The sequence below is a fragment of the Gopherus flavomarginatus genome, chromosome 8 (genome assembly GCF_025201925.1).
Source record: "Gopherus flavomarginatus isolate rGopFla2 chromosome 8, rGopFla2.mat.asm, whole genome shotgun sequence".
NCBI classification, from domain to species: domain Eukaryota; kingdom Metazoa; phylum Chordata; order Testudines; family Testudinidae; genus Gopherus; species Gopherus flavomarginatus.
The window spans coordinates 45,191,532-45,261,889 of NC_066624.1; the positions used below are offsets into that span (position 1 = coordinate 45,191,532).

Consider the following 70,358-nt stretch of genomic DNA (forward strand, 5'->3'; position numbering starts at 1 on the left):
CATTTAGGGGAAGTGGCCCCACCATGCTGCATAGTTAGGCAGAGTAGGTGTGTCTGTGCAAACATGGTCTGTTCCTGAAGTCTTTCCCCAGCTCCTCACTAGATGTGAGGGGGGAGCTCATTCAGACCCTGCTTACGCTTAGTATTGGGAAACTCCTTAGTGTCCCTATCTCTGTTGGCCTTAGATTTCTACTGCTGTCCCTTTATCTTACAGTTCAGATGAGGTGGCCGAGTGGTTAAGGTGATGAACTACTAATCTATTGTGCTTTGCACACGTGTGTTTGAATCCCATCCTCATCGGATGCATTTAGTCTTGATTCCTCTTTTATAGACAACCATCTCCCGCCTTGGTACAATAACAGACCCAACAATGTTGCTTCTTGCAAACAAAAACCTTCTCAGAAACTTGGACACCCCCCCTTGCTTTAAATAAAATGTCTAAATCCCAAATTTCTAAAAAATGTCTCTAGTTCTGTATTTTGTAGTTTTTATCTCAAAAGGTAATGTTACCGCAGCTGAATAAGGGCCAACGCTTCAAAGGAAAACGTTAGAAATGGTAGGGGAGAAATAGGAAAGGAAAAAGCCCCTTTTCTCAGGAGATACAAACTCAGCTTCCTCCTGTCTCTATCACCAGTGGATTTAGCCTCCCTCCTCATGTGCTGTAAATAAAATAAAGAGGAGATAAGGTGGTCTGGCACAAACAAAGTAAGTGTAGTCAGGGTAAAGGTACAGAAAACTGGGGGAACAGGGGAAAATGCAAACATAATGAATACAATGAAACAGTGACTGGCTTTGGGAGCTTAACGCTCAGGCCCATAAACCCTCCCTTGGAAACTGGAAAACACTAAACGATGTCCCAGCACAGAAACCTTTTCCCACTGTTCAGGTGCAGTGGATCCCACGTGCCGGCACGATGCCCAGGACCTTCCACTCTCCGGCTGATTTAGAGCCATTGAGGAGCAGCACTGGGGAATCCGGATGGCAGTTGTGTTTCGTGGCTGGCAGGGAGGCCCTCTGGGATGCTGGACACCAGGAATGCAGGACGGCGGGTGACAGGCCTCCTGTTACTCAGTCTCACGGCGGGACCGAGGGGGTTCTTCACTGTCCAGGTCGGGAGCACTGTGAAGACTCGACCGTGTACGAGTGACAGAGAGATTCCCTCCTTCTCCTTCACTGCAGAACTGTTACCTTTTGTCTGAGCCAGGCAGTTTATCTCTCACATTCTATCCATCCACTTCTCAAAGTGTCATGTGATGAAGTATTCTCCGGTGTCTGTGCTTGGAGATGATGTTTTGACTTCTTTAATCCTATATCAGAGTTGCTATGAGTGGAGACAAAAGTGTCAAAGAGCTGGGAGGGGAATTCAAACGGATCCCAAACACAGTGTGATCATTGGGAGTTCAAATCCCAGGTTCCATCTATTGGTAAAGCCACTTCTGGCAAGGTGGCTGTTCTGTCCCCCATTATGGCACAAGTTTGGAATACGGGCAGCACAGAGCCGATATTCATAACATCAACTTCAAAAATGAAACACATCTAGAGATAGCCAAATTATAATCAGCCAATCAGAACCTCTCCATAGACCCCTTACGTACATGAAAACCTTTCTACAATATTGGCTGCAAATATAGAACAGTGGTCGCAACGGTGATCTATACAGGTACAGATTATGTCAATAATGTCACAGGAGGTGACACGGCATCAGTGAGACTGATACTGGAATACTGCCTCCAGTTTTGGTGTAATCATTTGAAAAATATGTGAAATTGGAGCTGGGTCAGCAAAGAGGCACCAGATGTTCTGAGGGCTGGAGAAAAATGCCTTCCAGTGAGGTCTAATGGTCTCTTCTGGCCATAAAGTCGACTAATTTGTGAAAAACTGAGTGTAGCATTAGGAGCAGCATCTGGTGTTTTCCTGTCTAGCCATCTTGCTGCCTAGAACGAATGTTCTTTGAGTGGGGTGATCCACAGGGAGTAGCTCAAACCTCCAAAGGGCCTGGCCAGGGGCAGGACATTGGCACAGCAAGGGAGGGGTGTGCCAGTGACATCACAAAGGCCTTTTGCAGGACCTCAGACTATTGGTCAAAAGAGATGGGGAGGTGGTGACCTCACAGAGAGATGCTGACATCAGCCAGGCAGGACAGGGGTGAGGGGCCAGGGAAATCTCGGAAACCCCTGTGGCTTTGCTTCAGCAAGTCTCCTTCTCCAGGTCTCTCTCTGAGAACTGAGAGAGTATTCAGGTTCATGGACATGAGCGCCAGGAGAAACCTCTTTTGAGTTTTCTCCTTCCCTTTTAGTGATTTTACTAGAAAACAGCCATCCCTGTTTAGAAGGTAAGAGACTCCTGGAGGTTTGAAACCTGTTCATTCTGATCCATCTGGTGACAGTTGAATTCTAGGCATGGAAAACACGAGCTTAAAGAGGTAGAATTTTATTTTGCACCTGGGATTTTGTCCCTTAGAATCACTGGGGACATTGAGGTTTGTCCTTTTTGTTTCACCTTTTCCTCCATCCATCCCTCCCTCCTTTCTCTTTGTCTCTTGCTTCTTTTGTCCTTTCTCTTGTTCCCCTTCCAACATCAGGAAGTGAGTGTGTGTGTGTGTGTGTGGGTGTGTATTGCGGGGGAGTGCTCTGCAGCTCCCACTGTGGGAGGTCCACCCAAAAATGTGAGTCTGATATAGCGCTCGGGCAGTGATCCCCACCAGTGACCTGGGCCATCCTTTGGGCTCTCTGGTGAGAACCTTCAGCCTCAGTCTCTACCCTGATTGGCTGAGCAGGAGGTTATTGACAGGGAGGAGATTCATGTCCTTGTTGGTCTCTTTTAAGACCAAGGAAATAAGTCAGAACCAGTTCTATGTTTGGTGAATTTTGCTGCTTCTCTGCATTAATTGTCTCTGAGCAGTTCTTGATTCTCTCTAACATTGCAGTTCTCCTCAAATACTTGCTGAATAATTACTGTCATTGTTGTTGGTCTGGAGCTCATCTAAGAGCACTTTACTCAGGTCATTCAATGGATGAAATTCAAGATCCAATGGTTAGTCTGAAAATCAGGGCTCTTGGGTCCTATTCCCAACTCTACCACTGACTGGCTGGGTGACCTAAGACAAGTCGATTCTCCTTTCTCAGCCTTAGCTTCTCCATCTTTCAAGTAGGGATAATAATGATCTACTCCTACCTACCTCACAGTGGGTGGAGGATGGGGATCTATTGGAGAGTGTCACTAGGAGTAGGGCATAATATGAGGTGTCCTATCACGTTTACTCAGAGCAGATTAGGACATAATAGAATAGCTGAAACAGTCTATTTTATTTGTATTTTTTTTATTTTGAAATTGTTAAGAGCAGCAACGACTTAGCTCAGACTGAAGAATCTTATCTAATTTTCAAGATCTAAGTGTCTCCTCTTTGTGTGCGAGGAGACAATTTAACACACTGTGACAAACAGGAGATGCTTTTGTTTTGCAATAAAATCTTTTTCCAAAGAACTTTCATCCCACTTGTTATGATTTCGAGAAACAAACTGGTTTAGTCTGAATGGGATTTTCGAACAGAAACGGTTTCAATGAAATTTCCCCACCATCTCGATTCCTGAGCTCTATCCCTGCCTCTGGGGGGTTTGTTGTCTGTTAGAACAGGAGTCAGGACTGGTGGCTTCTCCTTCTGGTTCTGCCACCGCCTTGCTGTATAGGCCCTTGGGTAGGTCACTTCCCTTCTCTGGACCTCAGGCTCCTCCCCATCTGTCCAATGGGAACAGGAACAATTCTCGAACTCTGGGCAGTTGTGAGCCTGAGTGAGAGAAGGGGTGTTAAAGCCCTCTGTGAAGGAGAAAGGGGAGTGTCACGGTGTTTTAGCACCAAGGAATTCTAAAGTTTGCTAAAATGTCTAGTCTGTGGAAACAGGAAATGGTGGAGGCCAAATTTTTTAACCACTGCCTTTTTTAATGCCCATTCAGGGATATGAGTCCCTGTCTTTTAGGTACCTGGGTTCTTTGCCAGCAGGAAAGAAGAGGCTCCTGCCTCCGTTTTTGTGGCCTTAAGAAACCAGGTGTTGTGCCTCGGTTCTCGTCTGAGATCCCTGAAAAAGAACATCTTCCCATCCATGAACAAGACAGGACCTATCTTTCAAAGGGGAACAAAGAGACCCCTGGGACTTACAGACTAGCTAGCCTCACTGCCATAGCTGGAGAGATCCTGCAATACATTCTGAAACACTCAGTTTGTCAACAGCACCTACAGGATAATTTGGTTCTTAGGACAAGTGAACATGGATTTGTCAAGAACAAATCATTCCAAACCAATCCTCTTTCCTTCTTTGGCAGGGTTCCGGGCCTGGTGGAGGTGGGTAAACGGTAGATGGGATCTAGCTTGGTGTTACTAAGGCTTTTCACACAGTCCTGTAGGACATTCTCACAAATGAACGAGGGAAATGCAGTCCAGCTGCAATCAGTGTAATGTGGGTGCAGAGCTGGTTGAAAGCCCAGACTCCAGGAGCCCTTCTCCAGGTTTGGCTGTCCAACGGAGAGGGTGTACCTAGTGGGTCCGGCAGAGATCAGTCCGCAGTCCGGTACTATTCAATATTTTCATGAATGATTTGGAAAATGCAGTGGAAAGCATGCTTCTAATATTTACAACTGACATCAAGCACTTAGGAGCACAGGATTAGAATTCAAAATGCCCTTAACAAATTGGAGACTTGATCTTCTTGAGCCAAACTCCATGGTTGAGCCCCTCTCTCTAGACTGGGCTGAAGTGAAACCCCAGAGCCAAACACTCCTCCCGGGCAGTGAGCTCCGACCTTGAATGGTCAGATGCTGCTTAGCACTTTCAGAGCAGCTTTTGCTGGGGGATTCTCCCAGCACTTTCCAATAGCGGGAAAGTATGAAATCCCCATCTGACTGCTGGGGACAGAGCCCTAGAGGGGGGAGCAACTTGGCCAAAGTCTCACTGAAAAAGGAAAACAACCAGCAGTGGAACCAATAGGAAATGCAGTAATGGAACTCAGGAGTCCTGGGGGCGTGCTAGGGTGCCCAGATGTCTCAATTTTATAGGGACAGTCCAAATTTTGGGGTCTTTTTCTTATCTAGGATCCTATTACCCCCCACCCCCGTCCCGATTTTTCACACTTGCTGTCTGGTCACCCTAGGGTGTGCACATGTGTGGGTCCCAGCTGCTCCCTGCCCCCCTCATTGAAGCAGATGTGCAGGGTTACTGCCCTGGGAACTGCAGGGCCTCAGTGGACATGGGGTTGGCTAGAGGAGGGTCTGGCTGCAGGCAGGGCAAGGGGTGCGGGGCTGGCTGGCTTCAGGCAGGGGGGTGCATCAGGGGTTGGATGGAGACAAGGCAGGGGGTGCAGGGTTGGCTGCAGACAGGGGGTGCAGGGCTGGTGCAGACTGGGGGTGTGTGGGGGCTGGTTGGCTTTGGGCAGGGCCACAGGAGGGTGTGGCAGGAGTTGGCTGGAGACAGGGCAGGGGGTGTGTCAGGGGCTGGCTGTGGGGCTGGCTGCAGGCAGGGCAGGGAGGATGCGGCTGGTGCGGGCAGGGCAGAAGGTGCAGGGCTGGCTGGAGACAGAGGCTGGCTGCGGGCAGGGCAGGGCAGGGGGTGCAGGGCTGGCTGCAGGCAGGGCATGGGGCAGGGCCAGTGCGAGGATGTTTCATGCCCTAGGCGAAACTTCGACCTTGCGCCTCCCCCCCCCGAGCCCCCGCCCTGAGGCACCCCATCCATGGCAGCTCCCCCCCTCCACCCTGAGGCGTCCCTCTTGTGGTAACTTCCCCGCTCTGCCCTGTGGCACCCCCCTTGCCCCAGCTCACCCCTGCTCTGAGCAAGAGCACCCTGAGCACACCGTGGCCGCTTCACTTCTCCTGCCTCTCAGGCTCGCGGCGCCTAAGCCTGCCAGGCAGTCAAGCACCCTCCTCTGAGCCACAGCAGCCCTGACAGTTGACAATAGAGGCACCTTAACCCCTGAATTCCTTCAATGTGTCCCCCTCCGGGGTCCAGCTCCGATCACCAGATACTCAGGGTATGTCTATACCACCTGCCGAATCAGTGGGCAGCGATCGATCCAGCGGGGGTTGATATATTGCATCTAGTGTAGATGCAACACATCGAGTGCTCTCCCCTCGACTGCTGTACTCCAGCTCGGTGAGAGACGCAGGTAGAGTCTACGGGGAGCTGCAGCAGTCGACTCACCATGACTGTGACATTATAAGTATAATCTAATATCTCATTGAAAGGTGACAGGGCCAGAAAGAGTTAATTAACTCACTTCACCGACTGACCTGACCCGTGGGTGAACCTTAAGGACTGGTTAGCAAGGTATGAAAATGAACAGAGCTTTGAAATGCAAGTCTGCAGTGTTAGAGGTAGAAGAGGAGATGTTTGCTCAGGTCTTGTGATGTAAGCAAACAAGTCTTGTCTGTTGCTATAGTTTTAATTCAAAGATCAAAAAAGGAATATTAACATTTATGATGATACTTGAGTGAAATAGTATTATTGTCTATGTGTCTCTTTGAAGGTTGTGGTAACCTGTATTTGAACTGTTTGATGGATAAATTACCCTATACTAATTGCCAGGATGTTTGGAAGGAGAGTTAAGCCTATTGTTTTCTCAGGCCGAAAGGCTGCTGGAAATGTATAAGAACCTGGGACACGATCCTTCTTCATCTCAGATCTGCTTTGGGTTTCAAGAGGGGGAAACCTTAAGCCACAAGGATTGAGATCCCCAGTCATTGACTAGAGCCACCCTGAATATGGAAATTGGACTATAACCTAAGGACTTTTGGCAACTAAAAGCTCATCTCTACTATGAATCTGAACCTCAAGAATTGAATTCAAGTCTATATGTCTATTAATCTTTTAACTAACACTCTATCTCTTTTCTTTTCTAATACATTTTAGCTTAGTTAATAAGAATTGGCTATAGCAGGTATTTTGGGTAAGATCTAAGTTATAGTTGAACCTGGGTGTGTGGCTGATCCTTTGGGATCGGAAGAATCTTTTCTTTCATATGATGAAGTAAGATTTTCAGGAATCATCATCATATCTGACAGGTGTGTCTGGACGGAGGCCTGAGGCTGGGTACTTTAAGGGAACTGCATGGTTTAAACTTCTAAGTAACCAGCGAGGTACTACAGAAGCTGTTTTGTGCTGGCTTGGTAAATCTAAGTATTGAAATAACCACCAGCATTTGGGATTTGTCTGCCCTGTTTTGTTTGCAGTTCACCCTGATCGAGTGACCTCAGCTGGCTCCGACGGGCAGCACCGTCACACCTACATCCAGGCTGTAGGGGTCCGGGGGATCTTAGGGGCTTGGGGTGCACAGATAGCTACGTCCAGGCCATAGGGGGTTCCTGAGGGGCTTAGAGAGTTTTAGGGGGGACACAGATACCAATCTCCAGGCTCTAGGGATCCCAGGGGGGCTTAGGGGGTTCGTGGGGGGCACATATTCCTACATCCAGGCTGTAGTGGTACCAGGGGAGCTTACGGGGTTAGTGGGGGGCATAGACACCTATGTGCAGGCTGGAGGCATCCTGGGAGTCTTAGGGGATTTTGGGGGGCCCAAGATACCTATGTCCAGGCTGTAGGGGTACCAGAGGGTCTTAGGGGTTCGGGTGGGCACAGATACGTATGTCCAGGCTATATCAGTCCCAGGAGGGGTTAGAGGTTTCGTGAGGGGCACAGCTATCTATGTCCAGATTGTAGATGTCTCAGGGAGGTTAGGGGGGTTGTGGGGGTACAAATACCTACGTCCAGGCTGTAGGGGTTGCTGGGGGGTTAGGGGGTTTCTGAGGGGCACATATACCTTCGTGCACACTGGAGTGTCCCAGGGGGCTTATGGAGTCTCTATGGGGCACAGATACCAATGTCCTGGCTGTATAGGTCCCTGGGGGGCTTAGGGGGCTTGTGGGGGGCACAGATACCTAAGTTCAGGCTGGAGGGGTCTCCAAGGGGTTTAGGTGTTTGGTGGGGGGCACAGATACCTACGTCCAGGCTGCAGGGGTCCCGGAGGGGCTTAGGGTCTGTCACGGACTGTGGGGGAGTCCGGTCCTGCACCCCTCTTCCTGGGACTCACAGTGACTCTCAGCCAGCCAGTAAAACAGAAAGTTTAATGGACAACAGGAGCGAAGGATACAGCAGAGCTTGGAGGCACAAGCAGAACCCCGCAATCGAGTCCTTCTGGGAGTTCAGGAAACTTAGTTCCCAGTTTGGGATTCCCTGAATTCCAACCACCCAGACCAAAACCAAAACTGAACTAACCCAACTCCCTCCAGCCGGCCCCTTCCTGTGTCCAGCTTCCCGGGCAAAGGTGCTGCCCCCCCCTCGCCTAGCTCAGGTTACAGGCTGAGCATGTGTCCAGTCCTAAAGTCACCCCCTGCTCTCCCATCCCCCACACAGACAGTCCCTACTCCATCACAATAATGCACAGAGCATTTCCCGCATGGAGCAACAGTTGCACCGTGTGGCAATGCAGGGTAATGCATAGAGCATTTCCGCTTGGAGCAACAGTGACGCCTTTGGGCCAAGCAGGGTAATGCACAGAGCATTTTCTGCATTGAGCAACAGTGACACCATGTGGCCACACAGAGTATTGCACAGAGCATTTCCCGCATGGGCAAGAGTGACACCGTGTGGCCACGCAGGGTAATGCACAGAGCATCACGTCTATGTAGAGGCTGTAGAGATCCCTGGGGTCTTAGGGGTAGTGGGGGGGCACAGACAGCTACGCCTAGGCTGGAGGCGTTCCGGTGGGGATTAGGGGCTTCATGAGGGACACAAATATCTACGTCTGGGCTGGAGAGGTCCCTGAATGGCTTAGGGGGTTGTGGTGAACACAGATACATACATCCAGGCTGCAATGGTCCCTGGGGATTTAGGGATTTGGTGAGGGGCACAGAAACCTACGGATGGTCTGGAGGGGTCCCTGGAGGACTTAAGGGGTTGTAGTTGCGCAGATACCTACGTCCCAGTTGGAGGGGGACCTGGGGAGCTTAGAGGGTTTGTGTGGCATACACACACCTACAACCAGGCTGGTGGGGGCCCTATGGGTCTTAGGTCGTTTGTGGTGGGCAGAGATAACTATGTCCAGTCTGGAGAGGTCCTGGGGAGGCCTTAGGAGGTTCCTGGAGGTCACAAATATCTACATCCAGGCTGGAGGGGTTCTGGGGGTATTAGGGAGTTGTGGGCGGGGCACAGATACCTATTTCAAGGCAGTAGGGGTCCCGGGGTTGCTTTGGGGCATTTGGGGGTACAGATACCTACGTCCATGCTTTAGGGGTTGCTGGGAGGATCAGTGGGTTCTTGAGGGTGCACAGATACCTATGTCCAGGCTATAGGGATCTTGCGGAGGCTTAGAGTTTTGTGGGGGGCACAGATACCTTCATCCAGGCAAGAGGGGTCCTGGGGGCCTTAGGGGGTTCGTGTTGGGCACAGATACCTGCGTCTAGGCTGGAGGTGTTCCGGGGGTCTTAGAGGGGTTGTGAGGGCACAGATAACTATGTTGAGGCTGGAGAGGTCCCATCGTGACCTAGCAGGGTTGTGGGGGGCACAGATACCTGTGTCTAGGCTGGAGGGGTTTGGGGGGGTCTTAGGAGGGTTGTGGGGGCACAGATACCTATGTCCATGCTGGAGTGGTCCCGTCGTGGCTTAGGGGATTCGTGGGGTCAGAGATACCTACGTCTAAGCTGGAGGGTTCCCAGGGGGATTAGTGTGTTGGGGGGAACAGATACCTACGTCCCGATTGTAGGGGGCCCTGGGGAGCTTAGGTGGTTTGTGGGGGTCACAGATACAAACATCCATGCTGTAGGGGTCCCGAGGGTCTTTGTGGGGTTCTGGGGGTCACAGATGCCTACCTACAGGCTGGAGGGGTCCTGTGGGTCTTAGGGGGTTTTTGGGGCATACAAATGCCTACATCTGGGCTTGTGGGTTCCCTGGGGGGCTTAGAGGTTTGTGGGGAGCATAGATATCTTTATCTGGGCTAGATGGGTCCCGGTGGGATTAGGGGGTTGTAGGGGGCACAGATACCTATGTAAGCAGAAGCAGGATGAACTCTACCCTGAGATCTGGTGGTGAATTATGACGAGTGTGGAAAAGAATTTCAGGGATTGATCGTGTTTGGATAGGCACACCCACCCTGCCTCACACTGCACGGCAGCCTGGGATGGTTGCTTTGGCAGCTGTGGTATCCCCAGTTTATTTGTTGCTGGGGCGTGAGATGTGGAATGTCGTCAACCTGATTGTGTGGATGAGGAACTGTGAAACTGCTTTGAGACAGGGATTCTCACCATCAATTGAGTGGCACTCGCTAGACAAGGGAGTGGGCTCCTTGGGTGAGCCAGAAACACCAATTGCCCCTTTTTCTCATTTAACAGGTGAATAGTAGAGCTGATTTTTGATTCTTTTAAGAATTGAAGTTTTAGGTTCTTGAGCTGAAATCAGTGAAAAGTTGTGCTAGTTAGTGGGGGAGTCTGAAGCTGTACAGCAGAGCAGTTGGCAGAAAGGGGCTATTTGTGAGAGTGGTCCATGGAGTGAGGTGAGCCTAGCAGTTTTTGGGGAAAGTTGGAGCAGTTCAGAGGTTGTCTGGCAAAGCAGCTAGTGGACCGAGCTGAGCAGTTTGTGGGGAAGGCGGAAGCAGAGTCCCATGGAGAGGCAGAGCAGTCGGCAGTGGACCACGTAAGGTGCCTCCTTTTACTCAGGCTAGCAGTGGGGGAAACTCTGCAGATAGACTCTTGAACTCTGGGGCTGTGGGACTGTGGGTGATTTTGGGGTTGCTGGACTCTTGAAACATTGGAGATATTGGACTTTGGAGCCTTGGGGTGATTTGGGGAGTGCTGGACTCATGAGCCCAGGGAAAAGGACACGGCCTAGTTGAGGTGTTTTCCCAATTTAATGCTATGTTGTTTATCTCACGTTATTAAACATTTTCTGCTACACCCAGACTCTGTGCTTGCGACAGGGGAAGTATTGCCTCTATGAGGCACCTAGGGGTGCGTATGTAAAATTTTCCCATGTCACTGGGTGGGGGCTCGAGCTGGTTTGCATTACGTTGTAGGGAAGGGACCCCTATGTATTGAACCCAGTCCTTGCTGCTCTCAGTTCAGCCTGGCAGAAAGGTCCACCTACATCCAGGCTGTAGGGGTCCCTGGGGGGCTTAGGGGGTCCGTGGGGGGAACAGATACCTAGGTCCAGGCTGTAGGGGTCCTTGGGGGGCTTAGGGGGTTTGTGGGGGGAACAGATATTTAGGTCCAGGCTGAAGGGGTCCCAGAGGGGCTTAGGGGGTGTCACAGAGTTTAGTGGAATCCGGCCCTGCACCCCTCTTCCTGGGACACACAGTGACTCAGCTAGCCAGTAAAATAGAAGGTTTTTTTGGCCAACAGGAATGAAGGATACAGCAGAGCTTTTGGGCACAACCAGGACCCCTCAGTCGAGTCCTTCTGGGGGTTCAGGAAGCTTAGTTCCCAGTTTGGGATTCCCTGAATTCCAACAATCCAGCTCCAAACCAAAACTGAACTAACTCCCTCCAGCCGGCCCCTTCCTTTGTCCAGCTTCCCGGGCAAAGGTGCTGACCCCTTCCCCCCTGCCTAGCTTGAGTTACAGGCTTAGGTCCTGTCCCTCACCTAAAGTCACCCCCTGCTGTCCCATCCCCCACACAGACAGTCCCTACTCCATCACAGTAATGCCCAGAGCATTTCCCGCATGGAGCAACAGTGACACTGTGTGGCCTCGCAGGGTAATGCACAGAGCATCACACCTACTGTAGAGATCCCTGGGGGGCTTAGGGGTCATGGGAGGTACAGATAGCTACGTCCAGGCTGGAGGCATTCCGGGGGGGCTTAAGGGGGTTTGTAGGGTCACAGATATCTACAACCAGGATGGTCGGGACCCTGGGGGAGTTAGGCGGTGTGTGGGGGGCATACGTACTTGTGTCCAGGCTGTAGAGCTCCTGGTGGGGATTAGGGGCTTCGTGGAGGACACCAATACCTACGTCCGGGCTGGAGGGGTCCCTGGACGGCTTAGGGGGTTGTGGTGAGCGCAGTGATCCCTGGGGGTTTAGGGACTTGGTGAGGGGCACAGATACCTACGTAAGGCCTGGAGGGGTCCCTAGGAGGGCTTAGTGGTATTGTAGGGGACACAGATACCTACGTCCAGGCTATAGGGATTCTGGGGGGGGGCTTAGGGCATCAGGGGGGCACAGATACCTACATCCAGGCTGGAGGGGTCCCGGGGGGCTTAGGGGGTGTGTGGGGGGGCACAGATATGTACATCCAGGCTGGAGAGGTTCCGGGGAGGATTAGGGGGTTTTGCAGACGGCAGAGCTACCTATCTCCAGGCTCTAGGGGTGTCTGGGGGGCTTAGGGTTTTTTTGGGAGGCACAGATATCTATGTCCAGGTTGGAGTGGTTCCTGGGGGGGGGTTAGGGGATTCCTGTGGGCACAGATACCTAGGTCCATGCAGTAGGGGTCCCCGGGTGGATTAGGGGTTTTCTGGGGGGCACAGATACATACGTCTAGGCTGTAGGGGTCCCTGGGAGGCTTAGGGGGTTTGTGGGGGGCAGAGATACCTATGTGCAGGCAATAGGGCTTCCAGGGGGAATTAGTGTGTTGAGGGGGCACAGATACCTAGGTCCAGGCTGGAGGGTTCCCAGGGTGGGGCTTAGGCAGTTTGTGAGGGGCACAGATACCTGCTTCCAGGCTGGAGGGGTCTTGGGGGGCTTAGGGGATTTCTGGAGGTCACAGATACCTCCGTGCAGACTAGACGGGTCCCAGGGGGATTAGGAGGTTTATGGGGTGCACAGGTGACAATTTCCAGGCTGTACAGGTCCCTGGGGGGCTTAGGGGGTTGTGGGGGGCACAGATACCTATGTCAATACTGGAGGGGTCCCTGGAGGGCTTAGCGGTTCATGGGGGCACAGATACCTATGTCCAGCTGAGCTTTTCCCTGGGGGCAGCCTGCGCACAGCTGCGATCAGCTGTTTGCTGGGCAGGCTCTGCTCAATTGCTCCCCCCTCCCTGCTCCTGCGGGGGCTGAGTCCCCCCCCAAACAGCCTCAGGGGTCGGGGTGGGCGGGGGTGCAGAGCCAGCAGCAGCACAGCCTGCCCCGCTTTCCTGGGGCTGCCCCACACCTCTCGGGGTGATGGCTCTGCCATGGCGTCCGTGTGAATCACTGCTCCCCGCCCGCCAGGCTCGGCTCCGGCCACAGCAGCATCGGGTGCCCCAGGGAGCCCGGCTACGCTGGGGCTGGGGGCAGTGGTAGGTTGGGGGGAGGGGAAGCTCCAGATACTGGCAGGGGGCTGGGGCGGGAGAGGAGCCGAGCTGGAGTCGGGGAGAAGCCCAGGACTGAGCTGGAGCCACGCTGGGGAGGGGGGGGGGGGGAGGAGAAGCCCCGGGCCCCTGCAGGAGCTGCAGTGGGGGGAGGAAGGGGGAGAAGCGCCAAGCTGGGGCAGGGGAGGAGAAGCCATACAGGGTTGGGAGGCGGGAGAAGCCCAGACCCCAGCAGGAGCTGCACTGGGGGGGATGAAGGGGGAGAGGAGCCACCCTGGGGCAGGGAGGAGAAGCCCGGGACCCTGGCAGAAGATGTGGGGCTGAAGTTCCCGTCTCGGGAGCTTTTTAACAGGTCTGTGCATTTCATCATTTTATTTCTGTCTTATGCTTAAATTCAGTTTTTTGAGTAACGAGTTCTAAAATGCCTCACCTCTCCTGGCTGCAGTAATTATCATTATTACTGTTATTACCGTATTGTATCGCTTCTCCTCCCCCTAACCTCCCTCCCCGAACCCTGAGGCTGTTTGGGGGGGGAATCACTCAGCCCCCGCAGGAGCAGTGAGAGGAGAGCAGTTGAGCGGAGCCTGCCCAGCAAATAGCTGATCGTAGGTATCTGAGCTCCCCACGAACCCCCTAGTCCCCCACGGGACCCCGACAGCCTGGATGTAGGGTTATGTACAACCACAGCCCCTCTATGCACCCCAGGAACATCTACAGCCAGGACGTTGGTATCTGTGCCCCCCATAAACCCCCTAATCCCCATGGGAACCCTTACAGCCTGGATGTAGGTATCTGTGCCCCCCACGAACCCGGAAAGCCCCCCAGGGACCTTTACAGCCAGGAAGTTGGTATCTGTGCCCCCCATAAATCTCCTAAGCCTTCCAGGACCCCTCCAGTCTGCACGTAGGTATCTGTGACCCCCAGAAGCCCCCTAACGCCCCAGGAACCCCTACAGCCTTGACGTAGGTATCTGTGACTCCAACGAACCTCCTAAACCACCCAGGACCCCTCCAGCTAGGACGTAGGTATCTGTTCCCCCCTCAACCCCCAATCTCCTGGGGACCCCTAGACCCTGGACGTAGATATCTGTGTCTGCCCTGATCCCCTAAGCACCCCCATTACCCCTTTAGCCTGGACGTAGATATCTGTGCTCCCACAACCCCCCTAAATGCCCTAGCGACCCCTTCAGCCTGGATGTACCTATCTGTGACCCCCACGAACCCCCTAAGCCCCCAGGGATCCCTACAGCCTGGACACAGGTGTCTGAGCACCCCACGAACCCCCTAAGCTCCTCGGGACACATCCAGCCTGGATGTATCTGAGCCCCCAGTGAACCGCCTAATCTCCCCGGGACACCGACAGCCTGGACCTAGATATCTGTGCCCCTCACAAACCCCCTATACCCCCCAGGACCCCTCCAGCCTAGATGTAGGTCTCTGTACCCCCACGGCCCCCCTGGGACTCCTACAGCCTGGAGGTTCGTATCTGTGCCCCCCACGAAACCCCAACCCCCCCCCGGGACCACTCCAGCCTGGACATAAGTTTCTGTGCACCCCACGAACCCATAAGCACCTGTAGGGACGCCTACAGCATGGACTTAGGTATCTGGGGCCCCCGAAAACCCTCTAAGCCCACCAGGGACCCCTACAGCCTAGAGATAAGTATCTGTGCCCCCCCGAACCCCATAAGACCCCCCATACCTCTCCAGCCTGGACTTAGGTATCTGTGTCCCCCACAACCCCTAAGTGCTGAGGAACCCCTCCAGCCTGGAGGTAGGTATCTGTGCCCACCAGAAACCTCCTTAGCCCCCCAGGCACCCCTCCAGCCTGGATGCAGGTATCTGTGCCCCTCACAAACTGCCTAAGCCCCCCGCCAGAAAACCCTCCAGCCTGGACCTAGGTATCTGTGCACCCCCAACACACTAATTCCCCCTGGAAGCCCTATTGCCAGCATGTAGGTATCTCTGTCCCCCACAAACCCCCTAGCCTCCCAGGGATCCCTACAGCCTAGATGTATGTATCTGTGCCCCCCAGAAAACCCCTAATCCACCTGGTGACCCCTACAACATGGACCTAAGTATCTGTGCCCCCCAGGAACCTCCTAAACCCCACAGGAACCACTTCAACCTGGACATAGATGTCTGTGCTTCCCAAAAAAACCCTAAGCCCCCCTAGGGACCCCTAGAGCCTGGAGATAGGTATCTCTGCCATCCGCAAAACCCTCTAATCCTCCCCGGAACCTCTCCAGCCTGGACGTACATAGCTGTGCCCCCCACAGACCCCCTAAGCCCCTAGGGACCCCTCCAGCCTGGATGTAGGTATCTGTGCCCCCCGATGCCCTAAGCCCCCCCCAGAATCCCTATAGCCTGGATGTAGGTATCTGTGTCCCCTACAATACCACAAAGACCCCCAGAAACCCCTCCAGGACATACATAGGTACCTGTGCCCCTCACCAAGTCCCTAAACCCCCAGGGTCCACTGTGCTCACCACAACCCCCTAAGCCATTCAGGGACCCCTCCAGACCAGACGTAGGTATTCGTGTCCTCCACGAAGCCCCTAATCCCCACCAGGACCTCTACAGCCTGGACGCAAGTACCTATGCCCCCCACAACCCCCCTAACTCCCCCAGGGTCCTGACCGTCCTAGATGTAGGTATCTGTGACCCTATGAACCCCCTTAAGCCCCCCCGGAATGCCTCCAGTCTGGACGTAGCTATCTGTACCTCCCATGACCCCTAAGCCCCCCAGGAATCTCTACAGCCTCTAAGTAGGTGTGATGTTCTGTGCATTACCCTGCGTGGCCACACGGTGACACTGTTGCTCCATGTGGGAAATGCTCTGGGCGTTACTGTGATGGAGCAGGGACTGTCTGTGTGGGGGATGGGACAGCAGGGGGTGACTTTAGGTGAGGGACAGGACCTAAGCCTATAACTCGAGCTAGGCAGGGGGGAAGGGGTCAGCACCTTTGCCCGGGAAACTGGACACAGGAAGGGGCCGGCTGGATGGAGTTAGTTCAGTTTTGGTTTGGAGCTGGGTAGTTGGAATTCAGGGAATCCCAAACTGGGAACTAAGCTTCCTGAACCCCCAGAAGTACTCGATTGAGGAGTCCTGGTTGTGCCCAAAAGCTCTGCTGTATCCTTCGCTCCTGCTGGCCAAAAAAACCTTCTGTTTTACTGGCTGGCTGAGTCACTGTGTGTCCCAGGAAGAGGGGTGCCAGGCCGGATGTCACCACACTCCGTTACACCCCCTAAGCCACTCCGGGACCCCTGCAGCCTGGATGTAGGTATCTGTGCCCCCCACCAAACCCCTAAGCCCCCCAGGGACCCCCACAGCATGGACCTATGTATCTGTGCCCCCACGAGCCCCCTAAGCCCCCCAGGGACCCCTCCAGCCTGGACGTAAGTGGAACCCTTCTGCCAGGCTGAACTGATAGCAGCAAGGACTGGGTTCAATACATAGGGGTCCCTTCCCTACAACGTAATGAAAACCAGCTTCAGCCCCCAACCAGTGACATGGGAAAATTTTACATACGCACCCCTAGGTGCCTCAAAGAGGCAATACTTTCCCTCTCGCAAGCACAGAGTCTGGGTGTAGCAGGAAATGTTTAATAACGTAAGATAAACAACATAGCATTAAATTGGGAAAACACCTCAACTAGGCCATGTCCTTTTCCCTGGGCTCTTGAGTCTATCAATCCCCAAATCACCCCAAGACTCCAAAGTCCAATACCTCAAATGTTTCAAGAGTCCAGCAACCCCAAAATCACCCACAGTCCCGCAGCACTAGAGTTCAAGTGTCTATCTGCAGGGTTTTTCCCCCTGCCAGCCTGGGTAGAAAGGGGCACCTTACATGGTCCACTACCGACTGCCCTGCCTATCCATGGGATTCTGCTTCCGCCTTCCCCACGAACTGCTGAGCTCAGTCCACCAGCTGCTCTGCTCTACCAGCCAACCTGTGATCTGTTCCAGCTGTCCCCAAGAACTGCTCAGCTCACCTCACTCCATGGGCCACTCCAACCATCCAACAAACTACTCTTCTCCATCAGCTGTTCTGCTCTGCAATATAGTTTCAGACTCCCCCACTAACTAGCACAGCTATTTAGCAATTTCAGCTCAGGAAACTACAACTTCAATTCTTAGAAGAATCAAAAATCAACTCTGCTATTCAATTGCTAAAAGAGAAGAATGTGCAAATGGTGTTTCTGGTTCACCGAAGGAGCCCACTCCCTTGTCTAGCGAGTGCCACTCAATTGATGGTGAGAATCCCTGTCTCAAAGCAGTTTCACAGTTCCTCATCCACACAATCAGGGTGACAACACTCCACATCTCACACCCCAACAACAAATAAACTGGGGATACCACAGCTGCCAAAGCAACCATCCCAGGCTGCCGTGGCTGTGTCAGGCGGGGTGGGTGTGCCTATGCAAACACGATCAGTCCCTGAAATTCGTTTCCACACTTGCCATAATTCACCACCAGATGTCAGGGTAGAGTTCATCCTGCTTCTGCTTACATAGGTATCTGTGCCCCCCCCCACAACCCCCTGATCCCACCGGGACCCATCTAGCCTGGAAAAAGGTATCTGTGCTCCCTGCAAACCTCTAAGCCCCCCAGGGAACCCACAAGCCCAGATGTAGGCATCTGTATGCCGCACACACCCCCTAAGACCCACAGGACCCCTCCAGCCTGTAGGTAGGTATCTGTGACCCCCAGAACCCCACAAAGACCCTTGGGACCCCTACAGCATGGATGTTTGTATCTGTGACCCCCACAAACCTCCTAAGCTACCAAGGGCACCCTACAATTGGGACGTAGGTATCTGTTCCCCCCTCAACACACCTAATCCCCCCCAGGATCCCTCCAGCCTAGACATAGGTATCTCTGACCCCACGAATCCCCTAAGCCACAACGGGACCCTTCCAGCGTGGACATAGGTATCTGCCCCCACAACCCTCCTAAGACCCTCAAAACCCCTCCAGCCTAGATGCAGGTATCTGTGCCCCCCACAGACCCCCTAGGCCATGATGGGACCCCTCCAGCCTCGACATAGTTATCTGAGCTCCCCACAACCCCCCTAAGCCCTCCGGAACCCCTCCAGCCTAGACGCAGGTATCTGTGCCCAACACGAACCCCCTAAGGCCCCCAGGACCCCTCTTGCCTGGATGAAGGTATCTGTGCCCTCCACAACCCCCTAAGACCACCCCCCAGGATCCCTATAGCCTGGACGTAGGTATCTGTGCACCCTCATGAACCCACTGATCCTCCCAGCGACACCTACAGCATGGACATTGGTATCTGTACTCCAAAATGCCCCAAAGCAACCCTGGGACCCCTACAGCCTCGAAATAGGTATCTGTGCCCCCCACCACAACTCCCTAATACTGCCAGAACTCCTCCAGCATGGATGTAGATATTTGTGACCTCCAGGAACCCCCTAAGCCCTCCCCAGGACTTCTGCAGCCTGGACATAGGTATCTCTGCCCCCCACAAGCCCCCTAAGACCCATAGAGCCCCCACCAGCCTGGTTGTAGGTGTGTGTATGACACACAAACCCCATAAGCTCCCCAGGGCCCCCTCCAACCGGGATGTAGGTATCTGCATAACCACAACCCCTTAAGTCCCCCAGGGACCCATCCAGACCATACATAGGTTTCTGTGCCCCTCATCAACTCCCTAAACCCTCAGGGACCACTACAGCCTGGATGTATGTATCTGTGCTCACCACAACCCCCTAAGCCATCCAGGGACCTCTCCAGCCCGGACGTAGAGATTTGTGTCCTCCATGAAGCCCCTAATCCCCACCGGAATGCCTCCAGAATGGACGTAGCTATCTGTGCCCCCCACGACCCCAGTGCCCCCCAGGGAGCTCTACAGCCTCTACGTAGGTGTGATGCTCTGGGCATTACCCTGGGTGGCCACACGGTGCCACTGTTTCTCTATGACAGAAATGCTCTGTGCATTACCCTGCGTGACCACACGGTGTCACTGTTGCTCCATGCGGGAAATGCACTGGGCATTACTGTGATGGAGTGGGGACTGTCTGTGTGGGGGATGGGAGAGCAGAGGGTGACTTTAGGACCGGACACGTGCTCAGCCTGTAACCTGGGCTAGGCAGGGGGGAGGGGGTCAGCACCTTTGCCCGGGAAGCTGGACACAGGAAGGGGCTGGCTGGAGGGAGTTGGGTTAGTTCAGTTTCGCTTTTCGTCTGGATGGTTGGAATTCAGGGAATCCCAAACTGGAAACTAAGTTTCCTGAACTCCCAGAAGGACTTTATTGCGGGGTCCTGCTTGTGCCTCCAAGCTCTGCTGTATCCTTCGCTCCTGTTGTCCAATAAACCTTCTGTTTTACTGGCTGGCTGAGAGTCACTGTGAGTCCCAGGAAGAGGGGTGCAGGACCAGACTCTCCCACAGTCTGTGACAGACCCAAAGCGCCTTCGGGACCCCTGCAGCCTGGACGTAGGTATCTGTGCCCCCCAACAAACACCTAAGCCCTCTGGAGACCCCTCCAGCCTGAACTTAGGTATCTGTGCCTCCCACAACCCCCCTAAGCCCCCCAGGGACCTATACAGCCAGGACATTGGTATCTGTACCCCATATAGACTCCATAAGCCCCCTGGGACACTCCAGTGTGCACGTAGATATATGTGCCCCTCAGAAACCCCCTAACCCCCCAGGAACCCCTACAGCCTGGACATAGGTATTTGCACTCCCACAACCCCCCTAACAGCCCCCTGGGACATCTACAATCTGGACGTAGATATCTGTGCTCCTCACAAAACCTCTAATCCCCCCTGTGACCGATACAGCCTGGACATACGTATCTGTGCCCACCCGAACTCCTAAGACCGCCTGGTAACCCTACAGCCTGGACATAGGTATCTTGGGCCCCCACAAATCCCCTAAGACTCCTAGGATGCCTCTGTGCACCCCAAGGCCCCTAAGATCCCCCGGACCCCTACAACCAGGATGTAGGTGTGACGGTGCTGCCCGTGGGAGCTAGCTGAGGTCACTCAATCAGGGTGAACTGCAAACAAAACAGGGCAGACAAATCCCAAACGCTGGTGGTTATTTCAATACTTAGATTTACCAAGCCAGCACAAAACAGCTTCTGTAGTACCTCACTGGTTACTTAGAAGTTTAAACCACGCAGTTCCCTTAAAGTACGCAACCTCAGGCCTCCATCCAGACACACCTGTCAGATATGATGATGATTCCTGAAAATCTTACTTCATCATATAAAAGAAAAGATTCTTCCGATCCCAAAGGATCAGCCACATACCCAGGTTCAATTATAACTTAGATTAATAGATTCATAGATTCTAGGGTCAGAAGGGACCAATGTGATCATCTAGTCCGATCCCCTGCACAAAGCAGGCCACAGAACCCTACCCATTCACTTCTATAACAAACCCCTAACCTATGTCTGAGTTATTGAAGTCTTCAAATTGTGGTTTGAAGACCTCAAGCTGCAGAGAATCCACCAGCAATTGACCCATGCCCCACGCTGCAGGGGAAGGTGAAACACCTCTAGGGCTCTGCCAATCTGCCCCGGAGGAAAATTCCTTCCTGACCCCAAATATGGCGATCAGCTAAACCCTGAGCATGTGGGTAAGACTCACCAGTCAACTTACATCTCACCCAAAATACATGCTATAGCCAATTCTTATTAACTAAGCTAAAATTTATTAGAAAAGAAAAGAGAGAGAGTGTTAGTTAAAAGATTAATAGACATTAATCTTAAGGGCCCAAAAGCAAGCTATTCCTATGGGTAGGAAAGATAGAAAATGTGGCAAAAGAGCACCTTGGCTTAACCACGAGATCTTGCATGACCTACAAAATAAAAAGGAGTCATATAAAAAATGGAATCTAGGTCAGATTACAAAGGATGAATATAGGCAAATAACACAGGAATGCAGGGGCAAGATTAGAAAGGCAAAGGCACAAAATGAGCTGAAACTAGCTATCGGAATAAAGGGAAACAAGAAGGCTTTTTATCAATACATTAGAAGCAAGAGGAAGACCAAGGACAGGGTAGGCCCACTGCTCAGTGAGGAGGGAGAGACAGTAACGGGAGACTTGGAAATGGCAGAGATGCTTAATGACTTCTTTGTTTTGGTCTTCACTGAGAAGTCTGAACAAATGTCTAACAAAGTGAATGCTTATGGGAAGGGGGTAATTTTAGAAGATAAAATAAAAAAAGAGCAAGTTAAAAATCACTTAGAAAAGTTAGATGCCTGCAAGTCACCAGGGCCTGATGAAATGCATCCTAGAATACTCAAGGAGTTAATAGAGGAGGTATCTGAGCCTCTAGCTATTATCTTTGGGAAATCATGGGAGACGGGAGAGATTCCAGAAGACTGGAAAAGGGCAAATATATTGCCCATCTATAAAAAGGGAAATAAAAACAACCCAGGAAACTACAGACCAGTTAGTTTAACTTCTATGCCAGAGAAGATAATGGAGCAAGTAATTAAAGAAATCATCTGCAAACACTTGGAAGGTGGTAAGGTGATAGGGAATAGCCAGCATGGATTTGTAAAGAACAAATCATGTCAAACCAATCTGACTGCTTTCTTTGATAGGACAACAAGTCTTGTGGCTAAGGGAGGAGCGGTGGATGTGGTATACCTAGACTTAGTAAGGCATTTGATACGGTCTCACATGATATCCTTATCAATAAACTAGGCAAATACAATTTAGATGGGCTACTATAAGGTGGGTGCATAACTGGCTGGATAACTGTACTCAGAGAGTAGTTATTAATGGCTCCCAGTCCTGCTGGAAAGGTATAACAAGTGGGGTTCCGCAGGGGTCTGTTTTGCGACCAGCTCTGTTCAATATCTTCATCAACGACTTAGATATTGGCATAGAAAGTATGCTTATTAAGTCTGCGGACGATACCAAACTAGGAGGGATTGCAACTGCTTTGGAGGGCAGGGTCAAAATTCAAAATGATCTGGACAAATTGGAGAAATGGCCTGAGGTGAACCGGATGAAGTTCAATAAAGACAAATGCAAAGTGCTCCACTTAGGAAGGAACAATCAGTTTCACACATACAGAATGGGAAGAGACTGTCTAGGAAGGAGTATGGCAGAAAGTATGAGCTGCATGTCATTCTAGCCTCACTCATTGCTTCCCTTCCTCCCCTACCCCTCCTGGGCTACCGTGGCAGTTATCCTCCCATTTGTGTGATGAAGTAATAAAGAATGCAGGAATTTCAAACAACACTGACTTTATTGCTTCTGCAAGCAGAGATCAAAGGGGGGAGGGGAGCGCAGCCTCCAGCTGCTAGGATAGTCCAGGCAGGACTGAATGTCCATTAGACAAAGCTTAAAGAAGAGAATGAGCTGGGAGTCATTCCCATTTTTGCCCAGGCACTTCTGGCCGACCTCACTGTGGCCAGCCAGGAGCACTCACGGGATGACAATGACAGATACCAGTCCTACTGTACTGTCTGCCGTCTGCAAGGGAAGGGAAGGGAAGGGGATGCTGCTGTGTAGCGCTGTAGCACCATGTCTGCCAGCAGCATCCAGTAGACATACGGTGACATTGGAAAAAGGCAAGAAAGGATTTTTTTTCTCTTTCCTTTCACGAGTGGAGGGAGGCAACGACATATACCCTGAACCACCCACGACAATGTTTTTGACCCTTCAGGCTTTGGGAGCTCAGCCAAGAATTCAAATGGTTTTCGGAGAGTGCGGGAACTGTGGGATAGCTACAGTCGTCAGTCGCCCCTCCCTCCGTGAGCATTCATTTTATTCTTTGGCTTTCTGGTACGCTTGTCTCAGTTCCTTAAGTTTCAGCACTGCATTGAGTCCCTGTTGTGGCCTCTGTCCATCATAGCCTTGGAGATTTTTTTCAAATGTTTTGGCATTTCGTCTTTTGGAACGGAGTTCTGATAGAACAGATTCATCTCCCCATACAGAGATCAGCTTCAGTATCTCCAGTACGGTCCATGCTGGAGCTCTTTTTTGATTCTAGGACTGTATGGTCACCTGTACTGATCAGCACTCCACGCTGGGCAAACAGGAAATGAAATTCAAAATTCAAAAAGTTCGCAGGGCTTTTTCTGTATACCTGGCCAGTGCATCCAAGTTCAGATTGCTGTCCAGAGCGGTCACAATGGTGCACTGTGGGATAGTGCCCGGAGACCAATACCATCAAATTGCAGCCACATTAACCCTAATCCGACATAGCTATACCGATTTCAGCACTACTCATCATCAGGGAGGAGTACAGATACCGGTATTAAGAGCCCGTTATACTGATATAAAGGGCTTCGTTGTGTGGACGGGTGCAGGGTTAATGCGATTTAATGCTGCTAAATTGGATATAAACTCGTAGTGTTGACCACGCCAGAGAGAGCAGCAGGTTTCCCCTATTGTTTCCTGCTCTTGTTTTCTTGACTAGTTTCTCTTCTGCACCAACTTACACTTTTACTTGGTGAGCCTGGCTAGTTCAGTTGGTAGCACAGCAGACTGATAATCTGAGGGTCCAGAGTTCAAGTCCCTAGTCAGGTGATGAACTGCTCACTATATCTTTAAAAATCTGTCTTTCTGGAGTTGTCTTTTATCTTGTTTTTTCTCTTCAGGATTTTGCCTTTCCTAAGAAGGGCCTTTGTGGGGGTGGGGATTGAAGGGGCAACTTCCTGACATCCCCCCTGTCCTCACAGCCTGGAGGAATAAAGGCCTCTGAGCATATAGCATGTTCCTCCCCTGCACACATACACACAGAATATCCCTAAGGAATTAGAATCGCCTGCTGCCTTCCCCATCCTGCTGGATCCCCAAATGAGGATACTCTTCAGCCTAAACCCATGTCCCCTCTATTCCCAATGCCCCTCAGACCCAACCCTCAGTCCCTCCTATGCTCACTGCTCCTCACTCCCAACCAGAGCCTGCTCCTTTTCACCCTTCTCCTCTGCCCCAATCCACAGCCCCCTCCTATTCCCAGTGCCTCTCAATCCCAACCCACAGCCCCCTCCTATTCCCAGTGCCCCTCAATCCCAACCCACAGCCCCCTCCTATTCCCAGTGCTCCTCAGTCCCAGCCCACAGCTCCTTCCTTCCCTCCAGCAGCAGGTGCTTCAGACCCCCTCAGGAAGATTTTCTTGCAAGGTTTCGTGTATGAGTCTTCATGTGGATTTTACAGTATGTTGGAAATATGTTGGGTTGCTTGCCAAAATGATCACTTTTGGCTGGTGTTGGATTCCCAGTCTCCTTGTTATTGGGACAGGAGAAATAAAGGGTTGTTGTCCTTGTTGTGTGAATCGAGGGCAGCAGAACTGTGCTTGGCAGACCCCGATGGAGGGACTCACCCTCAATTCAATAGCACTCGCTAGGCAGGGGACATTGGTTCCAAAGCCAAGTGGGCTGGGGTCTGAGTCCTCATAGTAAAATTTAGGTATTAGACCAACTTTAGGACAGGGTGGCTGTGGAGGGGCGAGTGAGTCCCTAGACAACATAGTGAGTACGGTGCCTTCTTATTTTCCCCCTTTTCCACCCAGGATGGCAGATGAACTCTACAGAGGCACCTCTGGGCTTGCACTGACTAAGGACAACAGCTGTGAGTGGGGTGCAGAGAGGGGATGGCTCATGTTAAATGACTTTTGGTTGCTGGACTTACGAACCGTAGGGAAAAGGACAATGCCCAGCTTATTTGTGGGTGGATCTTTTCCTCGTGGTTTAGGTTTATGTGTTGGGGCTGCTGACATGACTTCTGCTAACCCTGGGCTTGCATTGCAATGTAGACGTACCCTGAGAGTGCAGCTATACTGAGATAAAATCCCTGTGGCCCGGCTGGCCTGGATGATCTGATTTGGGCTCCTGGGGCTCAGGTTGTGAGGCTAAAAGCTGCAGTGCAGACATTTGGGCTCAGACTGGAGCCCAGGCTCGGAGACCCTCACCCCTCGTGGGGTCTCGGAGGCTGGGCTCAAGCGCAAGTGTCTACACTGTAATTTTATTACCCTGCAACACAAGCCCCACAAGCCTGAATCAGCTGACCCAGGGTTTGAGAATAGTGACTTGGGTGTGTTAATGGCAGTGTAGACGTAATGCTAGGCTATGTCCACAGTGTAATGAAACACCCAGAGCTGCCCCATGCCAGCTCAGGCTCCTGGGGCTTGGGCCGTGGGGTGGTAAATTTGCAGTGTAGACGTCTCGGCTCAGGCTCAATACCGGGGTCTGGGACCCCACAAGGTTGGGAGGGAGTTTAGCAAGCCAAAAAGGTAAAACGGCAGTGGAGTATTACCGTGGACTCAATGGCATTTCTCCACTGGTCTGTCTGCTTTGGGACAGGGACAATGACATGTCCTGCTGCATTTGTTATTTCAAAGGGCGGTTTAGGATTTTCATTCTCAGACACTGGGCACAAAGCAGGACTCAACCCTCGATGCAAACTAAACGAGCTGCCCACAGATTCTGGCAGCCACAATGAGCATTTGGTGTGAGAGCTCAGATCTGCCCCTGTCCCAGAGGGAGGAGGTCATCTGCAAGGGGACTGGACCACTAAACTATCAGCTCCTAACTCCCAAACTTTCAGTAACTCTATTATCAGTGGCTGTGAGCATAATTTAAACCATAAGAAAAACCACACTGGGCTAGACCAAAGGCCCATCTAGCTCTGAATCTTGTCTTCTGACAGTAGCCAATACCAGGTGCCCCAAAAGCTACTCCCCCAGGCACCACTGGGAGTTGAACCCAGGATCCCCTGCTTATAAGGTAAGTGTTTTAACCAGCTGAGCCATGGTGCCTGCATGTAGCTAAAACACAGTGTCTGACCACACCTGACTCACTGACATCTCCACCAGGCCCTGACAAGCTTTGCTTGTGTTTGGATTCTGCAAAGCAGAGGAGCAGATGAGGTTTTCCTTGCAAGCTGTGCGTGTGTGTGTGAATCTTTGGCCAGGTCTGCACTACAAAGTTATTTTAGCATCATCACATTGCTGAGGTGCGTGAAAAACACACAACGCTCCCTCGGTCACCAGCTTTTGGCTGGTGCACACACTGCAATGCCACGTCTGGCCACAAAACTGCCCTGTTTTGGTGACAAAATAAAACCACCTCGACGAGAGGCCTAGAGCTTTTTGCAGCAAACTTAAAGTGACAGAGTGCCAGTTTAGATGCTGCCGTTCATTATATAACCATAACTGGCCTCCAGCAGTATCCCACAATGCCATCTGTGAGCTCACCTGCCCTGCATTCTGCTACAGAGCCATGGGGCCCTCCCCTTTCATAGCTCCAGGAAGTTCTGACAGCTGAGCCTGCTGCTCTGCTCCGGCAGCCAGGAGCAAATCTCTGCCATGGATGCTGCTCACTCCCACCCTGCAAACATAGAGCAGGTGGCAGGAGCTTCCTTACAGTGGGGGCGGCGGGGCATTGGCATCTGAACTCTGACACCCCCATGACACCCCTTCCCTCGAGAAGGCTCTTACCTTCTAAACAGGGATGGCTGTTTTCTAGTAAAATCACTAAAAGGGAAGGAGAAAACTTGAAAGAGGTTCCTCCTGGCGCTCACGTCCGTGAACCCGAATACTCTCTCAGTCCTCAAAGAGAGACCTGAAGAAGGAGACTTGCTGAAGCGAAGCAAAGCCACAGGGGTCTCTGAGAATTCCCTGGCCCCTTGCCCCGTCCTGCCTGGCTGATGTCAGCATCTCTCTGTGAGGTCACCATCTCCCCACCGCCTTGGACCAATAGTCTGAGGTCCTGCAAAAGGCCTTTATGATGTCACTGCCACACCCCTCCCTTGCTGTGCCAATGTCCTGCTCCTGGCCAGGCCCTTTGGAGGTCTGAGCTACTCCCTACTCAAGGCAAGAAGTGTCTTCGGTGCCGCCTACCCCTGCTCCATATGTTAAACCATTGAATACCTTATTTTTTATTGCATTTGTAGCTCATATCATGATTTCAATGCACAATCTGGACGCATGATTTTCTCGATCATATTAGACAATACATTTTCATGCTAGGATGTGTAAATCTGTATTTATTCATGCCATATATAAGAAAATAAAACAAATTCATTTCCTCTAAGCATATGGAAACTTTTTAATTTTCACAGTAACTGAAATGTACAAACACCTAGAAATGGAACTGTCACCAGCACAGGGTTGGCCAGTATTAAATAGTGTTACAGTAGGAGACAGCATTAGGATGTTAACCCCAGGCCTTTTGTTCAAAGGTTGTGTCTCTCGCCTTTCCCCCATGAACTGAAGTGCAGCATTCAATAGATCCAGAGACTAGTTGATGACATTTCTGAGTGCTAAAATAGCAAGCGCTGTCCTTCCTGCATTGGCCAGTGGTGACTGGAGAGCTGGTTTGTTGAAAATAAGCTTCAAGGTGAGAAGCAGCAGCCCAAAAGAGGTCCCTACAGGTGCTGAAGTAGCTCAGTTGGGAGAGCGTTAGACTGAAGCTCTAAAGATCTGTGGTTCAATCCCAGGCTTCAGCAGCCTCTTCGATCCCTCTCGGTGCAGCTGTGGGCTGTTTCCTGGCAACACAGCAGTCCCTTTACCTAATGCACGTTCTTTCTTTCAGGCTATGCAGCAGGAAAAGGCAGCATTGGCTTCTGCAGCCAGTTGGCCCTCCTGAACTTTCTTTCTTCTCTTGCTCTTTCTCAGAAAGGGGAAGAAAAAGCAGCTCCCCCTCAAGCTGGAGTCACACGGGCGATGTAAGGACAACTTGCTGAGTGCCAGCTCCAGTCCTCTGCTCTGCCAGCTGACCCATCGAAGAGCTGCCGCCATTTTCTCCAGGTTCTCCCCTCAGTGTGTGCCAGGATGAGCACCACCAAAGTGCAGGGAATTTGAGGGCGGGGCAGGACAGGGCAGCGCACTGTGATGGAGTTTCTGTAGCGTGGTGGTTCTCACATTTGCCTAATCTGCAAAAGGGCCTCAGCCTGAAAACCAGGCAGAAACGTAGTGGCTTCCTTTTCCCAGCTCCCCTTGCTGTCCAGCAAGGCCTCCTCCTTCTGCCACTGGCCTGTCCCTGGGATAACCCCAACCCCCGCACGATAGAGGGTGGTGATATCAGTGGAGAAAATACCTTGGCGTCAGCCTGGGGAAGCTGGAGGAATTAGGCCAGTCGAACCCATGGAAGTGCACTTGGCTGCTGGGAGGTAGAATCTTGTTTCTACCTCTTGGCATCCCAGGGGTGGCTACTTGCAGCCCAGGAAAAGATGTGGGGTTCTGGGTGGAAGGAAAACAAGTTAAGGGTTAATGTCTCTTTTACCTGTAAAGGGTTAACAAACAGGGACCCAAACACCTGACCAGAGGACCAATCAGAAGACAAGATACTTTCAAATCTCGTGTGGAGGGAAGCCTTTGTTTGTGGGTTTTGGGTTTGGCTTTGTTCTCTTTGGGTCCTGGAAGGGGCTAGAGGTGCAACCAGGTTTCTGCCAATCTCCCTGCTACAGTCTCTTATCTATTCAGAATTGTAAGTAAGAAAAGGCGGCCATAGTCTTTTAATTTGTTTTTTTTTCCATTTGCATATGTGTACTTGCTGGAATAGCTTAAATTGTGTTTCTGCTGGAGAAAGTTTCTTTCTATTGTTTATAAGTTGAAAGACCCTGTAACTTTTTACCATCTAAAATGCAGAGATAAACCTTTTACTTTTTTTCTTTCTTTTTTATTAAAAGTTTTGCTTTTTAAGACCTGTTTGATTTTTTTTCCCAGTTGAGGCTCTAGGGAATTGAGTCTGTATATTCCAGGGAATTGGTGGGGAGAAGGGAAGGATAAATTTCCTCTTTGTGTTAGATTCACACAGCTTGAATCTGTATTGCCTCTGGGTGAGGGGGAAGCAGGGAGGGAAAGGTAAATTTCCTCTTTGTGTTAGATTCACGGAACTTGAATCTGTATTGCCTCTGGGAGAAGGGGAGAGAGAAACTTGATCTCTCTGTGTTGTGTTTCAAGGAATTGAATCACGGTATCTCCTAGTGTACCCAGGCAGGAAAGATCTGGGAGGAGGTAAAGAGGTGGGAGGGAATGGTTTATTTCCCTTTGTTGTGAGACTCAAGGAATCTGGGTCGTGGGGTCCCCTGGGAAGGTTTTGGGGGGACCAGAGGGTATCAGGCCCTAGAAATTCCTGATTGGTGGCAGCGCTACAGAATCTAAGCTGGTAATTACGCTTAGAGGACTTTATGCTAGTACCCATATCCTGGACGCTAAGGTCCAGATTTGGGAATTATACTATGACACGAGTAGGCTGCTTTCTGGCAAGATGGTTTTCTGTTTTAGGCTTGGGAGAAGCCTGCGAGAGGAGTTGTTCCAGTGAGAACCGCTGCTCCTTTCTTGCCGACCTGGGGGTGCCAGTGACAGCTTGTGAGGGGGCAGGTGCTGGCTTGAGTGAATGGGATACAGGAAACCCCAGCCTGCCCCTCCAGGTCAAGTCCACTGCTTGGCTCCTGCGTTGTGACATCCAGATTTAAATCTTCCCAGCATGTGCTGTGGCTCGTGTATTAAGCCTTCCTGGTGGGCCTGGTCCTTGCCAAAGTAGCTCAGCTGGGAGTGCATCGGATTGAAGATCTAAAGGTTTCTGGTTTAATGCCAGGCGTTAGCACCCCCTTCACCCTGGGTGTGTTGTGCTGGGCTTTCTTCTGGGTGTGCAGCTGTGCCCTGAACTCACCAGTGTTCCTAATTTCAGAGGCAACACTTGCAGAGGGCGTGTGTGGGGTCATGTGCCCCACCTGGGTTAGCTATCGCCTGCTGCATTATGTGGTGCTGCCAGGCCCCCTCCCTGCAAAGCAGCTGCTGCAGGGGTGAATGGAGAGGGGCTGCCTTTGCTGCTTCCTCTCCCTGCACTGTTCACAGCTGAGGGGGCTGTTGATTGCAAGGGGATGGGGCTGAACCTTGACATTGTGCCCCCCCCTTCAGGAGACACCAGTCGTCTGCACCTGGTTGGAAGCTCCGCAGCCAGAGGAAAAAGTGGTTTTCTGCACCAGAGCTGCCAGCTCTTACTTTCTTTCTCATGACGGGGAGGAAAAACGAATCTCTTTTTCAAAGCCCAGTCCTGCCATTGACCGAGGTCTGACTTTCTAAGTTCCTGCTAGAGTGGGGGATTTAGAGTTAGTGGGGTCCTGTGCACATAAAGTGCATTCAACAACCCGCCTTCCTCTGAGCTCTGCTATGTCTCCAGTAGCTGCTGTCCCCTGGTAGCAGGGAAGGACGTTTCTACCCATCCAGGAGATCCCAGCCTTGGACCAAAGGCAACTTCAGGCTTCTCCTCTCTCCTTTCTTGGAATCAAGTTCAGGTTTTTACCAGGAGTTAAAGCAGCCTGAAGCTGCAGAGTCTGGATCAAGGTCACAAGTTCCCAGTGTCTCTGTGGAAGGGAATTTGTTAAATCCCAGATGAGTGGAGTTAAATCAGTTCTCAACCTGAGTCCTTAGGTCTAAATCCTGAGGATATTGTCCCATCATGGGGCCATTTCCCACCTCTCTTTCATACCGAAGCACAATTTTCTTTGCACAGACACAGGAACAGCAGGATCTTTCTCTGTCCCTTGTGCAAAGCAGGTGGCCAAATTCCATGGAAACAATGGCCAAGCAGGGGGCCCTGGGCACATCCAGCCCTGGCCGTGAGACGTTCCCTCCCCTCTTTCTTTATACTGCTGTTGTCATTTCATGGAATGTCTGGGATGGGGAAAAGCTGAGTTCACTCCAGCTGGAGGGAAAAAGACCCCTGAAAATCTCAGGCCCTCAGGGAAAACCCAACCTCTGCTACCAGGGTCACTGAGGTGCTGGGGATTTGAGTAGGAAAGGGACTGTCTGAATTTTCAAGGTGGGGAATGAATAACAAACTACAAGATCCACCTCATTAACCACCGACACAGGCTAATCCTGCTGCAGACAGAGAGGAAACTGGGAGCTATTCTTTGTTGTGCAGCCATGGAAACACTGACCCAATTGCACTGCAGTGAATGTGCTGGGGAAAACCGGATTTTACAGGCAGGTGGAAATAATGGATCCTAGAAACACCTGGAGTCCCCCACACTGCGTCTGCCACCAGGGTTGGGTGTTGAGCTGCTCACAGAGTCCCCCACCAACATTACTTTCTAGCAGGGGATTGCAGCACCACCCACCCACCCAGAGCTGAAAGTAAGCCGGTCCAGTCTGGTATGGTGTACTGGCAAGAGCCAGTACGCCGTGTTGGACCACACTGGCATCCATGGCGGGCATTGAAAGGGCTCTGGACTGCCCACGGCCAGGGCTCTGGCGGCCAGGCTGGGACCGGGATTGAAAGGGCTCAGAGCTCCCCGCGGCTGCGGGCAGCCTAGAGCCCTTTAAATCCCAGCTGCAGCTGAGATTTAAAGGGCTGAGAGCTCCATGCTGCTGCAGGCAGCCCAGAGTCCTTTGAATCCTGGCCGTGGCTCTGGTGACCGGGCTGGGGCCGGGATTTAAAGGGCTCGGGGCTCCCCTCAGCGGCAGGAGCTCTGGGCCCTTTAAATCCCTGCCCCAGTCCCGCAAAGCTTGGGGTTCTCCTGGTGGCTGGAGGCCTAGGCCCTTTAATTTGCCCCATGAGCCCCGGGGGGCTCCCAGCCCCCTCTTCAGCTAGGAGCCTCTGGTTGATTTAAAGGCTCTGGGTCTCCCAGCCACAGCTGGTGCCCCAGGGCCTTTAACTCTTGAGATGCCACGCCTCTTCTGGATGAGGCCACGCCCCCTCAGGACTCCCGCAGTACCGGTAAGTCCTGTAAGTTACTCTCACCCCTGCACCCAGCCAATGCAGTATGAAGGCTGAGTCTTGTATCGCTGCACCCTGGGTCCAGGGCATGCACTCTCTCTCCTCCTCTGCTGTATAGAATCCGGCCCTGCCGCAAAGTGTTCCCCATGAACCACCAACCTCCAGGACAGCAGGTTTGGCCCTCAGAGCAAGGACCAGACCAAGGTGGGGTTGTAGCTCAGTGGTAGAGCACATGCTTTGCATGTATGAGGCCCTGGGTTCAATCCCCCACATCTCCAGGTTTCTTTTTCATCCTGCTGCTTTGCTCATGCCCAGAGGGGATGTGGCCCACCAGGCTCCTTGCCCGAGCTTCAATCCTGCTCACTGAGGGGCAAGGGACAATTGCATGGAAGGTCCTGGGGGAGTTTCTGCTCCTAAGTCACCTCGGTATGTTTAAGATTCCCACCCGCTGTGCTGCTTGGGACAATGGTAGATGAGAAGGGCGAATCCTCCAGCACTGGAGGGAAAGGTCCCATCTGCACAGCCCGAGAGGCAAGGAAACAGAGGGGCTGTCAGTGCTCAGAGAGGAGAGAGGTCAGTGATTTACACCCACCAGGGGACACTGACTTTTTGAGGCGGGTGCAGCTGGCTTGAGATGGTGCTGACGATGGATAGAAAAAAGGCTGGAGTCAGTGACAGATGGGACCACAGAAGGGGAAGGGGAATGGCAGCCCCACAGAAGGTCCTGGGTGCTCAGATGCCCCAGTTATTGCACCCTGGCCTGTCCTAGAGAGAGAAAAGACCCAGAGGGACCCAGCCCCCCTACAGTGATCCCGTGGACAAGAACCTGGCTGGGAGTGGGGTGGTTTCCCTCTGGGCAAAGGGGAGCTGAAATCCCTCAGTGTCCTGGAATTTAAGCAATGAAAGCTTCAAACCCTGCACGGGTGTGGGCTGAGGTGCATCAGCAGAAGGTTGGGCTGGACAGAGCTGGCAGGTTTGTATAATTTTTGGTGGTTCCCAGAATGGGACCAAGTCCTGCCCCACCCCACACCTGTGTGAGGCTCTGGGAGGGAGTTTGGGTGTGGGAGGGAGGTGTTGGGCTCTGGGAAAGACTTTGAGTGCAGGGTCTGGGCTCAGTCAGAGGGTTGGGGTGCAGGAGTGGGTGTGGTGGGCAGCGTCTTGGAGGGAGTTTGGGTGCGGATATGGGGTTTGAGTTGGAGCAGGGTGTGAGGGGTGCAGGAGAGGGTGAGGGGTGCAGCATTTACCTCAAGCATTTCCCAAAAGCAATGTGCACCCCTCTCTGGAAGCAGCCTCTAACCAGGAGGGCTGGGAGTGTCTCTGTGCACCACTGCCAGCAGACTCCACCCCACAGGTCCCATTGCCACAGTAGGCAGAGTTGGCACTCGGGGAGACCCCCCACACACACCTCAGGGGCTACAGTGACGTGCCAGCTGCTTCTGGGGGTGGCGTGCCACACGGAGCGAGGGTGAGCAGGAAACTGCCTTAGCCCCCTTGTGCTGGTGGTGGTGGCGGCGGCAGGGATCTCTGGGCCCTTTTAATTTCCCATAGGCAGCAGGCAGGACCAGAGGGGACACTCCCAAGGCCAAATATTGCTTTGCACAATGATAAATCTTGGAAGAGGACAGAAATGAAATGGCAGCAGAACCTAAGGAATGAAAAGCCTCCGGATTCTTGTGTGTGCACTGACGCTGAAGAGAAACTGTAATTTGACTCGCTTTGTGTCTGCGGCCGGTAAAATATCAAGGTAAAATCATTCCAGTGATTGTGACACCGGGTTTGAGGAGGCTTTGGTCTTATTAAAATGTAACTAGCATGATAGGTCCTGTCTTGATCATGGGTGGGAAGATGTTCTTTTTCAGGGATCTCAGACGAGAACTGGGCCACAACACCGGGTTTGTTTAGGCCACAAAAACGGAGGCAGGAACCTCTTCTCTCCTGCTGGCAAAGAACCCCAGGTACCGAAAAGACAGGGACTCACATCCCTGAATGGGCTTTTAAAAAGTTAGGGCCCGACCATTTCTTGTTTCCACAGACTAGACACTTTAGCAAACTTTAGAATTCCTTGGTGCTAAACACTGTGAAACTCCCCTTTCTCCATCACAGAGGGCTTTAACACCCCTTATCTCACTCAGGCTCACAACTGCCCAGAGTTCGAGAACTGTCCCTGTTCCCATTGGACAGACGGGGAGGAGCCTGAGGTACAGAGAAGGGAAGTGACCTACCCAAGGGCATACACAGAAAGGTGGTGGCAGAGCCAGAAAGAGAAGCCAGCGGTCCTGACTCCTGTTCTAACAGACAAACCCTCCCTCTCCTCCTTAGAGGTAGGGATAGAGCCCAGGAATCGAGATGGTGAGGAAATTTCATTGAAACCATTTCTGTCAGAAAATCCCATTCAGACTAAATCAGTTTGTTTCTCAAAATCATAACAAGTGGGATGAAAGTTCTTTGCAAAAGTATTTTGTTGCAAAACAAAAGCATCTCCTGTTTGTCACAGTGTGTTAAATTGTCTCCTCGCACACAAAGAGGAGACACTTAGATCTCAAACATTAGATAAGATGCTTCAGTCTGAGCTACGTCGTTGCTGCTTTTAACAATTTCAAAATAAAAACATACAAATCAAATAGACTATTTCAGCTATTCTATTATGTGTTAATCTGCTCTGAGTAAATGTGATAGGACACCTTATATTATGCACTATTCCTAGTGACACTCTCCAATGGATCCCCATCCTCCACCCACCGTGAGGTAGGTAGGAGCAGATCATTACTATCCCTACTTGAAAGATGGAGAAGCTCAGGCTGAGAAAGAGAATTGACTTGTCTCAGGTCACACAGCCAGTCAGGCTGGGCTGGGGCGGCAGGAGGTGCGGGTGGTGGGGGCAGAGCCCAGGGCTGAGGCGGCAGGAGTGTGTGTGGGTGGGGGAGCACTGGAGGGGGGGAGAGGAGAGCCCAGAGCTGGGGCAGCACGGGGTGTGTGGGGGGGAGAGCCCAGGGCTGGGACAGCAGGGGGATGCGGTTGGGGGGAGGCCCAGAGCTGGAGTGTCAGGGGGTTCAGGTGGGGAGGGAAAGCCCAGGGCTTGGGCAGCAGGGGAGTGGGGAGGGGCAGGGATGGGGTGGGGGCAGCCAAAATTTTTTTTTGCTTTGGGCAGCAAAAGACCTAGAACCAGCCCTGCCTCCACGCACCATGAGGTAGGTAGGAGCGGATCATTATTATCCCTACTTGAAAGAGGGAGAAGCTCAGGCTGAGAAAGGAGAATTGACTTGTCTTAGGTCACACAGGCAGTCGGTGGCAGAGTTGGGAATAGGACACAAGAGCCCTAATTTTCAAAATAACCATCGGATCTTGAATTTCAGACATTGAATGACCTGAATAAAGTGGTCTCAGATGAGCTCCAGACCAACAATAGTGACAGTAATTATTCAGCAAGTATTTGAGGAGAACTGCAATGTTAGAGAGAATCATGAACTGCTCAGAGACCATTAATGCAGAGAAGCAGCAAAATTCACCAAACATAGAACTGGTTCTGACTTATTTCCTTGGTCTTAAAAGAGAACAACAAGGACCTGAGTCTCCTCCCTGTCAATAACCCCCTGCTCAGCCAATCAGGGTAGAGACTGAGGACGGGAGGCTGAAGATGAGCCCAGAGAGCCCGAAGGATGGCCCAGGTCACTGGTGGGGATCACTGCCCAAGCACTATTTCAGCCCCACATTTTTCGGTGAACCTCCCACAGTGGGAGCTACAGAGCACTGCCCCGCAACACACACACACACACAAGCATACCTCCTGGTGTTGGGAGGGGAATAGGAAAAAGGAGAAAAGAAGCAAGAGAAGAAGAGAAACGAGGGAGGGAGGGTGGATGGAGGAAAAGGTGAAACAAAAAGGACAAACCCTTATGTCCCCACTGATTCTAAGGGACAAAATCCCAGCTGTGGAATAAAATTCTGCCTCCTTAAGCTCGTGTTTTCCATGCCTAGAATTCAACTCTCACCAGATGGATCAGACTGAACAGGTTTCAAACCTCCAGGAGGCTCTTACCTTCTAAACAGGGATGGCTGTTTTCTAGTAAAATCACTACAAGAGAAGGAGAAAACCCGAAAGAGGTTCCTCCTGGCGCTCACGTCCGTGACCCCGAATACTCTCTCAGTCCTCAAAGACAGACCTGGAGAAGGAGACTTGCTGAAGCAAAGCCACAGGGGTCTCTGAGGTTTCCCTGGCCCCTCGCCACTCTCCTGCCTGGATGATGTCAGAATCTCTCTGTGAGGTCACCACCTCCCCACCAATAGTCTTTGACCAATAATGTGAGGTCCTGTAAAAGGCCTTTGTGATGTCACTGCTACACCCCTCCCTTGCTGTGCCAATGTCCTGCCCCTGGCCAGGCACTTTGGAGGTTTGAGCTACTCCCTGTGAATCACCACACTCAAGGAGCGTTCGTTCTAGGAAGCAAGTTGGCTAGACAGTAAAACATCAGACGCTGCTCCCAATGCTACACTCAGTTTTTCAGAAATTAGTCGATTTTATGTCCAGAAGAGACCATCAGAACATTTAATCATATAATCATAGAATATCAGGGTTGGAAGGGACCTCAGGAGGTATCTAGTCCAATCCACTGCTCAAGGCAGGACCAATCCCCAACTAAATCTTACCAGCCAGGGCTCTGTCAAGCCTGACCTTAAAAACCTCTAAGGAAGAAGATTCCACCACCTCCCTAGGTAACCCATTCCAGTGCTTCACCACCCTCCTTGTGAAAAAGTTTTTTCCTAATATTCCACCTAAACCTTCCTCGTTGCAACTTGAGACCATTACTCCTTGTTCTGTCATCAGGTACCATAGAGAACAGTCTAGATCCATCCTCTTTGGAACCCCTTTCAGGTACTTGAAAGCAGCTATCAAATCCCCCCTCAGTCTTCTCTTCTGCAGACTAAACAAGCCCAGTTCCCTCAACCTCTCCTCATAAGTCATGTGCTCCAGATTTCTAATCATTTTTGTTGCCCTCTGCTGGAATCTTTCCAAGGTTTCCACATCCTTCGTGTAGTGTTGGGCCCAAAACTGGACACAGTACTCCAGACGGGGCTTCACCAATGTCGAATAGAGGGGAATGATCACATCCATCGATCTGCTGGCAATGCCCCTACTTATACAACCCAAAATGCCGTTAGCCTTCTTGGCAACAAGGGCACACTGTTGACTCATAGCCAGCTTCTCGTCTACTGTAATCTCTAGGTCCTTTTCTGTAGAACCGCTTCCTAACCATTCGGTCCCTAGTCTGTAACAGCGAATGGGATTCTTCTGTCCTAAGTGCAGGATTCTGCACTTGTCCTCGTTGAACCTCATCAGGTTTCTTTTGCCCCAGTCCTCTAATTTGTCTAGGTCCCTCTGTATCCTAACCCTACCCTCCAGCATATCTACCACTCCTCCCAGTTTAGTGTCATCTGCAAACTTGATGAGGGTGCAGTCCACGCCATTCTCCAGATCATTAATGAAGATATTGAACAAAACTGGCCCCAGGACCAACCCTTGGGGCACTCCGCTTGAAACTGGCTGCCAGCTAGACATGGAGCCTTTGATCACTGCCCATTGAGTCTGACGATCTAGCCAGCTTTCTAACCACCTTACAATCCATTCATCCAGCCCATACTTTAACTTGCTGGCAAGAATACTGTGGGAGACCACATCAAAAGCTTTGCTAAAGTCAAGGAATAACACATCCACTGCTTTCCCCTCATCCACAGACCCAGTTATCTCCTCATAGAAGGCAATTAGGTTAGTCAGGTATGACTTGCCCTTGGTGAATCCATGCTGACTGTTCCTGATCACTTTCCTCTCCTCTAAGTGCTTCAGAAGTGATTCCTTGAGGATCTGCTCCATGATTTTTCCAGGGATTGAGGTGAGACTGACTGGCCTGTAGTTCCCCAAATCCTCCTTCTTCCCTTTTTTAAAGATGGGCCTTTTTCCAGTCATCTGGGACCACCCCCGATCGCCATGAGTTTTCATAGATAATGGGTAATGGCTCTGCAATCACATCCGCCAACTCCTTTAGCACCCTCGGATGCAGCGCATCCAGCCCCATGGACATGTGCTGGTCTCCAGTTTTTCTAAATAGTCTCGAACCACTTCTTTCTCCACAGAGGGCTGGTCACCTTCTCCCCACACTGTGCTGCCCAGTGCAGCAGTCTGGGAGCTGACCTTGTTTGTGAAGACAGAGACAAAAAAAGCATTGAGTACATTAGCTTTTTCCACATCCTCTGTCCACTAAGTTACCTCCCTCATTCAGTAAGGGGCCCACACTTTCCTTGACTTTCTTCATGTTACTAACATACCTGAAGAAACCCTTCTTCTTACTCTTAACATCTCTTGCTAGCTGCAACTCCGAGTGTGATTTGGCCTTCCTGACTTCACTCCTGCATGCCTGAGCAATATTTTTATACTCCTCTCTGGTCATTTGTCCAATCTTCCACTTTTTGTAAGCTTCTCTTTTGCGTTTAAGATCAGCAAGGATTTCACTGTTAAGCCAAGCTGGCCGCCTGCCATATTTACTATTCTTTCTACACATCAGGATGGTTTTTTCCTGCAACCTCAATAAGGATTCTTTAATCCTTTAGAGGATTTGAACTGATTTCAGTGGAGGCACATGTTTGCTAGGTTTATATGCATTTGCACAGGAAGATATTGAGTGTTTGCATTCATTTCAGGGATCCCTACTCAGTGGAACTCGTGAACATAACAGAAATGCAATTACTTTTGTTGAAGGAAGAGGTGTGTAAGGGGGCATTTGGATCTGAACCAAGGACTACTTGATTTGCAGTCAAACACTCTACCACTGAGCTATACCCCCATGACTGCTATGAAAGTAAGTCAGTGATCTTAAAGAGTTTGAAGGACAGGCCCTGCCTCAGAGATCTCCTGTTCTCTTCCCAGACCACAGTGCTTTTAAAAATGGGGTTTCATTAAACTTATAGATGCATGGAGACACCACAGCTTGCACACCCACCCACATAGATTCCCCCAGTGACGTAGCTACCACCTCTCCGGGAGATGGATTAACTACACGGGCGGGACAGCTCTCTCCCCTCTGCTTAGAGCATCTTCATTATTTATGAATAGGTAGGAAAGAACCTCCTGAATGGACAGTAACCAATTGATCAAATATTGGTGGGTCTGCATTCAATATGGGTAACTGGTCATACTGGGCTGGATTAGAAGGAGTATTGGCAGCAGATGGAGGGAAGTGACTATTCCCCTCTATTCGGCATTGGTGAGGCCACATCTGGAGCATTGCGTCCAGTTTTCGCCCTCCCACTAGAGAAACAAGTTAGAGAGAGTCTAGGGGAGGGCAACAAAAATGATTAGGGGGCAGGGGACTTACAAGGAGAGGCTGAGGACAGGGCCACCCAGAGGGGGGGCACGTGGGGCAATTTGCCCCAGGCCCTGCAGGGCCCCCATGAGAATATAGTATTCTAGAGTATTGCAACTTTTTTATGGAAGGGGCCCCCAATATTGTTTTGCCCCAGGCTCTGAATCCTCTGGGTGGCCCTGCCCACTCCACCCCCTGACTCATTCTCCTCCCTCTGAGGCCCCACCTATGCTCTGCCCTCACTCCCATTTGGCCACTTCCCACCCCTGCTCTTCCTCTTTGGCTGAGGCCTGCTGGTCCAACTTTCGCTTGCTCCTCTGCTGCCCGAAGGCCTCCTTATGCCTCTCCACCCCCTACCCCAAGGCCTGTCTGCTGCCCCCACCTCTCTGCCCTTCCCCTGAGACTCACCCTGCCCAAACCTCTCTGCCCCCTCCCCTAAGACCAGCCCTGCCCACCACTTGTGCCTCTCTGCTTCTCCCCTGGGACCCACCCTGCCCAGCACTCACACCTCTCTATCCCCTCCCCTGACCTGCCCTGTCCACCACCCACACCTCTCTGCCCCTCCCCTAAGACCCGCCCTGTCCACCTCTTTCCTCGGTCATCTCTTGTTATTCATTGAAACATCAAGGATGGAATAAATAGCTGAGTTTACTCCAGGGTGAGGAAGAAAGGAGCCACCAATCCCCTAGCAAAGCTCAGTGCCCAGGAGAAAACCTACCCTCTGCTATTGCAATCCCTGATGTGCTGGGGATATGATGGTAAAGGAACTGTCTGAATGATCAAGGCAGGAAATGGACAACAATCTACAGGAACGTCATTGACCACAAAAACACCCTCCTCATGCTCCAGCCAGAAGGGAAATGAGCAGGAATTCTTGCAGTTCAGCCATGGACACACTTCCACAACGGCACAGCAGTGTGTGTGTTGTGGAAGCTGGTCTGAGGGAACAACTGGAATTGATCACAGATTGAGAACAGAACTAGAGTGTAGTGAGAGACCCATCTCAAGCAAGTAGTTATGGCCGAGTGGCTAAGGCGATGGACTAGCAATCCATTGGGGTTTCCTGGCACAGGTTCACATCCTGTCAACTACAGGGGAAGTTGTGGTTCTTTAGTTTCAAGGGAGCTGGGTCTTGTCTCACTCTCAAGCTGTGGCTACACTATTGGGTAATGTGGCTTTAAAGTGTTTTAATTAAACAGCTGTTGCATATCCACACTATGCCCCTTGTGTCACCAGAGCACATCCAGGCTAGAATCTTGGATGGCCACAGAGAGCAGTGCATTGTGGGTAGCTGTGCAACTGGCTGCAGGTGTTTTGGGAAGGGTTTGCAAGACCTCATGGCTGGTACAGCATCACATGATGCAGGTTTGTCTATCCCATTGTTCCATGGGAATCCTACTAGATTGCCAGCTGCTTTTCAACTGCAATGTGCCTGGTGGGGTACAGAGTATGTGTGTGTGTGTGGGGAGAGTGAGTGTGTGGGCACACTGTCTCTAAGTCCAGACAGCTGCTGCAAGCAACCAGTCCTGAGGCAGGGGGAGGGAGACAGCCCCAACATCAGCCCCTGCTTCCCTCACTGGCTCAGGTCAGCACAGCAGCCTCTGTCACACACACACACACACACACACACACACACACACACACACACACACACACACACACACACACACACTGCTGCCTGCTTAGCTCTGTGTCAGGGGTGCTGGAACAGGGGGTTAGAGGGCTGTGGCTCCACCACTGTTTACGAGCTGTTAGGACCAGTGATGGAGTGGGGGGAAGGGTGGAGTCTTAGGGGGGGAAGAGGCGTTCTGTGGGTGTGGCCTCGGGGGGAGGGGTGGTGTGAGTGTGGGTCCTTGAGGAAGGGGTGTCATGGGAGTGCCACAGTTCAGACAATGGTGCCCCCTCCCACTGTAAGGAAGCTCCCGCTGCCCCTGCTCTGTGTTCGTAGCGCAGGAGAGAGCAGCATCCACGGCAGTGATTTGCTCCCCGGGGCTCCAGCAGGGGGGCTTTGGAGACGATTTAAAGGACCCGGGGCTCCAGCCACTGCAGGAAGCCCTGGGCCCTTTAAATCACCAGCCTGGGGAAGTCGGGCCGGGCTGGCACAGCGTACCCGCTCTTGCCGGTATCCCATACTGGACTGGACTGACTTACTTTCACCTCTGGAAGGTCCTCACATGGATCAATAACTGGTTAAAAGCTAGGAAACAAAGGGTAGGAATAAATGGTCAGTTTTCAGGATGCAAATAGGTAACTAGTGGTGTCTGTACTGGGACCAGGACTAGTCAACATATTGATAAATGATCTGCTAAACAGCGAGGTGACAAAATTTGCAGATGATCCAAAACTACTGAGGATAGTTAAGTAGCCTGTGAGGAGCTAAAAAGAGATTTCACGAAACTGGGTGAAAGGGCAACAAAATGGCAGATGAAATTCAATGCTGATAAATGCAAAGTGATGCACATTGGCAAACATAATCCCAACTCTACATATAAAACGATGGGATGTCAAATAGCTGTTGCCACTCAAGTGAGAGATCTTGGAGTCACTGTGGATAGTTCTCTGCAAACATCCACTCAATGTGCAGCGGCCGGCAAAAAGGGAACAGAATGTTGGGAGTCATTAGGAAAGGGATAGAAAATAAGAGAGAAAATCTTATTGCCGCTGTATAAATCCATGGTACGCCCACATCTTGAATGCTGCATGCAGATACGGTCACCCCATCTCAGAAAAGATGTATTGGAATTGGAAAAGGTTCAGAAAGGGGTATGGAGTGTCTGCCATCTGAGGAGAGAATAATAAGCCTGGGACTTTTCAGCTTGGAGAAAAGATGACTAAGGGAGGATATGATAGAGGTCTATAAAATCATGGCTGGTGTGGAGAAAGTAAATAAGTAAGTGTTACTTATTCCTTCTCATAACACAAGAACTTGGGGTCACCAAATGAAATTAATAGGCAGCACGTTTAAAACAAACAAAAGGAAGTATTTTTTCACACAACGCACAGTCAACCTGCGGAACTCCTTGCCAGAGGATGTTGTGAAGGTCAAGACTATAACAGGGCTCAGAAAAAGAGCTAAATCGATTCATGGAGGACATGCTCTGAGCCAGGATGGGCAGGGAAGGTGTCCCTAGTCTCTGTTTGCTGGGAGCGGGTGACAGGGGATAGATCACTTGATGATTACCTGTTCTGTTCATTCTCTCTGGGGCACCTGGCTTTGGCCGCTATGGGAAGACAGGACACTGGGCGAGATGGACCCAGTCTGACCCAGTCTGACTGCTCTTACATCCTTATGCTCCTTTCATACAGATGCCTGGGATTCTGCCTGACAATGTGTCCCTGAGGTCTCAGCCAAAATGCCCAGACAGGCAAACACTCTGGGCTCCTGAAGCCTCTGCCCCCCACCTGGTGCCTATGGCTCATCCCTGCCCCTTGCTGCTGCTCCTTGCTGTAGAAGGTGAAAGGAGCGGAGGCAGCACAGGAGCCTTCTGGGGATGCAGATCTGAGGCTTTGGGAGAGACACATTGTCTGAGACATCAGAGCGCTGTAAACCATGCAGCCACCCCCTCAATCAGGGGCCTGTTCCAGCCCTGAGTCTGGGTTACCGTCATCCCACCCACACAGCAGGGTGCCCACTGTTGTGTATTTGGTTGTCATGGTTTTTGTTCCCATGCAACTGAGTTAGATTATTAGGGGTTAGCCCAGCCAGCTTCGGCCAATTGGGTGAGCTCTGTGTCTGTAAATAAATGGTAGTTTTGTTAGCTGTCTGCTGTCTGGCCTCAAGTGATTTCTTCTTAAACCGGCTGCCCCCAAGGATATAACAAGTGGCGACGAGGATGGGATTCCGGTGCTGCTCCAGCAACACAAGGAAGTAGAAGTCAAGGTACAGAAAGTGAAACTAAAAATCATGGCTACTCTGACCAGGCCACTGGAACCTTTTGATGAGAATATAGAGCAGTGGCCTGCGTATACTGAGTGTTTTGAGCTTTTTGTTATTGCAAATGACATTCCAGAAGAGAAGAAGGTGCCCATATTCTTAAGTGTTGTAGGAGCTAAAACCTACTCCCTGTTACGCAGCTTACTATACCCTGTTAAGCCTGAGACTAAATCTTGCAGTGACATGGTGGAAATCCTGGGGTCCCATTTTTCCCCAAAACCACTGGTAGTTGCTGAAAGATATCGGTTTCACAAAAGAGACCAAAAAGAAGATGAAACAGTTGTACAATTTGTAGCAATTTTAAAAAAGCTAGCAGAACACTGTGAATTTAAAGAGATGTTAAATGATGCCCTGCGTGACAGGTTAGTGTGTGGCCTCTACAGAGAAGCTATACAGAAGTGCCTACTGACAGAGGCTCAGCTTACATTACAGAAGGCTGTTGATATTGCTGTATCCATGGAACTGGCTACAAGGGAGGCGCAATACATCGGTGCATCCCCTAGGCTGCAAAAAGTGTCACAAGAACCTACCCACAAAACTGTGCAGAGTCAGGAATGTTACCGCTGTGGTAAGCCAGGTCACCAGGCATCAGAATGCTGGTGTAAGGACCTGGTGTGTCGACACTGTGGCAAAAAGGGACACATTGAGTGTGCCTGTAAACAAAAGAACAAGAGGCCTGTGGTCTGGCCGACAAAAAGAGGAACCCTGCATACCCTAGAGCAGACCCAGGATGATCAAGGTGGCACCTCATCGCAAGCGGAAGTGCCACTGCATGTTTTGTCTTTGGCAGTGGGCTCACATGAATTCGGGATAACCCCGTTATTGGATGGCAAACCTATATGCATGGAACTGGACACCGGTGCAGCTGTCTCGCTGGTCTCCGAAACTGTGTATAAAGAAAAGCTACAGCCTCTTCCGCTTAAGGCAACAAAAACTGTTCTGAAGACGTATACGGGAGAAGCTGTGCCCATGTTGGGCACTATTGATGTTAAGGTGGAGCTCAATGGACAGGCTGCTAAATTGCCACTGTTTGTGGTGAGAGGTAACTACCCAGCCTTAATGGGTAGGTCTTGGCTTGGGCAGATTCAGCTGACCTGGGCAGAAGTGCACCGGATGACTAAAGAAGAAACCAGTCTAACCCCTATACTAAGGAAACATGCTGCTGTTTTTGGAGATGATTTGGGAAGTATGAAGGGAATCACTGTGACATTGAACATTAAACCTGATAGTCCACCAAAATATCTGAAAGCCTGTACTGTGCCATATGCCATCAGGCCAAAAGTCGAAACAGACCTGAAGCGCCTGGTCACCAATGGAGTCCTAACACCAGTTACCCATAGTTCATGGGCCACTCCTATCATTCCAATAGTGAAGAAAGATGGCTCTCTCCGGATTTGCGGTGATTTTAAAGTCACTGTCAACCCAGTGTTGTGTGCAGAGCAATACCCTCTTCCCTGCATAGATGACCTCTTCGCAGGCCTGGCTCGGGGACAAAAGTTCAGTAAGATTGATCTGAGTCAAGCATATTTACAGATGCATGTCGATTACAAGTCCTAAGATCTGTTGACTATTGTGACTCATAAGGGGCTTTATCGATACTGTCGCCTACCCTTCAAAATAATGTCTGCTCCCGCCCTGTTCCAGAGGGCTATGGACCAGATCTTGTGTGGCTTGTCAGGAGTTCAGTGCTATCTGGATGATATCCTGGTCACTGGAAGGAATGAAGAGGATCACTTAAAGAATTTAGAGGCTACCCTACAAAGACTGGAAGAGTATGGCCTACGACTTCGCAAAGACAAGTGTGAATTCTTCAAGCTCTCTGTTGAATATTTGGGACACATCATTGATTCTGCAGGTCTTCATAAGGCCCCTGCAAAAGTTAAAGCTATGGTAGAGGCTCCCCCACCTTGAAATGTAAGCCAGCTGCACTCGTTTCTAGGACTACTGAACTATTATGGAAAGTTCATCTCACAGTTAGCCACACTGCTAAAACCACTTCATGAGCTCCTGGGGCAGAACAAGGCCTGGAAGTGGACTGAAGCCTGTGATGTTGCATTTAACAAAGCTAAGGATGCACTGCTAAATTCTGAAGTTCTAATGCACTTTGATCCATCCTTACCCCTACAATTGGCTGCGATGCCTCCCCTTATGGAATGGGAGCAGTCGTGTCACACATTATGCCTTCTGGAGAAGAGAGACCTATTGCTTTTGCTTCATGCACTCTAAGCAAAGCAAAAACTAACTACTCCCAAATCGAACGTGAGGCATTAGGAATTGTTTCTGGAATTCGGAAGTTTCATCAGTACCTGTTTGGGCGAAAGTTTACTCTTCTCACAGACCATCGACCTCTGACGTCAATTTTTGGACCCTACACAGGCATTCCCCCATTAGCTGCTAGTTGTATGCAACGTTGGGCATTGTTACTTTCAGCACACACTTATAAAATTAAATATCGGAAATCCACTCTGCACGGCAATGCAGATGGCCTCTCAAGGTTGCCTTTGCCGATCAAACATCAAGATAGTGCCCAAAAGGAAATCTTCTACTTTGATCAGGTAGAGAATACACCCATCACTGCTACTCAGATAAAGAAGGCAACTCGCGTTGGCCCAGTATTGTCCCAAGTTATGGACCTGGTGATGCATGGAAAATCTCGACAAACCTTTCCGGTCTCATCCGACTTTGTTACCTACATGTCCAGGAGGACGGAGTTATCGGTCCAATCCGGTTGTTTCTTGTGGGGGAGACGTGTTATTATTCCACCACCACTGAGATCACAGATGTTAGAACAGCTACATTCCAGTCACTGTGGAATAGTGCACATGAAGGAAATTGCACAAAGCTATTTTTGGTGGCCTGGATTGGACAGTGCTATTGAAGAGAAAGCAAAAGCTTGTATGTCATGTCAGGGTATGAGGAATGCACCCCAGTGGGCACCCCTACACCCATGAGACTGGCCTGAAAACCCGTGGCAACGTATTCACATTGACTTTGCTGGCCCCCTTGAAGGAAGCATGTTCTTGGTGGCAGTAGATGCCCATTCTAAATGGCCAGAAGCCTCTATAATGCAGTCCACTACTGCAGAGTACTGTCCAAAAACTACGGGGACTCTTTAGTCGTTTTGGTCTCCCAGAAGAACTTGTGAGCGACAACGGACTGCAGTTCGTCCCTCAGGAGTTTCAAAATTTTATGAAGGCAAATGGGATACACCACATCACGTCAGCACCATATCATCCATCTACCAATGGATTAGCTGAAAGATTTGTGCAGACAATGAAACACGCTTTGAAATCAGCAAGGGGACAACACTCCATTCAAAAGCGTCTGGATACCTTCTTACTTTCCTACAGAAACACACCTCATGCTACCACCCAGGCATCCCCGGCCTTTCTAATGATGGGACGACAGCTGCGCACTTGCTTTGATCTGCTGAAACCTTCTGAACCCTGACAAATTGTGCAACATCAGCAGCAACATCAAGTCATCAGACGTGCACCCAGAGCAAAAGACCGAACCTTTAGCCTGGGACAGCCAGTTTTGGCTCGGAATTATACTTCTGGAGCTAAATGGGTCCCTGCCACGATCATCACTCAAACAGGACCTGTTTCCTACACAGTTCGGACTGCAGAGAATCTTACCTGGCGGCGACATGTAGATCAGCTGTTGCCAGATCATGCCAGTCCTCAGACACATCTGCAGTTGAGTGGTGTGACTTCACCTCTTCTGGTCAGACACTGACTCACGAATCACCTATTCCTGACTGTTCTCCTCCCTTACTGCCAGCGGCTGAGATACCCCTTTGCCCAGCATGAGCTGATACCACCTCCTCACCTGTTCGTGCTGCAGACCCTAAGCCCATGGTACTTTTGGGTGCAACAACACCAGAAGTTTGCCGTAATCCACCTAGAGACAGAAGGCCTCCTCATCGGCTGGATCTTTAGCTAGAGTGAACCCACAGTTATGGGACAAAATAATCCCCGGGGTTTAGCCTGGAATGGAGGCAGTCTACCCTCCTTCTCTAGTCTAGTATCAGAGGGGTAGCCATGTTAGTCTGGATCTGTAAAAGCAGCAAAGAATCCTGTGCCACCTTATAGACTAAAAGACGTTTTGGAGCATGAGCTTTCGTGGGTGAATACCCACTTCGTCAGATGCATGTAGTGGAAAGTTCCAGGGGCAGGTATATATATGCAGGCAAGCTAGAGATAATGAGGCAGTTCAATCAGGGTGGATGAGGCCCTGTTCTAGCAGTTGAGGTGTAAAACCAAGGGAGGAGAAACTGGTTTTGTAATTGGCAAGCCATTCACAGTCTTTGTTTAATCCTGAGCTGATGGTGTCAAATTTGCAGATGAACTGAAGATCAGCAGTTTCTCTGCTGTACCCAGCAGCCTCCTACTGCAAGACAAACCCAAGAAAGAAACCAGCAGGACTCCACTGGCCATCACATACAGTCCCCAGCTAAAACCTCTCCGACGCATCATCAGGGATCTACAACCCATCCTGGACAATGATCGCACACTTTCACAGGCCTTGGGTGGCAGGCCAGTCCTCGCTCACAGGCAACCTGCCAACCTGAAACATATTCTCACCAGTAACTGCACACTGCTCCATAGTAACTCTAGCTCAGGAACCAATCCATGCAACAAACCTCAATGCCAACTCTGCCCACATATCTACACCAGTGACACCATCACAGGACCTAACCAGATCAGCCACACCATCACCGGTTCATTCACCTGCCATCATATGCCAGCAATGCCCCTCTGCTATGTACATAGGCCAAACTGGACAGTCGCTATGGAAAAGGGTGAACGGACACAAATCAGATATTAGGAATGGCAATATACAAAAACCTGTAGGAGAGCACTTCAACCTCCCTGGCCACACTATAGCAGACCTTAAGGTGGCCATCCTGCAGCAAAAAAACTTCAGGACCAGACTTCAAAGAGAAACTGCTGAGCTTCAGTTCATCTGCAAATTTGACACCATCAGCTCAGGATTAAACAAAGACTGTGAATGGCTTGCCAATTACAAAACCAGTTTCTCCTCCCTTGGTTTTCACACCTCAACTGCTAGAACAGGGCCTCATCCTCCCTGATTGAACTGCCTCATTATCTCTAGCTTGCCTGCATATATATACCTGCCCCTGGAACTTTCCACTACATGCATCTGATGAAGTGGGTATTCACCCACGAAAGCTTATGCTCCAAAACGTCTGTTAGTCTATAAGGTGCCACAGGATTCTTTGATGCCTCTAGTCTAGTGTGTGTTTTATTTAGGGGAGGTGTTCTTATTAGCGGGGGAGGAAAATGTTGTGTATTTGGTTGTCATGGCTTTTATTCCTATGGCAACTGAATTAGATTATTAGGGGATAGTCCAGCCAGCTTCAGCCTGTTAGGCGAGCTCTGTGTCTGTAAATAAATGGTAGTTTTGTTAACTGTCTGCTGTCTGGCCTCAAGTGATTTCTTCCTAAACTGGCTGCCCCCAAGGATATAACACCAACCCAGCGTGGCTTCTCCTCCTCTTCCCCAGCTTGGTGCTTCTCCCCCTCCCTCCCCCAACTGCAGCTCCTGCAGGGGCCCAGGGCTTCTCCTCCCCCCTCCCCTCCCCAGCGTGGCTCCAGTCCAGTCCGGGGCTTTTCCTCCCTCACTCCAGCTCCGCTTCTCTCCCCTCCCCCGCCCCTTCTGCCACTATCTGGAGCTTCCTCTTCCCCTAACCTTCCACTGCCCCCAGCCCCAGCCTAGCTGGGCTCCCTGGGGCACCCGATGCTGCTGTGGCCGAAGCCGAGCCTGGCGGGCAGGGAGCAGCGATTCATGAGGATGCCATGGCAGAGCCATCAGCCCGAGAGGTGCGGGGCAGCCCCAGGGAAGCGGGGCGGGCTGTGCTGCTGCTGGCCCCGCACCCCCGCCCACCCCGACCCCTGAGGCTCTTTGGGGGGGGACTCACTCAGCCCCCGCAGGAGCAGGGAGGGGGAAGCAGCTGACCTAACATCCCACTGCCCCCAGAGCCCCGCCCCCAGGAGCTGCCCCACCCATTGCCTGTGCCAGAGCCCCACCCCAAGGAGCTGCCCTGCCCCAGGCAGTGCCAGAGCCCCTCCCCCAGGCTCTGGGATTTGTTCTCCTGCCTCCTTCTTCCCAGTACCCCCCACTCCCAGCTGCTCCCTCCCTGTGTCTGCAAACACTGCCCCGGGCGGGTCGCTGGGGCTGACTCTGCTGGCTGAAGTAGCCTCCATCTCTGCTCACCTCGGGGGGAGAGGAGGGACGAAGAGAGGAGATGGTCCCAGGGTGTGAAAGCAAAATTAGGGGGCAGGGAAAGGAGGACTGTTTGGAAAGGTGGGTTTTTTGTGGGGGCGGGGGGTGAGCCAGAGGGAGTCAGAAGAAGTTGGGCAGCAGAGGCTCATGGAAATTGAGGGGAACCCCCTGGGTGTCCCAGTGTTGGCCAGGGATTGTACAGCACCTAGTGCAACGTGGGGTCCTGATCTCAGTCATGGTCTGTGCAGCACCTGGGAGCCCTGATGTCTATTTCCTGATCACAGGCACTGGGAATGGACAGAGGGAAAACCTCAGCACCTGAAGGGTTAATGCAGCCCTGTGTGCAACCCCTGCTGGGTGGTCCTGCTGCTCTCATGAGGGGTTGGCTTAGTAGACCAACAACACAATCCCAGTCCCATGTGGTCTAGTGATCTGCATTCCTGGTTTTCACCCAGGTAGCCTAGGGTTCAATTCCCAGTGTGGGAATAGTGCAGAGCTTTTGCTCAGAGGGGAGGAAGGGCAAGGGGGAGGGATCCTAGAAGTAGGGCATTTGGACAGTGTGGGGAGGGGATCCCAGAAGTTGGGGTTGGGGGCAGAGGTCTGAGGGGAGATCAGGGATGGATCCCAACATTGCGGAAAGTGGGCAGCATGGAGAGCCCAGGCCTGGCATGGGGACGGGGAAGAGTGACTCTGTCCTTCTAAACTCAGCACTGGCAGACTAGGCAGACTTGGAAGAATTACTTATTTGTTAGTAAATGTCAATTTCTGTGTAAACACACAACCCAATGGCAAAATATTTCCATTGATAATCATCAAAATTGACAGATGGGCAAAGTAAGAAACATGCTGCTTGAGAATTTATTCTGTTCTAATCCTATAGGGGTCCCTTCTGCCTTAGATGCCACCATGTGGGTGTTTCATTTCCCTCCCCATTTTCACACAGAGACACAATTTCCTTTGCATGGATCCATGAACAGTAAAATCTTCCAGTGTCACTTGTCTGAGCCAGGGCATTCAATTCCACTGAAACCTTCTCTCCTGCAATGGCAATGGTCAAACAGAGGGGACGTGGCCACCTTCACCCCTGGCAGTGAGATATTCCCTCTCCTCTTTCTTCAGGCTGCTGCTGTTATTCCATGAATCATCAAGGATGGAATAAAAAGCTGAGTTTACTCCAGGAAGAGGAAAGAAAGGAGCCACCAACTCCTTGAAAAATCTCAGTGCCCAGAGAATACCTGCCGCTGTTATTGGAATCCCTGATGTGTTGGTAGCTTGTTTATTTACACTGAGGATTGAGTCCTACTTTGTGCACCATGTTTGAGAATGAAAATCCTAACCCACCCTTTGAAATAACGACTGCAGCAGGACATGTTTATGTCCCTCTCCCAAAGCAGACAGACCGATGGAGAAATGCCATGAGTCCAGGGTAATACTTCACTGCGGTTTTACCATTTCCACTCGCTAAACTTCCTCCCAACCTTCTGGGCTCCTAGAGCAGGGTACAGAGCCTGAGCCGAGATACGTATAATGCAACTTCACAGACCAAGCCGCATGACCCTGATTAATCTGACATGGGCCAGCCATGGTGTTTCATTGCACTGTAGATGCATGCTAATGTTATGTCTACACTGTGATTAAAACACGCAGGGCACCTGTCTCAAAGCCCGGCCAGCTGACTCGGGGTTATGGGGTTTGGCTGCAAGACTATAACATTACAGTGCAGACAGATGGGCTTGAGCCCAACCTCAGAGACCCCAGGAGGGTGAGGGTTTCTGAACCCAGGCTTCAGCGTGAACACAAATATCTGCACCACAGTTTTTAGCCCCTCAGCGTTAGCTCCATGAGCCCAAGTCAGATGACCCAGGCCAGCCATGCTGCCATCTTTATCCTAGCAGAGATGGACTCTACGGGTACATCTCCATTGCAATGTCAGCCCAGATGTGGCACGCTGTGCTCAGAGTAGCACCTTGAAGCCCCATATTCACCACTCTCATATAATGATGATACGGTTTGTACAAAGTCTGCCTGGTGAGGTATCATTTCAAAAGTCTTGATCTGTTGAACATTAATATTGTGTTGGTCTGTGTGTGTAGCATTGGCTGGGAAGTTATGAAGTTTGCTCTGTGTGTGTTACTGAGATATGTTATGAGGTTGGGAAATGCCCACCACCAGCCTTTCAGGTGTGACAATGGAGGAACCAGACTCGCTGCTGGCCCATGAAAGGGATCCACACTCCCAAGGACTATCCCAGGAACCGTGTACAATGCAGACTTCTCCGAGATAACACAGCAACACTGGGCACTGCTTGACTCACATCCTAGCAAAGGAGCTTTCTAGAAAGTTGGAAGGAACTATGAAAGAGGGGTAGAGACATCATGACTTGGCCTCTCTCCCCACAACTCAACAGCTGGAAACACACCTGGATGACAAAACTGATTCAGAAATCAGAAGAGAATAATAATAATGCATTCAAACCAAAGTCCCCAAACAGACTAGTATTGGTTTTTCAGCAGAAAATTTTCAGTTTGGGGGATTTTCTTTTCCCAGTCAGACTTTGCCAAGGGAAGCAGAGAGAAAATGTTTGAGCTGCCTCCTTCAGAACAGCTTGGCCTAGACACTAGCTCTGGTTCACTGTTGAGGCCTTGCTCAGGATGGGAGTATTTTAAGAATTTGGGCAGGTCCCAGGGTGTTTGGGGGAGATTATGAGGATGTTACCTTTTGAGAGAAAAGCTAAGAAATACAGGACTAGAAAAAAACATTTTAGAAATGTGGGATTTAGACATTTTATTTACAGCAATGGGGGGTCTGAATTTCTCAGAAGGTTTTTGTTTGTAGGAAGCAACATTGCTAGAGCTGTTATTGTACCAAAGGGGGAGATGGTTGTCTATAAAGGAGGGGTGAAGACCAAATGCCTCCAATGAGGATGGGATTCAAAGCCATGCGTGCAGAGCACAATGGATTAGCAGTTCATCACCTTAACCACTCGGTCACCTCACCTGAGCTGTCAGGAAATAGACAGGAAGAGAAATTTAAGGCCAGCAGAGATAGGGATATGATGGAGTTTTTAAATACTAAGCGTAAGCAGGGGCTGAATGAGCTCCCCACTCACATCTAGTGAGGAACTGGGGGAAAGACTTCAGGAACAGACCCTGTTTGCATAGACACACCTACTCTGCCTAGGTATGCAGCATGATGGGGTCGCTTTCCCAAAATGACCAGTTTGGGATGGTGGTGGATTACAAATCACTTTAGGATTGAGTGGAATGAAATATTATTCTCCTTCCTGTATGAGTGAAGGGCAGCAGAACATACCTATTGCGTCCTGATGGAGGGGTAGGCACCTCAGGGCCTGAGCCAGCCCCTATGGAGGGCAGGGAGGGAGCACTACTCAGCAGCACTCTGTCCCAGCTCTTCCCCAACCCCACCCTCAGCCTGAGACTCTGGCTCCCAGCCCGGCGTCGACCCCTTTACCACTGTCCACACCCCTCTCCCCAGCAAGCAACAGCCCCACTCCCAGCCCCAGTTCTCGACTGTGGCTTCTGAGGGGCCACAGCCATGGATAAGAGGGCACAGTGTGAAATGTTTGGGGACCACTGGTTTAGGGTGACATCCTCAATCACTTCTCTGCCACCACGGGCAGCCCAGAGCCCTTTGAATACCGGCAGCGGCTGAGATTTAAAGGGCTTAGAGATCCCTGCGGCTGCAGGCAGCCCAGAGCCCTTTCAATCCCGGCCACAGCTAAAGCGGATGGAGTGGGGCTGGGATTTCAAGGGCTTAGGCTCCTCTCAGCAACAGCTCTGGGCCCTTTAAATCGCTGCCCCAGCCCCACAAAGCTCTGGATTCCCCCAGCCACCGAGCCCCAGGCCCTTTAATTTGACTCTGAGGGCTCCCAGGCACCTCTTCAGCTGGGAGCCCCTGGTTGATTTAAAATCAAGTATCACCACCCCACCCCCAACCTTCCTTTTTGACCCATAGCTGTTTTGGTGGGGCGGTGCTGGGGAAGGAGGGTTTGTTTCTGCAGGGCTGGGCGGGGTGTTTCCACCGGGCCGGGAAGTCCTGAGGTGGGGGTGGTTCCGCAGGGCCGGGGGGTTTCCGCCCTTAGCTGTTTTCTTTAGAGTAATTGGCCCTCGCCGCTTTACGAGTTGTGCAGGCAGGCTGACGGCATTCGCTGGGCCTTTCGCTTGTGTGGATTCTCTGATGGGTAATAAGGTTTGAGCTGCGATTGAAGGTTTTCCCACACTCGCAGCATTCGCAGGGCCTGTGTGTCGGGTCTCCTCCCCCCCTCCGTGGATTCTCTGATGCCTAATAAAGTGTGAGCTGCATTTGAAGGTTTTCCCACACTCACGGCATTCGTAGGGCCTGTCTCCTGTGTGGATTCTCTGATGCCTAATAAGGGCTGATCTTTGAGTGAAGAGTTTTCCACACTCACGGCATTCATAGGGCCTCTCCCCTGTGTGGATTCTCTGATGTTGAGAAAGGCGTGATCTGTAAGTGAAGTTTTTCCCACACTCAGCGCATGTATTTTTTTGCTTTTCCCTGCAGATTTCCTGCTGTATTCTGGTTTCCTTAAGGCCCTTCTGAGTTCCCTGACAGGAAATAAATTTATCCATTTTCTCCCCTGGCTGGTTTCCCTGCTCTTTTTCTGGTCTGTGCTGAACCTCACAGGATCTTCCCTGCTCGTGACTGCTGGACACATTCCTTTTCATTCTTTGCGATAATGCTCTGTGTTTATCCACTTGCTCAACATTTCCCTGCTGAGAATTCTGCTCCTCTTTCTCACACGTCATTGCATCACCTGCTGTGATAGAGACAGAAACCTCAAACAGGGATGGAAAGGGGAAGGCCAAACCAAAACAAGTGCTGGAGAGAGGTCAAATAAAAATCAGGAAATCAGCTCCCCCCAACAGGAGAGAGGAGGGGATCAATTCAGCCTTCACATCCCATCCAACTTCGCAGGGGGAAGGGAGAAAGCTACTGCCCGGTGTCTGCTAGGATCTATAGGAAGCCTTGAGCTATATTTACCCTGCCGATGCGACCCCTGCTATGGACAATAATGAACTGAGAGACTTCCCAAGACCTTTGTAGGGCATCCCAGATGTTTCCTTCAGGCACTTACAGATTCTGAGTTGGTTTAATGTTTCCTCATCTGTGCGGGGAGATCTCAGGATCTCTCTTTCCTCTGAACCCTGCAGCTCTGGGAGCCATGGCTCTTCCCCTTGTTCCAGCTGGGAGATCACAGCACGTTGGAAAACCAGAAACCCTGCTCAGATGAAAGAAAACAAAGGAGTTCAGTTGATTTCATAAAACTTAATCATTAAAAACATTCTATTAATTTATCTTCAGTGCTTAGTGTGACCTGGTGTGCCTGGGGCAGTCCTCACTGAAAATGCCAAGGTCAGAGCAGGCTGAAAAAGGGAGAGCAGATGCTCCCCAAACTGGTGGTTAATACTGAAGTTAAACTCACTGACCAGTCACAAACTGTGCTTCTGATCCCACACACTGGTTAACGAGACTCTGAAAAAAGAAATCACATGGCCCCCTTTATTGCATGACAGTTTTCTGACTCCTAATCAGCAACTAGGTTCCGTACAGTGAGAGTTATTTAAAAACTCTGCTCACTGTGATACAGCATGGCCAGAGGGCAGCAGGAGAGTGATCCTAATTGGATCCAGGAAGTGGGTGGGTGGAAGGTTAGCCACATTACCCAGTCACTATAGGTTTGGATCTCATCCAAAATACCATGCTGACAGCCAATCCTTTAGCAGTTAAACTAAATGTTTAGAAGAAAGAACGAATGAAAGAATGAAGTTAAATTCCATCCTTCCAGACTATTCTTTAGCATCTAAACTAAAGGTTTAAACGAAAGAAAGACAGAAAGAAGTTAAATGGAAAAGCAGTCAGATACATTCCAAAATGGATATATCAGGTTCTTAGCAGTATTGGTGAGTTGCTGGCTTGAAAGTCTGTCTGGAACGCATCCACAGCTTGGATGGGTCATTCAGTCCTTTGTTCCAGGGTTCAATTTGTAGAGAAGTTGCTCCAGAGGTAGGAAGGGGGATTGAAGACAAGATGGAGATGATGCAGCTGCACTTTATATTCCTTTTGCCATGTGGCTTGTACTTCCTGTGTCCCAAACACAAGCTTCACAGCACATGGCATGGAAAAGCTTTGGAGGTCTCATTACACAGGCATACCCCAGCATGTCTTGCTGACTCAATAGGTGTATCCCCTTGGTCCATGGGCTCATTGTACAGCTGATGACCCTCAATGGGCCATCAAACAGGCTAGGCAGTGTTGATGCCAATATGTCTGGGGGTGTCACCCAGAAACACTGCACAAGTCTGGAAATACAGATATACCCTACATATCTGTAACTCACAATACAAGGGTGATAGAAACATAGAAACAAAATTATCATACTTGGCAAATCATAACATTTTCATTGCCACTTTACATGGCATACCTAGCATGATTCATTGCAATTTTATCAGATTATATTATTTTATTATTAATACCAAAGGGTCTCACAATTTCATGCAGTCTCACACTTGCTAAACTAGTGAATTCCCAGGACCAGTTCCCCAGGTCCTTGAAGATGCCAAACATTGTGCTTATGAGGGATTGAAATACCCACATATCTGCTGGGAACACACACACAGACACTGTGTCAGTCTATACCCCTGTGTTCACTCTTCTAGAAAATTATGATCAATTTTGTACCCAGTATGGCTTGTGAGGTATCATTAGAAAACACATAACCTACTGAATATTATCCTCCTGTTAAAATGTGTAGTAACACTGTATGTAAAATTGTGAGATTTTACAGTATGATATTACTGAAAAAGTTTCAGTTCTGGGGAACACCCACAGACCAGTTCCTCAGAGACAGCAAGGCAAACAGCTGGTCCAATAGCCATTCTCCTGCAGGGGGAAGGTGTGAAGACATTAAGGGCTGGTCTACAGTACGGGGGGAAATCGATCTTAGATACGCAACTTCAGCTACGTGAATAACGTAGCTGAAGTAGAATATCTAAGATCGGATTACTCACCCATCCTCACCGCGCGGGATCGATGTCCGCGGCTCCCCCTGTCGAATCCGCAACTCGGTTGGGGTTGGTGGAGTTCCGGAATCGATATAAGCGCGCTCGGGGATCGATATATGGCGTCTAGATGAGACGCGATATATCTATCCCCGAGCAATCGATTTTAACCCGCCGATACGGTGGGTAGTCTAGACGTAGCCTTACATTCCATCACAGGGACCTATTAAGGCTGTTGTGGAAAACAACCACAGGACTGATTTTGAATCAGCTCAGCCTGAGGCTCTTTTCTTGGTTACAAGGACGCAGGGGGCGACAGCTATTGGAATACTGTCCCCGAGCTAAAAATCACACAAGCCTTTTACAACTTAAAACCACAAACAATGACACATACGTTGCACGTTAATTTCCTTATTTGGAATATATTGCAAAATATGATGCAGGTCAAAAGCAAGCTGAACAATCAGTTTTCCATATTTGGCCTTTCCTGTTATTTTTATTACACCTGGTGATATGGGAGCAAGACTCTCCATGTCTCAAGAAATGTCACTACCAACCTAGGCCATTTTCACATGCTAGGGTACAATCTAGATCAGTGAGGAGTTGTGTCATCTGTAATCCTGGGTGAGATTCAGAGTTCTGCTGCTGGAGCTCCCCTGTCTGGATACTCCCAGCCAGCGTTCAAGGACGCACTGAGTGTCTGTATGATAAGTAACCCTGGACCGGCAGCTCTGATTCCAGCCGCCTGCTTGTTACACCCCAAGCACATTCTGGTTTGGGTAGAGAAGGCTCAGGGTTTGAGAGAAGGCTGGGGGTAGGAACCTTCTGTTCATTATGCTGGACCTAACCCCCAGTTTTACTTGAGTAAAGAGGAGATATTTGACATTGTATGATACTGCTCCTGTGCTCTGTTCCCAAAGTGTTCTGCAGCAGAGGAGGGTCTCCGGTAGTATGTGTGTCACTGGCCTATTGGGGTGATGCTGAAACAGGACAGGGTACAGATGGCATTGTGGGGGTGGCATGAACCTTCACTCTTCATTTCCCCTTCCAAGAACAGAAGGGACAGGAATCCTGACCCAGCAAGACCATCGTCTCAAAGTTCTCCTGCATGACATCCCTGTAGAGGGCTCTCTGAGTGGGGTCCAGCAGAGTCCCCTCTTCCCTGGAGAAATACACAGCCACCTCATCGAAGGTCACCGGCCCCTGAAAGAGCAAGAGTCCAACACTCAGTACCTGCTGACCCACTCACAACCCCACTAGTCACGCAACAGCAGCACCAAGGAAATGGAAGCTCCGGAAGGCACATGTTAACAGAGTCCCACCCCACCTTGCTTACAGCAGCCAGGAGGCATCAGAGGGTACAAAGAGAGAACCTTTGTGTCTCCCAGCTGACAGATAGAAGCAGGGTCTTCACATTTATCACATAGCTACTAGCCAGAGCTAAATATAGGAGATGGGGCTGTCTCTGGACCCTGTTAGTGGCTCCCTGGTAGGAATCCCAGCACTCTCCAAATAAAATATATGGAAGAAAGGGGAAGTCAATAGTAAAGAATAGAAGTTAGAAGGTCAGAATTATAGTGCCCATTAACAAAGGTTTAGAGAAAATAGAGCCTATCAAACTAACGAGATATCCTTATTGGATGAGACCAAAAGTTTAGTTGCCACAAATAGTATTGATGTAATATACCTAAACTTCTGTAAGGGACATGACTTGATCACCACAATATTTTTACTAAAAAAACTAGAATGATACAAAATAAACATGGCATACATTAAATAGATTAAAAACTCTGATAGTAAATGGGGAACCATGGTCGAGTGGATTTCTTTCTAGCAGGTTCCTGCAGGGATTGGTTCTTGGCCCTGTGCTATTTAACATTCTTATCCATGACTTAGAAGAGAGTACAAAATCATCACTGATAAAGTTTACAGTTGCCACAAAGATTGGGGTTGGTGGTAATTAATGAAATGCCAGGAGATTCAGGCTCCATCACTGGGAGTCTGGGAAGTTGTCCCAGCCCTGGCTGGAGGGTTATTTCCTGTTCCACAAAGAGGGGAAGTTCCATTCCCAACTCCTGTGCCTTGAAATTAGGACCTATCTGACACTACACCCCCATATTCATCATAGTGGTATGATTATAATATGATTAGGACATAATTATGATCTATTTTGTACAAGATGCATCATGTGTGGTGTCACTGGAAAAGTTCTGATTTGCTGAATATGATTATCCTATTTGTGTGCACATATCATGTTCGTATCTGAAGTTATGGATATTGACTCTGTATCTGTATTTCAAATGTGTTTACTCTGGGTAACACCCACAACGAGCCTTTCAGGTACAACAATGAAGAAGCCAGACAGCGCTGATGGCTCAACAAAGACAATGGACTGTGGAAGAACTTAGCCTTCCTGTGAATGTTTCAGCCAGCCTAGGAGTCATGGCTACTATGACTCAGCAGGGCCTGTGACCAGACCACATGACACTAAACTCCATTTTAGTACCTGTATTTTTCCACAAACTGGACTAGGAACTGAGTTTGGAACAAAAGGTTCCCACCATATGGAAAAGCTACATAAGGTGGGGTGTGACATCATCTCTTGGCCTCATTCCCCACACAAGAGAACTCCTGGAAACACCTGAGAAACAAAAACGGATGTGGGGGAAGTGCTGCTCCCAGGATCAAGAGATTTCTAGCTTGTGTATGGAAACTTGGGGGACTGCTTGTACCATCAGTCAGGGTGAGAAATTGCTAATTCAAATTCTATCCATCTAGTATGTTAGGCTTAGTCTGAGTTTTGGTTATTTGCTAAATAATCTGCTTTGATCTGTTTGTTATCACTTGTAATCACTTAATCTATCTTTCTGCAGTTAATAAACTTGTTTGATGCTTTATCTTAACCAGCGTATTTTGAGTGAAGTGTCTGGGGAAAATCTCAGCTTGTTGTGCACATCTGTCCCATATCGAGGGGAAGGGGAACTATATTAATGAGCTTGCATTATAGAGATCCCCGTGCACTATAAGATGGTATAATTCTGGATTTATACTACAGCAAGTGTGCAAGGTGGGGGAGTGGGAAATTGGCTCTTGTCTTCTATCTGTCCTTGAGTGGCTTAGGTAGAGCACTCAGGTAGCTTAGTTGGCAGCATGGCGCCACCTGCTGTTGTGTTGGGTGATAACAGGCCCTGGAGAGGGTGGCAAAATCTCCAGCAAAGCAGTGTGAGAAGGGCCAGCCCAGCGTGAGGGTTAGAGGACACAGCAGTTCCCAGAAGCTCCACAAACTGCCGCCTGGGGGTGACAACCCATCATGCCCTACACTACACAAGTCTCAGCAGGTTTGTCACATGCTGTCCCCTCCCTTTCTCCACCCGAGATATTTCCTGCTTCCCACCACCTCTAGCAATTCCCACCCTCTTATGCATTTACTGCTCCTCAACCTCCAAGCAGAGCCCACCACCACCTCCCTGATAATCTCTTACCTGAGCCAGCTCCATTGCAGCCATTTCCTTGCCCCTGGGAGGACGAGATGATCTGCAGCGAAACATGGATGTTATTCTCTGGCCTGCCGGGGTGAAAAGGGCAAGGTGTGAGAATTCAGACTAGGCTTTTGTCCATTCCACAAGCCGATTCCCCCCAGCTTTTCCCCTGCTAATGCATATTCTAGGTTCTGGCACACTGTGAAGCACAGAGTGACCTTATTCCAGTACAGGCCTAGCCCCCTCCCACCAGGGTGTAACCCTCTGACACATGGGGAAACCCTCCCAGTAACAGTCTCTCTCTTACACGTATCAAGTTTGCGGACAACACCAAGATGGGAGGGGTTGTAAGTGCTTTGGAGGATTGGATTAAAATTCAAAATGATCTGGACAAACGGGAGAAATGATCTGAAGTAAATAGGATGAAATTCAGTAGAGACAAGTGCAAAGTACTCCACGTTGGAAGGAACAATCGGAGGCCAGAGAAGAGCAGAAACAAAGGAGTCACTTTGGGGGATTCTCCCTGTCATTGTCCCCAAGGCAGCTGTCTCAGGTTTACAAAGGTGTTTCATGTTCCAGCCTTTATACAGTCTCTCCTGGGAGTGCCCCTTTCATGGACTGGGCCTAGTTTTAGTTTTTGGTAGTTAACAATCTTGGTTTATTGTTCATCTAACCAGTATGTGTGGATTGAAGTGTGTTGGAAACTCTGTTTGGGATAACAAGCTGGTGCATGTCATTTTCCAATGATGAAATGACAGACTTCATATGAGCTTGCGTCGTTCAGTAGCGTGCTGGACAGTGCAAGATGCACATTTCTGGGGGAAAGTTGGGCACTTGAGAATTTGCTGGTTTTCTCCTGAGGTGTAATTCATGAGTGGCTGTCTAGCAGCACTCAATACTGTGTAGCTGGGAGTGAGTTACATGCTGGAGACTGTGTGTTAAGTGGCCAAGAGGGGCTGTTCTCGCGGGAAAACAGTGGAAAAGGCACCCCAGGCCGGAGAACTGAGGGGACACAGCTATTTAACAGTCCAGATTGTACTCAGGGTAACGTCACAGACACTCACTATGACAGAGCCTCTTACAACACAGAGAAAGTAAATCCATGTCCCAGAAATCGAAGACTCAGACAGAGGGCAAGTGTCCCTGGCACTGCTTCTTGCTGACAGAGAGGTTCAGAGACAGTGTGAGAATCCTGGGGAAGCTGGGAACAGGAAGCATGGGCTGGCGGGGTTCGGTGGAGAAAGGGAACAGGAAGGGCAGGGATATTACTGAATCCAGGATCTCAGCAGTGCTAGATGACAGGATAGCACATAGTGCAGCCCATTGGAAAACACAATCCCAACTATACATACAAAATGATGGGGTCTAAATTAGTTGTTTCCACTCAAGAGATGGATCTTGGAGTCACTGTGGATAGTTCTCTGAAAACATCCACTCAATGTGCAGCAGCAGTGAAAAAAAGTGAACAATGTAGGAAATAATTAAGAAAGGGATAGATATGACAATATCTCATAGATCATATTTGTAAAAACAGCAAATAAATCCATGATACACCCACATCTTGAATACTGCATGCAGATGTTGTCACCCCATCTCAAAAATAGATATATTGGAATTGGAAAAGGTTCAGAAATGGGCAACAAAAATGATTAGGGGTATGGGACAGTTATGCCAGACCTAACCCCCAGTTTCACTTCAGCAAACAGGAGATATTTGACACTGTGCAATACGGCTCCTGTGCTCTGTTCCCAAAGTGTTCTGCAGCAGAGGAGGGTCTCCGGTAGTATGTGTGTCACTGGCCTATTGGGGTGATGCTGAAACAGGACAGGGTACAGATGGCATTGTGCGGGTGGCATGAACCTTCACTCTTCATTTCCCCTTCCAAGAACAGAAGGGACAGGAACCCTTACCCAGCAAGACCACCGTCTCATAGTTCTCCTGCATGACATCCCAGTAGAGGGCTCTCTGAGCGGGGTCCAGCAGAGCCCACTCTTCCCTGGTGAAATACACAGCCACCTCCTCAAAGGTCACCGGCCCCTGAAAGAGCAAGAGTCCAACACTAAGGACTTGCTGCCCCACTCACAGCCCCACTATTTGTGGCAGAGAGGAGTGAATCAAATGGAAGCTCTGGGTGGATCGTAGTCAGGAGAGTCCCACCTCGACCTTGCTCAGAGTATCCAGCAAATACCAGGGTGAGGGGATGAAGAGAGAGCCCCTTGTCTCTCCCAGCAGATCCATCACCCCACTATTAGCCACTGACTGATACAGGAGATGGAACCCCCAGCAGGGTCCAGGGAGAGCTCGCTGGTAGAACGCCCAACACCCTCCTCATTGTGAGGAGCGGGATATGAAGGGAGAGGCAGCTCCAATAAGCCTGACTCATGGGTGCCCCCTTCATATCTCACAGCAGCTGCTGGTTAGTGAGGTCAGGCTCCAGCACTAGGAGTCTGGTCAGTTTGACTAGCTCCATGTAGGTGGGCTATTTTCTTTCTTCACAAATTAGGGCATTTCCACCTCCAAACCTCCTGGGTCTGTTCCTAGAATCTAGGCCACTTATTAAATAACTCCCAGCAGGTTTGCCACACCCTGGCCTCCTCCTTTCCCCACGCTGTGAATTTCCTGCCCCGCTCCAACCTCCAAACCAGACTCTGCAAACCTTCCCACCTCTGGTGTATTTGCTCTCCCTTTCCTCCAGTAGGAACCCACCAGCAACCCCCCGATAATCTCTACCTGGACTGACTCCACTGCAGCCATTTCTCTTCCCTGTCCCACGCCAGGCTGGGATGAGCTGGAGCAAAACATGGACGTCATTCTGCAGCCTGTCTGGGGGAGAAGGGCAGTTGTGGGCGTTTCAGAACCGGTTTTAGTTAATTTCACATCATAATTCCCCCAGGCCCTTTCCCTGCAGGCAGACACCCTAGATTCTGTCATGCTGGGAAATGCTCAATCTGTTTATTACAATTTAGACCTGGCCCCTCCTGCCAGGCTAAGTCCACAGACACATTTTTAACCTCCCTTCTCCCTTCCCTCATCTCTTCTCTGAACACAAGGCTAGAAAAGAGCAGAACCAAAGGAGTCACTGTGGGGGATTCCCTCAGACACTGACCCCACGGCAGCCACACCCCAGCAGGGGGAATATGGAGTCAGGAACTGGCTTTTGCTCTGTCTGATCCTTGTTTTGTTCACTGGAAAGTGGTTCTGCCCAGGGATGCAGCAATACATGTGTCTGGGTGGACTAGAGAGCTGGAAATCTCTCCCCCACATTCATTTCTCCCACTGCCCCTTTCAGTCTCTCCTTCCCCTGTCCTCTCTCCCTGTCCCTCTGGCTGGGACAGTCCCATTCCTGGGGGCTTTGCTCTCCCATGGCTGGATTTCCTCCTCTCAACCACTAATGGGAGGAGAAATGAGGTGGGGTTGTTTGTGCAGTCACTTTCTTGCCAGACCCTAGGACATTCCCTGAGGTCTTTCAGTTACCTGGAGACTCTGGCTCAGAATTTAGTAGTAACAGGGCCCAGGGCTGCCCTAGGGGGCTAGGACCAGCTGCAGAAAGTCATCCCCTGGGCTGGGCAGAGAAGAAGCTTTAATTAAGGTCACTTCCCAGCACAGAGCCCCACTGGGGGAGCAGCAGCTGCCAAGCCTGGTCTCCCAGATCACAATGGAGGCTGCAGTCTCTGACCCAGGAAGCTGAACCCCAATATCCTGAGCAGAGAGGGACAGCGCGTTTGAGCAGCTTCCCTCCTTTAGCTCTCTGGGGAGAGCAGCTAATGGGAGCCCCTCCTCACAGGGAGAATGGCTGATCTCATTTGACCCACTGTCCATCTGGAATCACTCCTTGTCTTTCCATACAGTGACTCTGGATTAACAATGGTCTCAATGACACCAGATTACAGAAAGAATGAGTCCAGAACGCTGTGGAAGAGACCATCGTGTGGCAGTGCTGACTCCCTTCCCACCTCCCTCACCCCCGCAGATCTAGGACAAGGACTGGGGGCACAAATTTTCCAAATGGAACCGAAAGTTTCTGCAGTTTTCAAAAGAGAAGAAAAGCAAAATCTGTGATTTCACACTAACAGTGTTTGCTACGTGGACAGAAAGTTATCCCAGTGACAGGGCACGTGACTGGGGAATGGACTTGGTGACCTGGTGACTTGGAGTCAGGACTCTGGCACAAGTTGACCAGAGAGAAGGATCATGGTTAGCAGCAGCCCCCAGACACCCCCTAGTACCCAGAGCCCAGACCCACCAGCCAGGGGCCCCAGACACCCCCCAGCCAGGATCCCATCAGATATTCCCTGGGACGCAGCCCCCAGAGTCCCTGGCCAGGGACTCCAGATACCCCTCAAAGCCCCACCGGCCAGAGAACCCCCACCACACCATGATTGCCAGGTTGGGAATCCCAAAGGGTTCCCCCCACCAAGAGCCCCCAGCAGCCAGGGACCCCCTCAAGGGACCCCCCCACTGGGAACTCAGTCCCTCACTGCCTGCCTAGGAACTTCCCCACCCTCCAGAACGATCTACCCTGACATTTGCCTGGGACCCCCTCCTCTGCCCAGTGTGACCCCCTGATGCTTTACAGTGTGACCCATCACTCTGCTTCCCTGGCATGCCCTCACCTAGTGCCAGGGATCCTCTCCCCCAGCTCTGTGCACTGGGCATGGCAACAAAACCAGGAACCAGCAGGGGAAGCACAGACAGAGCCCCTGGCACAGAACCAGGCTCCCTCTAACCCTCTGTCCCGCCTCCCCAAGAGACACCCACCCCCACTGTTCTGCAGCCACCAGGCCCCCAGCGATACCCACCTCCAGGACCCATAGCCTCAGGGATGGGCACATCAGAACCACCACCCCCGAAAACCCCAAACCTCCACAACCCACCAACCTGACTAGGGTACCCCCTGCCCAGCCACCCAGAGGCCTCCCCCTACCACAATGCCCCTTCAGCTGCAATCTCCCCACACAGACACCTTCCCTGCCCCTGCAAGTGTTACCTCACAGAGTGTGAGAAGTGGCTAGAAAGTTACCACCACCTCCTGCTGGCCAGGCACACAGGCAGAGGGAGCCTGGGGAGTGCTTCTTTAACAGGAGAATGGAAGGCCTGGAGGGCAAGAAAGGTCCACGGGCTGTCACTAGCAAATAATGGCCACCATGGATCCACCCCAGAGGCGGCTGCATCTTAGCACATTGGGAAACAACCCATCATATTCAATTAGAAATAAAACAACTAGAGAGAAGTGGGGCAAATGTTTGGGGTATTTTATATCAATCTTTGAGACACGCAGAGAGAACCTGTCACAAACGACATTTGATAACATGAGAGAAAACCACCAAGATCGGAGGGGATTTGATGTTGCTATTAAATAACTAGTGGAAAAGGGGGACTGTTGGACTGGATTTTATATGACTGTCCAATACATAAACAGAATGTGATGGTCCCCCCCGGCCCCGGGGCAACCATTCACGTGAGCAGCTCAGAGCCCTTTGAGGAGCTGATTTAAGGGGGGGGGGCGGGAGCTGGAAGGCTCCCTGGACAATGGAAGGGGGCAGCAGGGGGATTGGGAAATGGGGTCTGGGCAGTCTCCATGGGGGATGTGCTCCTCCCTTCCCTGCCCTGGCAGAGAACGGGCACCTCATCCCATCCCATCCCCACTCCAGTGGGAGCCATGTTCTGGGGAATGACCCAGGGCAACAATTTCCCACCTAAACAAGGGCAAATCGCTGCAGGTAAAATGGGTGGGAAAATCCACCCCCCATCGGAGAGATTTTAAATTGACATTTGAGAAGTATGGAGAGAAAAGGGAAAATCAGAGGCAATTAGAGAGCTGATCATTGGGGGGGGGGAGGAGAATCTCCCTGGATTTTATAGCCACGTGTGATAATGAGAGAGAAAAGGGGAAATCTTGAGAGAATGTGTGTGTGGGAGGAAGTGGCAAAAACAGGGACAGGATCCAGTTAACTCACCTCCCCCCCACCCCGGGAATGTCCTGGCTGCCCAGAGACAGTTCTAACCCCCCACCCCAGTGACCTCCCCCTCCCTGCAACTCCGGCTTCTCCTCCCCGCCCCGACACCTCCGCCCTCACACCAAAGGGGGGGGCTCTGCCAGCGCCTCCCCCTGAGCTCAACTCCTGCTCCTCCCCCCAGCCCGGATTGTGCCATTTAGCCCCCTCGGAACCCTGCCTCCAGCTGCCTGACCCCCCCCGCCCATCAATTTCCTGCTCAGCGCCCGCCCCCCCCACGCTCCCTGTTACTCCCCCGCCCCGCTCCAGCCCCGCCCCCAGCGCCCGGCGGAACGTTACGGCTGGTCCGGGCAGGGGGAAGGGCAGCGGCTTCAGCGGCTGTTACTGGGCATGCGCAGTGCCCGGGAGTAGCACATTGCTATGGGGAGTGATTTAATACACCGCCCCCCACCCGCCGGGCCCCAGGCTCCGCCCCCTCGCCGGGCCTCGGGCTCTGCACCAGGCTCCGCCCCCCCTGGGCCGGGCCCGGGGTCCGCCCCTCCCCCCCACACGACGGCCGGGCCCCGGCCCCCCCATCCCAGCGGGGCGGGCGGATCCTCCTGCAGCTCCACTGGGGCCGAGGCGGCTCCAAGGCTTCTCCCAGGCTCCCTGGGGCAGAGTCACTTTCCCGCCCCCCCAGCGCCTCTCACTCCCCGGGGGCTCCGGGTCACAATGTCCCACCGCCCTTCCCCCGCCTGCAGCTCCGGCTTCTCCCCTCCCGCCCCCGCCAGCCACACCAAGGGGAACCCCCGGACCCCAGTCTCTGTCCCCACCTGGATCCCAGCGGGGCCGGGGGCAGATCCTGGCTGCAGCTGAGAACAGCGGCTCCGCTCCGGCTCGGGCAGCTCCAGCGCTGCTGGAAGCACGTGGAGAACCAGGGAGCAGCTGCTCAGCCCGGGCTCCGCGTCACAATGTGCCAGAGCCCCGCCCCTGAGCTGAGCCAGAGCCCCGCCCCTAGGAGCTGCCCCGCCCCCGGGCTGTGCCAGAGCCCCGCCCCCAGGAGCTGCCCCGCCCCTGGTCTGTGCCAGAGCCCCGCCCCCAGGAGCTGCTCCGCCCCGCTCTGTGCTGGAGCCCCGCCCCCAGGAGCTGCCCCGCCCCCGAGCTGAGCCAGAGCCCCGCCCCCAGGAGCTGCCCGCACCTGGGATGTGTCAGAGCCCCGCCCCCTGGAATTTCCCCATGTTGGGTCTCTGAGCTTTGTTCTCCTGCCGCCTTCTTCCCAGCACCCCCTGCTCCCTTCCTGTGTCTGCAAACACCCCCCCTCCCCCGGGGCCGGCTGCAGTGCTCGCTGAGGCTGACTCCAGTGGCTGAAGTTGCCTCCATCTCTGCTTCACCTGGAGGGGGAGAGACAAAGAGAGGAGATGGTCCCAGGGTGTGAAACCAGAATCAGGGGGCAAGGAAAGAAGGACTGTTTGGAAACGTGGGTTTTTTGTGCGGGGGGTGGTGAGCCAGAGGGATTCAGAAGAAGTTGGGCAGCAGAGGCCCAGGGAAATTGAGGGGAACCCCCTGGGTGTCTCAGTGTTGGCCAGGGTTTGTACAGCACCTTGCATAATATGGGGTCTGATCTCAGTCATGGTCTGTGCAGCACCTGGGAGCCCTGATGTCTGTTTCCTGATCACAGGCTCTGGGAATGGAGAGAGGGAAACCTTAGCACCTGAAGGTTAATGCAGCCCTGTGTGCAACCCCTGCTAGGGTGATCCGACAGCAAATGTGAAAAATTGGGACGGGGGTGGGGTTAATAGGCACCTATATAAGAAAAAGACCCAAAAATCGGGACATCTAGTCATGCTAGTCCCTGCTGTTCTCATAAGGGGTCGGCTTAGAGAGGGTTTGGCTACACTTGCAGCTGTACAGCGCTGGGAGTTAAAGCTGTCTTCCTACAGCTGTTTAGGGAAAGCGCTGCAGTGTGGACACACTGACAGCTACCAGCACTCTGTCATGGCCACATTTGCAGCGCTGTTGGGAGTGGTGCATTATGGGCAGCTATCCCAGCATTCAAGTGGCTGCAATGTGCTTTTCAAAAGAGGAGGGTGGGGTGGAGTGTGACACGGAGCGTGGGGGAGACAGAGCAAGTGGATTTTTGGAGCTGACACTGTGTCAGCTCCCTGCCTGGCAAGTTCAAGCCTCCTCCCCCACCCCTCTCTCATTCACTAAATGCAAATAGCCGCCTTTGTTTTTTTCCTCACAGACCAGATAAGCCGCTGATCCAAAACAGACCCCCCCCCCGTGCCCACCCGGCTGCTTCTCTCCTCAAGCAAACACCAGCTGTGGGTGTTCCAAAGGGATCCCCCTGCCTCTGCTCATTCACTGCAAACAGTAACTGTGTTTGGTTTTTAGATAAGCAGCTCCGGGAGCCTTGAGCTCACAACAAAACAAACAGAGGCATCACAGCAAAACAAAGAGCGTTATCTCTACTTAAAAGCATTATGGGAAGGTTCCGGAGGTCAGTGACAGCGTAGTAAGATTAATCACTGTTTACACTGGCACCCCAGCGCTGCATCACCAGCTCTGTTCTCTTTATTCCTCTCGTCGAGGTGGAGCACATGCAGCACTGTAGCCAGGGAGATACAGCGCTGTATGTGCCTTGCCAGTGTGGACGGGGAGTAAGTTACAGCGCTGTAAAGCCACCACCTGCACTGTAACTCTCCAGTGTAGCCAAGGCCTGAGTTGTAGTAATAATAGCAGCCAAGAATCCGGTGGCACCTTATAGACTAACAGACGTATTGGAGCATGAGCTGTCGTGGGTGAATACCCACTTCGTCAGATGCAACAATAGTCCCATATGGGCTAGTGGTCAGGATTCCTGGTTTTCACCCAGGTGGCCTGGGTTCAACTTCTGGTGTGGGAAGAGTGCAGAGCTTTTGCCCAGAGTGGAGGCAGGAAATGAAAGGAACAGGAAGGGATCCTGCCAGCAGTGGAGTTAGACAGTGTAGGGAGGGGACCCCAGAAGTGCGGGTGGGGCAGTGGTTTGGGGGGAGATGAGGGAAGGATCCCAGCAGTGCGGGAAGTTGACAACCTGGAGAGCACAGGCCTGGCATGGGGACCTGGAAGAGTGAATGTGTCCCTCTAAACCCATCAACTGCAGACTAGGCAGGCTTGGAAGAATTGCGTATTTGTTGGTAAATGTCAATTTCTGTGTAAACACACAACCCAATGGCAAAATATTTCCATCAATAATCATCAAAATTGACAGATGGGCAAAGTAAGAAACATGCTGCTTGAGAACTTATCATGTTGTAGGAGCAGCAGTGATCTGTATGCTCTGTATAACCTGTATGCTCAAAAGGTCTGTTAAACTCCCCCAGCTTGTGTCCTTTCCCTCTTTGAATGCCTGTGAAGTGGCTTTCCCACTCTCCTTTGTACCTCCAGTGAATGCCCTTCACCCGGCCCATCTGGCCAGTGGTTCGCTGTGTTACATTCTATTGCACCTCAGGGAGACTGATCTTCATCGCACCGTCCATCGCTGCGCTGTGGGACACTTACCTTAAAGGATCCTGACATCTCCACTGCCAGGCCTGTCCTGGGAGCGTGAGTATGAGTGTGACACCCTCCCCCATCCCTTCTTTTGAGCTTAGCTATCAAGCTAATAAATGTGCTGCTTTCTGCCAAACTCTGGGGGGGAGGGGCATTATTAGTCCTCTCTAAGCTTACTAACTGACCCAATTTTGGGTAACACAAGCAACATTGTTTGATCTGTTATTGTACCAAAGGGGGAGATGGTTGTCTATAAAGGAGGGTGAAGACTAAATGCCTCTGATGAGAATGGGATTTGAACCCATGCAGGCAGAGCATAATGGGGTAGCAGTCCATCACCTTAACCACTCGGTCACCTCATCTGAGCTGTCAAAAAACGGACAGGAGGAGAAATCTAAGGCCGGCAGAGATAGGGACACTAAGGAGTTTTTAAATACTAAGCGTAAGCAGGGTCTGAATGAGCTCCCCTCTCTCACCTAGTGAGGAGCTGGGGAAAGACTTCAGGAACAGACCGTGTTTGCATAGACACACCTACTCTGCCTAGCTATACAGCATGATGGGGCCGCTTCCCCAAAATGACCAGTTTGGGATGGTCTTGGGTTACAAATCACTTTAGGATTGAGTGGAATGAAATGTTATTCTCCTTCCTGTATGAGTGAAGGGCAGCAGAACATACCTAGTCCGTCCTGATGGAGGGGTAGGTGAGTGAGGAATAGCTTTTATTGGACTGCAGAGAAGTGATTGAGGACGTCACCCTAAACCAGTGGTCCCCAAACATTTCACATTGTGCCCTCTTAGCCATGGCTGTGGCCCCTCGGAAGCCACGGTCAAGAACCGGGGCTGGGAGGAGTGGGGCTGTTGCTTGCTGGGGAGAGGGGTGCGGACAGGGGTAAAGGGGTCGACGCCGGGCTGGGAGCCAGAGTCTCAGGCTGA

The 70,358-nt window shown here is 51.2% G+C and overlaps 1 protein-coding gene, 5 non-coding genes and 1 pseudogene across 7 annotated transcripts; 3 read left to right on the plus strand and 4 right to left on the minus strand.

The window, feature by feature from the left end:
- Positions 1–25,923: 25,923 nt before the first annotated feature.
- On the minus strand, positions 25,924–25,997 carry TRNAI-UAU (transfer RNA isoleucine (anticodon UAU)). Its single transcript has one exon. It is a non-coding gene; the product is annotated as a tRNA-Ile (tRNA).
- A 1,618-nt stretch (positions 25,998–27,615) lies between these two features.
- On the plus strand, positions 27,616–27,688 carry TRNAF-GAA (transfer RNA phenylalanine (anticodon GAA)). The gene has a single exon. It is a non-coding gene; the product is annotated as a tRNA-Phe (tRNA).
- A 4,426-nt stretch (positions 27,689–32,114) lies between these two features.
- TRNAA-UGC (transfer RNA alanine (anticodon UGC)) lies at positions 32,115–32,186 on the plus strand. The gene has a single exon. It is a non-coding gene; the product is annotated as a tRNA-Ala (tRNA).
- Positions 32,187–38,669: 6,483 nt separating this feature from the next.
- Positions 38,670–38,741, minus strand: TRNAC-GCA (transfer RNA cysteine (anticodon GCA)). Its single transcript has one exon. It is a non-coding gene; the product is annotated as a tRNA-Cys (tRNA).
- A 1,530-nt stretch (positions 38,742–40,271) lies between these two features.
- On the plus strand, positions 40,272–40,353 carry TRNAA-AGC (transfer RNA alanine (anticodon AGC)). Its single transcript has one exon. It is a non-coding gene; the product is annotated as a tRNA-Ala (tRNA).
- Positions 40,354–53,577: 13,224 nt separating this feature from the next.
- Positions 53,578–70,358, minus strand: part of LOC127056236 (zinc finger protein 420-like) — a 73,540-nt pseudogene continuing 56,759 nt past the window's right edge.
- LOC127056424 (zinc finger protein 560-like) lies at positions 55,068–64,966 on the minus strand. Of its 2 annotated transcripts, none has more exons than XM_050964239.1 (5): positions 64,949–64,966; positions 62,626–62,784; positions 61,872–61,998; positions 59,965–60,047; positions 55,068–57,685 (listed from the first exon to the last, which is right to left on the minus strand). In XM_050964239.1, the coding sequence occupies exons 2-5, from the start codon at positions 62,770–62,772 to the stop codon at positions 57,518–57,520; spliced, it is 525 nt and encodes a 174-aa protein (XP_050820196.1). In that variant the 5' UTR covers positions 62,773–62,784; positions 64,949–64,966; the 3' UTR covers positions 55,068–57,517. The 2 variants fall into 2 exon arrangements, with proteins under 2 accessions (XP_050820196.1, XP_050820197.1); XM_050964240.1 differs by lacking the exon at positions 64,949–64,966 and adding an exon at positions 63,436–63,519 and having other exon boundaries at positions 55,069–57,685; positions 62,692–62,784.

Bases quoted from the DNA above. Each gene is read 5' to 3' on its own strand.
- LOC127056424 (XM_050964239.1), bottom strand. From the start codon at position 62,772: ATGACGTCCATGTTTTGCTCCAGCTCATCCCAGCCTGGCGTGGGACAG. The intron at 60,048-61,871 runs GTAAGGGTTCCT...TCACCCCGGCAG, and splicing joins TGAGACGGTGGTCTTGCTGG to GCCAGAGAATAACATCCATG. The intron at 57,686-59,964 runs GTAAGAGATTAT...TTGCTCTTTCAG, and splicing joins CTGCAATGGAGCTGGCTCAG to GGGCCGGTGACCTTCGATGA.